The following is a 72,089-nucleotide window of genomic DNA, read 5'->3' as shown; positions in this document are numbered from 1 at the left end:
CATTACAAGTAATATGTACAATTGTATTTTCTAAATTTTGTAATCATTTGTAGCCTCCGGGCAACATAATGAAAATCGTGTGTACAAAACACGATAGATGAAATTCAAAGATTTGCTTTTATTTTTAATTTATTTATGTTTTACTACCTGAGTACCCGCTTGCTGGCCTAGACTCCGATCACTTGAGGGCATAGTTGGGTCACCTCGAAAGGTAACCGCTGGCGGATCATGACCTAGGGTGTAACGTCCCGAAATTGCTATTAAGGCTGAGTGCCTTGGTTACTGTGTCAGGAGGGAATAATCGAGCTTATCTGTGGAATTAATTTGATATATGTGTGATTATGCGGTATAAATTATTTGTGTGGTAATATGGCTAGATATGCATGCTTGTGTGTATTAAATATGCATGTGGGCCTATTTCTATAAATCGAGGCGTGTTTACAATTTTGACCCATTGAGGACATAAATGTAATTATGTATGTGTTATGAGTGAGACCCCAGTGTTATGGGGGATATATTTGAGATGTGTGGTCTGAGACGGTCCTAGTGGGCGGATTAGCAGAATAGTCACAACAGGGTCAAATACTCGGCTCGGGGTGAGCCTAGGGGTATTTTGGGAATGTAGTATGTATTCGAGGTTGAACGGGTAACGAGCAATTATTTAGTGATTATTTGGGTATGTCGGGATTAACTGGAATTTATAGGACTACTTGACGATTAGCGGAAAATGTGGCAAATGACGATTTTACCCTTGGGGCCATTAAAGGATAAGGTTATGCTTAAGGGGATTTTTAGTCTTTTGTGCCAAGGGATAGACTTGACCACTTAGAAGCCTTGAGAACCACTAGAAAACAAAAGATAAGACATTCTGTCTCTCCCACGTTTGGGGTTCTCTCTCACTCTTAGAGGAAGCTTTGGAAAATTGAAGGGAAAGGCTGGGAATTCCTTGAGTTCTTGAGGTTGTGGTTGAAGGATGGAGGTTAGAATTGGTGCATGAGTAGCTCAAGGGTCGTGATCCTTGTGAAGGTAAGCTTTAATTCTTTCTTGATTAAGCTTTGATCTATTCTTTAGGGTGTTCTAGAGTTTTACACTTAAGGGTTGGGATTCTAAGTTATGCTGAGGTTTTAGCTTACTTTGTAATGGTTATATGCTAGATATATTGTGTTGTTATATGATTGAGATGTAATTATGAGTTTGGTGCAAGTTTGGGGTGTGAACTAGTGATTTCTGGCTTGAGAAAATACAAAAAGAAACCTAGAATTTCTGGGTTCGCAGGGTCGCACTGCGGTGCTGTTCTTGAGCGTCGCGACCCAAATGAACCCAGAAGGCCTAGGGGGTTGCTGAAACATCTAGGCGTTGCAGTGCAGGTAGAGGCACACCGCGGTCCGTGTCCCCCAGAAGAAAGCCTAAGGGCTCTCTAACTTGTAGCGCGCTGCGACACTAGGGGCTAGGCCGTGGGTCAAATCAGGGGAAATGGCCAAAATAGGGTTTTAAGCTCGGGAACTCAAACTTAAGGGCTTGGGAAGGACTCTACTACCCAGTTTAGTATAGTTCGAGGTCCCGAAGGCTAGAATAGTATCCTAAATTTTTTAATTGGTTTAGGGTTTGATGGATATTTATTATTATTGCGTTGTGACTAGGCTCTACCACTAAGGCTCGGGTTTAGGGGATCGTGCTCGGGATCACACTATACGGTCAGGTCGAGACTTAGGTAAGAAAATTGTATATGCCCGTAGAGCTATATTGTGCTTAATGTCATGTGTATTGTTTGTAATTATTACGTCATACATGTGTTTGTGATAGAAGGCTGGGAACGACAAAGGGTCAGGAACAACAAAGGCCGAAAACGACAAAGGGTCGGGAACGACAAAGGTTGAGAGCGGCAAAACCTAGGATCAGCAGAGGTCAGGAACAACAAAGGTCAAAAACAGCAAAGGTTGGGTCGGTATTAAGCATGTTGAATGCAGGCCGCCAGGGCGAGACCCTCTAACGGTGCTGTACTCACCCGCTCAGTTAAGACCGTGAACTTGGTGCCTGGTAACACACCTTGATCGGCGTAGGCCACTATTTTGAATTCCAATAGGAACTTGTAGATTGTTTGTCTTGTTTGATTAAATATGCATTTGTTGAAATAAATTATTGTATGTTGTGTTGTGAAGTTTTCTTGCTGGGCCTCGGCTCACGGGTGATCTATGGAGCAGATAAGGGCAAAGGAAAGGTCGACCAAGCATGAGTTGGAGAGCATGGAGCGGCACGTACATGTTTGGCCCACCTGGCCGCCACGGTTGGGGTAGTTTTGAGGTACTTCTTATAAATGACCGATTTTGTCGCCTAGGTCAACTGTATAAAGACTTTTAAGTTGAAAATATGTTTTAAAAAAATATTTTGGGATCCCAATGTAACACTTTTATGATTTAAACGAATGCCCAATATTTTATATTTAAATTTCATTAAGTGAGTCTTTACTCTAATTTAATCACACTTTTTTGTCTAAAACCTCGGTTAGCGAGCTAATGGCACATTTTAAAATCACATGGTAGCGACTTTAGGGTAGTAAGGCGTTACAACTTGGTATTAGAGCGTGCTAAGGTTTATGGTTCGTGGAAATTGATTGAACATGTACGCTCGTTGCCAGAGACAAACTCGACTCAGGGTTGGTTGGTATTAAGTGAAATATTTGTTTGATCGCTTATCTGAATTGCCTTATCTGCTTGTTAATATCATGAGCACGAACAACCTAGAATTGTATCTTGGTATGTTTATTGTATGTGTCTATTGTGTTGTTTGGCCCTGCTCTGAGAGTAGTTTCGGATATGACCATCATGCCTGATAAGTTACATCATTGAATGCAGACAAATTTAGAAGCTATGTATCTAAGGCAGTCAACTGGACCAGGCATTGTTATTAGTGGGGTTGCGGATGACGGCCGAGGCTAGAATCCTCCATCTGCCCTGTGGGATTGGCAGCAGATGTTTGCTGGAATGCATGCAAGATTGCAAAAGCAAAAGCAACAGATTAGGTGGTTGAGACAGCGGGCTCCATCAGGGAACGCTGCTTTGTGTGTTTTGGCAACAATGGCACCACTTTGGATTCAACCGGAGGGGAGGAACAGATAGGAATTACGGTATGAAAGCTTCTAGAAGCATTATTCTCCAGTTTTTAAGGGAGGCTTGGATCCGTTTAGAGCAGAACAATAGATGGGCATGATTAGCTCCTTCCTCAACTACATAGGAGTGGTAGGAAATGATAGAGTGGCTTGTGCCACGTGCATGCTGCGGGAGGATTCCCGCACGTGGTGGGAAGTTGTATCCCAGACCCGAAATGTTGTTATGATGGGTTGGGAGGAATTTAGACAATTTTTCAATGAGAGGAACTACAGTGATGTAGTTTGAATTGTGAAGACCAATGAGTTTGTGAATTTGCTTCAAGGTAGTAAGACAGTGATAGAGTATGTCAATAAGTTTGATAGGTTGGCCAAATACGCTTTTAATTTGGTACCAACGGATGTGGCCCGGAAGGAACAATTCATTCAAGGACTGAACCCTGGGATAGCCCAAAGAGTTAGGATCTCTCCAGTCCATGAGATTTCTGTTGGGGTTTTGTGCCCTAATTAAAACCCAATTTCTTTGCAATCTCATTTTATTATCAATAAAAGAATAGAAATTATTTTTTTGACTTGGTCAATCACTTTTCTCACATGTTTTATTTTCATGATTATTTGTTTAATATAAACTTATATTAAATCCCGAGCATATAGCTAATCGTATTTATAGTGACGTAATCACAGTGGAATATAAATATGATTATAAGTTCAGACATAATTTACTCCTAAGATTAGTCAGTGCACATGATTTATACTGACTTGCCAATCTACAATATGATCTACTTACACATTGTAGTGCATTGTTCTTTCCAGAACACTAGCAAAGTAGATAAGATCAAATGTATTTGTTACATCGGATTGGATCGATATTGACAGAAAATAGGATAAGTAAACATACCGTTATTATCTATTCTAGTCATATCATATAGTTGACCATAAGTCAATTCAATCTCAATTCTGAGTGGTTATTATTCTAACTGATTGTATTATTCGAGTTCTTTGACTTGTTCATTACCAGCTTACCTTACGGACTAGCCCATACTTACATCTTGGGAACTCGGTAGTATAATTGAGTGGGAGTGTTAATCATAGATATGAACATCTATAGCTTCTGATGAAGAAGTGAAACGATGGTTTCCTTTTAGTTTGGTTCAAGGTGCTAAATGATAGAGATTTCATTTCAGTAATTAATATTAGTTTACTAAAATATCATTTACAAGGAACTAAGTGTTTTAAGGATAAAATACAATGAGGGGGTAAAGCGGTATTTTTAGTCCCATCTCATTGTAGACCATCTATAGAGGATTGAGTGACAATTAGGGTTATCACAATCGATAATTAATAACGTATCTATATTGGTTATAGAGCATTCTATGAATTAAAAAGTGCAATTCTGAGTGTTTAGTGGAGTCACGGTGAATTAATAAGTTAGTAAATTTATTTGTTAAATTTATGATAACTTATTGGAGCTTGATTTCATAGGCCCATGGTCCCCACTGTACCTTGGATAAAATCATCTCGATAGTCTCAATTAATTGATTTAATTATCAATTAGAATTATCAAAGTTGACCATGTCAATTTTGGATAATTTCACAGAGTTATACAATTTAGAGAAGAAAAGAGATTTTAGGGCAAATTTATTAATTAAGACAAATTGGTGTCTAAATTAATAAATGAGTTTAAATCAAGGTTCAAATTATAAATAATTAATTTGATAAAGAATTTAAATAATTATTTAATTAATTAATCAATAGAAAATAATACGGGTCTAGATTTTAAGTCCAACGGGCTTATAATTAAATGGGAAACTTCACAGGCCTAAAGCCCATGATAATTTTGACCTAATGGCTGATAATACCTATTATTTTATTGATTTTTCAATTAAATAAGTGATCTAATTGAGCCTATAAAAGGAATGCTAAGTGAGAGTTGAAAATAGATGATCAAAAGATCTATTCTTGATGCTTTAGGGTTTTAGAGTCTCCTACAACAAAATTCCTTTTCTAAGCCTCTATATTATCTTCTTCTCTTATTCTCTATGTATCTATCTCATGTGTTGATAATTGCCCACTCTAGTCTAGGTGGTTCTAAGGTTGCTTTGGAAGATTGTGAAGAAATTTGAAGATCGATTCAATTTCTTGATGATACCATGCGACAGAAATGATTCAAGGGTTAGAGAAACTGAAGGAATGACTTATTCATTCCGCTGCACATAAGGTAAGTGTTCTTATCATTATCTCTATTTAAATTCAATTATAGAAACATGTTCTAGGTTTTCTTATATTAATTTGTTTAATATAAGATTCACATGAAAATAAATAAGATCCTGTATAAGTTTTCACAACAACTTGCCTCAGAGCCTTTGGTAATCTTTATTTTCATGCATGAACATGGTAAAAATTGAATTATTTGATGTGTTGAGTAATTGGATGGATTTCATGTTTTTTATGAAACATATTGATTTTTACGTGATTATTAGCTAATTTGGGTTATTTTGTTGTGTTTTCTATGTAATTAATTTTTATGAATGCATTATTTGGTGTAAAACATTGTAAAAATTACTTAGAAAATGTTTTGGGTTAAAAAATTACACACAAAATTTTGAAATTTTTTTGGCTGATGTGCGCACTCGCGCGCGTCTCCCCAACAACCGCACGCATGAACATTACCCGCCACAGGTACTGTTCATCAATATTTTTTTTAATTAAAGAAAATAAAATTATGAAATTGATTTTTTATAACAAACCCAAAAATATCAGATTTATTTTATCATTTAAAAATATTTTTTAAATTAAGATATTTTTGTTGTTTGATATTTAAATATTAGATATTTTCTACAAAGATTCAAATTCAAATTTAAAAATATGTTAACTAATTAATTTTAAATCTTTTAATATATTAAAATATTATAATTAAATTATCTGATATTAAAGATATTTTTTTAAATACTTGATGTTTTTTTAAATCTTTTATTTGAAAATATTAATATTTGATTATTCTATGGATTTTAATATTTAAATTATTTGAAATTTAAAAATTGGTTGGCTAGAAATTTTTATGGATATTTGAATTTGTTTAATTGTTTTAAGATATTTTAGGATTGTTATAAATATTAATATTTTTTATTTTTAATAAAATGTTAAGATATTTGCTATAGTTGTAATAACACAAGATATATTTTTTTTTGAAAAATAGTAAAAGATATTGGTTTTAAAATTTAAAATTGGTTAAATTTTGAAAAATATCACATTTTTTCAAACCAATTAATAAAATATTTTTTTAAAAAAATGAGATTTAAATTAACTTTTGTTAATTGTTGATAAATCCTATTTAAATTAAATTAATATTTTTTTTTCAAAATAACCTAAACTAAGTTGATTGTTGATAAATGAAATTTAATTTAGCTTTTGTTAATGGTTGATAAATTTCATTTAAATTGACTTAATCTTTGCAAAAAATTAATTAATTCGAATTTTGGATAAATTCTACAAAATTAATTATGGTATTTTTGCAAATGAAATAAAATTATGGTGTTTTTGCAAAAATTCATTGTCTTGCTCATATAGTAACATGATTAGGCCCATCCAATTATAACATGTTTGTTTGCTATATATGGTATTTTTGTAATTGAGCTTAGATGCATATAATGACTCATATGTTTGCTTAATATATGGATTTTGCTTAATAAAATATTCATAAAATGATACGTTTTATTTGGGCCCATTAGAAAATGTAAAAGTTTAAATTCCTCTTTTGTGGGTAGTTCAACTTGTGAATGGTCATTTGCTTTGCATGACTATAGTGAGCCTAATCAATTAATAACAATTAATAAAATGAAAGTTTAAATTCCTGTCTTTTGGACCTTGTATGGAAGTATGGGAACCTTAGTAGTGGGAACGACATACTGAAATCAACCCTCCTCCATACATGCCCAATTGTTAAGGCCCATTAGCCCGAGTTGGACTTAATTGTATAAGTTCATTATAATAGTTAAACTAAATATTGATTAGCAATAAATTAATTCTAATTTAATTAAATTTGTTTCAATGTGACACTTTAGAATTAAAAGAAAATTATAGGACTTTGGTTTTAAAATTTTAATTTTACAACTTTTTGGAGAACTATAGTCATTAGTTTTCAAAAATTAATAATAAAAATATTATTTTAATAATGAGTTTATTTTAAAAAATATATTCAATCTCCACCGTTAGTTTAACAAGGTCAATATCTTAATGGGGCCTCGAGAGGCTTTGATTCGCCCCCCTACGGAAGATGTTCATTAGTTATTTTGACAAAGTTAGATTTTGAAAGATAGATAATTATAAGTCAAATTCTACTGGACTCACCCCTACGGTAACTACTAGGACTAAATCTATGATTATTGTAATGCCCTACTACCCAGGGACCGTTACAGTGTTCATTTTAAACAGTGCTAAACTCGTTAATCGAGTCATTTGGCCATAATCGTTTAAATAAGAATGATTAGCGGTTTAGGGTTAAATTTTTTGGTTAAGATACAACGTTTCACTAAAACATTTACTGTATACATTGGGATCCCAAAAATATAATTTAAAGGTTAATTACAACAAAATATTTACAATCAGCCGACCTAAGCGGAAAAATAGGGTTTAATCCTAGTTCCTCTTTAAACCCTTGGCCGTGGCGATCAAGCAGCTGCATATGTACACATCGTCACCTAAGCTCTCCACCTCAAGGATGGTCCAGCTTTCTTTTTCCTTTACCTACACCACATAGCACCCGTGAGCCGAAGCTCAGCAAGAAAACTGAATATGCTCATGAACAAGTAATAACATGTTACTATGTAATATAGGCATGCCTAGTAGTAATAACCCTACTCATGCATGCAAGCAGGTACAAATAAATGTTTATGGAGTCCTGCGCTCTGAGTAGATGACTAATAAGTCTCTCGCTCTGAGATAGATGACTAATAAGTCTCTCTGAGGTATACGACTAATAAGTCTCTCTGATTAGTTGACTAATAAGTCATTCTCTGTTTAGATGACTAGTAAGTCTATCTCTGTGTAGATGACTGATAAGCCAATCTTAGTTAGATGACTAATAAGTCTATCTCTGTATGGATGGCTGATAAGTCTATCTCGGTTAGATGATTGAAAAGTCTATCTCTTAGGTAGACGACTAATAAGTCTCTCTGTATAGATAACTAATAAGTCTCTATGTATAGATGACTAATAAGTATCTCTGTATAGATGACTAATAAGTCTCTCTGTATAAATAACTAATAAGTCTCTATGTATAGATAACTAATAAGTCTCTCTGTATAGATGACTAATAAGTCTATCCTCATGTAGATGACTGATAAGTCTATCTTTGTGTAGATGACTGATAAGTCTATCTCTGTGTAGATGACTGATAAGTCTTTCCCTGTGTAGATGACTGATAAGTCTATCTCTGTGTGGATGACTGATAAGTCTATCTCAGTTAGATGACTGATAAGTCTATCTCGGTTAGATGGCTGATAAGTCTATCTCAGTTAGATGACTAATAAGTCTATCTCTGAGGTCCCATACCCTCCTAGCCATGTGACGTGTAGGTCACCTTAGCCTTTTGGCTCTGACTCTAAATAACTAGCCTTTAGACTAGACAAGCGCTTTTAGTTTTCATCGAACTTAAGGTCGGTCAAGCATTTCATGCTTATGATGATAAAGCTTATGTCGATTAGATCTAATCTTTTCAGCTTACGTTAAACACGCTAATACCGTTCTAGACTCATAAGTCAATACCATACGACCAGTGCTCAGTACTACGGCCGAACTTGACTAATAAGTCATAGCTTCACAATTAATACTGACACCACTGTCGATTCTGACTAATAAATCAGTACCATTCATAGATAAGCAAATTGCCAAGCATTTGATATGCATTCCAGATATACAAATAGGGCATTCAACATGCAACATCAAAAACCATGCATGTCACATACTAGGTTCTTACCTTTGGTTCGAGCGAGAAATAATAAATGAACGACCCTTGAGAACGATCGATCATTTGATCCCTCAACGGTCACCTAGTCATAACCAAATATGGAATCTAGTTAATGAAATCAACAATAAAAGGTTCTTGACCTAAACCTCACTCTCAGGACCACGAATCATACTCAAACAGTTAGTAGATTCAATCCCGAGCCTTAGGAATCGAAGCCCCGACCCAAAAATGCCCAAAATAGGACCCTGGAAAAATAGGGTAGCGCTGCCCCCTAGCGGCATAGCGCTACAAACAAGGATGACTGGCCTTGGACAGTACTGTAGTGCTAGGACCAGGGTGATTCAGCCCTGGTTTTTCCTCCTTCGAGTTCTCCAATTCCAAGCTTCAAAAGTTACTTCCAAACTTCAACCAAACTCACAAATGAACCCAAATACCCAACATACAAGTCCTCGGCATCATAACCCAATTAACCTTTGCCAAAAACTTCCATCAATTCTCATTATCCAAATAAAAAATCCCAACTGAAAATCAATGAAAAACAGTGCAAGAACTAGAGTTTTCCTGGCCAAAATCTTACCTCAAACTCAGAATTACACCTTCTTCAATGGTAGAACATAACCCTAGACCCTTAAGGCTTGATTCCCTAGCTTGAATCTTCAACTGGGGCTTCAAAAATTCAAAGGAAAAATGAGAAGTAAATGATCGGGAGGAGAAGAAGAAGAAGCTCTATTTTGGTTTTTTAATTTCTACAACCTTCTATGGTTGATATAATCCCTTGGTCAAATGACCATATTGCCCCTAGGTCATTAAATTCCTTCTTAAGGCTACCAAGGGTAAAACCGTCCTTTCTCCTCCTGTCTCGTTAATTATAATTAACGTCCTCCAATTCTCATTACTCCCAATATTCTTAAATGCTAATAAATCATATCCCATTACCCTTTAATTCCCGGTAATGTAATAATCCTCAAATTTCCCAGAGACTTACCCCGAGCCCCGAAATTAACCTCGTTATGACCAAATCGCTGACTTGCATTCAAAGATCGTCTCATGTAGAATAGCTCGAACAAATCCACATTATAATGTGGCCTTATTCACAATTCACCAACATGCATGAAAATATACAAATCTGCCTTCAATTGGCCAAATTACCAAAATGCCCTTATAATGAAAAATGGATCCATATGCATGCATTTATCATCATATAATAATATAATTCACATAATCATGCATATAATCATTTAATATCACAATAAATCAATTATGGCCCTCCTAGCCTCCTAATCAAGGTCGTAAACCTTATTAGGAAATTTGGGTCATTACAACTATCCCATCCTTACAGAAATTTTGTCATCGAAATTTATCTGAATCGCCCAGAATATAAATTCCGCACAACTGATTTTAGTTTCCTAGGTCGTTCCCTCGACCTCAATGTTTTTATAAAATACCCTAACCCAAGGTATAGCTTTATTCCTCAGAACCTTGTTCTTTCTGTCTCATATCTGGACTGGCTATTCCTCCAATGATACTCAGCCTCTAATTCCAGATTCTCATAACTCAACACACGAGTCTCTTCTAACCCATGTCCTCAACATGGAAATATAAAATACATTGTATACGACCAATAGTGCCAAAGATAGGGCCAATCCAAAGGCAACCTGACCGGTCCTATCCAGGATTCAAACAATCTTACTGATCTAGGGCTCAACTTGCCCTTATCTCCTCATCCCTTTCCATGGTGTTACTTTAAGGAAGATACAGTCTTCCACTTGGAACTCCATGTTCTTGCATCTTCAATCAACATAACTTTTCCATTTACTCTAAGAAGTGAGCATCAAAGCTCTAACCTTTTCAATAACCTCAAAGATCTCCTGAACTACCATAGGATTCAGATATAACATCTCACCCATCTCATAAGATGCCCTTCCAATAACTGGATAACTCTCTCTCTGATTTACCATCAGTCTGAGAGTAATAACCTGTATTAAATTCCAACTGGATATTCATTGCCTTCTACAACCTTCCCTAAAACTTGGAAGTAATAATAGAGTCTTCATCTAATAAGATGGACCTCGAATTCTATGAAGGCATACTACCTCTCTCACATAGAGATATGTATACCGATCAACTATGTTACTTGTCCTTACAGATGGAAGTGATATCACTTTAAATACTGGTCAGCCCCACCGCGAAACCCATTGTGATGTTTCCTTATTTCCACTAAGGAATACTCAAAGGCTACAATAGCCTTACTGGTTTCTGATACTCTATCTTGACCTGCTAACATGTGTAAGAACTTTGTCATGTATTGCATTATGTCCCTATCCATCCCAGGCCACCACTATAAAGCTTTCAAACTATGGTACATTTTCATGATGCCTGGATGAAGAGAATAAGAGTAGTATGAGATTCATCCATAATCTCCCATTTAATCCCAATGTCCATCAGATTCCAAATCCGATCCTTATACCACAATAAACCCATACTTGACACTGCATAATCCTTAGCTAATCCAGCTAAGACTTTCCTCTAAAATCTCCCATCTATGGGTCACTTAACTGTTTTCCCTTGATCCTCTCTGAAAGAGTAAATCAAACATAACGTTGGCCATCTGGCCCACCAGTAACTCCACTCTAGTTTTGGTCATATCCTTCAACTATCATGATGCATAGGCAATCACTTTTCCCATGTCACTGAGGTGTCATAACAACCTACTAACTGGTTCTGATCTGTAAGAAGACTCAGAATTCTTCCACAAAGTACATATAATATCCTGCCCGTCCAAGGAAATTCTTGCCCTCTAAGGCATTCCTTGACCTTGGCAAATCTCCACAGAGAATATACTACAACACCGTCGATCAAGACAATCACAAATCCAATTCAGATAATTCTTGAATACTCTATTCATCTAATCCATCAGAACATAACTTAGCACTCCCCGTGCCCATATCTAACATAAAACAGTCTTCTGCCTATCCTTCTCCCTGATCTCTAGCTGGTAATAACCAGATCAAAGATCCACCTTGGAGAATACCATCTTACTCAATAACTGAGCCTTTAGTTCTTGCAGCTTTGCTGAAGCCGTTCAATACAGTGCCCTAGAACTGATTCCATCCCTGGCACCAATCCAATCACCATTTATCTTTTTTTTTTTAAAGGTAATCCTGGAAAATCACCTGGAGATACATCCAGAACTTCACAGATTAATCCAGTCTGCCCTGATCCCACTGGCACAACCTAAGTAGTATCCACCACACTAGCTAAGAGTTCTATGCATCCTCCTGCAATAGATCTCTAGCTCTAAATACAAATGTCATAAGCATACAAAATCCATGCACAATGCCAACTATCACAAGGATTTCCCACTCTCAAACCCAAGAGTTACTATCCTTTCCTTGCAATCTAGCATTGCCCCACACTTGGCTAACCAATCCATATCCAGGATCATACTGAAGTCAGTCATAACCAACTTTATCAAAACAACTGAAGAGTCTTTTCCACCATAATCTAAATTATCACAACATAACCATGCAATCAGTATAACAAGTCTACGCTTCTCTAGATGCAACAAAGCAAAGAACAACATGGCACCAAACTAGTCAGCACAATACAAAAATCAAAACTAAAAAGCTGACCTGCCACCCCTGAGGAACTAGCCTCGGTCTCAGTCTCCGACTCTGACTGCTTCGAAACGAACACTCGAGCTGGAGTCGAGTTGTCCATTCCCTTTTACTCATCTGTCCCTCGACTTGGGAAATCCCTCTTGAGGTGCCCCACTATCCCACATAAGAAACATACCTTTGGTTGGCATCCCTTCAGATGACGCCTTTTGCATCGAGCGCATATTGGGAAAAATATCCAATCCTTGTTCTTGCTCGCTCCAATAAACAAAGGTGTCACTAGTTGAGTACTGCGCTCTCCAGCACCCTCCTTTATAATCTCATTTTCTGTGCTCTCAATAGAAAGAGCCTTCCCTACCACCTAAGCATAGGTAGAGATTTCATGTACCGGGGCGACTCTAATGCCCTGAGCTACTATGGGATTCAATCCATGGATAAACCTCTCCTTCTGAGCTACATCTGTGGGTACCATATCAAAAGCAAACTTGGCCAACCCATCGAATCTGTTAACATACTCGATTACTATTGCATTACCTTGAACCAGGTTCATAAACTCATTCATCTTAGCAGTCTTGGCTGCATCACAGTAGCATCTCTCATTGAACAGCTGCCTAAATTCTTTCCAGTCCATCACAGTTGTATCTCGTGTCTGGGATACTACTACCCACCATGTCTGGGCATCATTCCGCAATACATTTGTAGCACAGATCACCCTTTCGTGACCTACCAGCCCCATACTATCAAGAATGGAACTGATCATGCCCATCCATTGCTCCGCTCTGAATGGATCTAGGCCTCCCTCAAAGACTGGAGGGTAATACTCCTGGAATCTTCCACAGAGAAATTCCCATATGTTCTCAACCCTAGGCTGAGCCAAAACTGGTGCCACTCCTGGCATAACAAAGGAAGAGGTGTTCCCCGACAGGTTTCGTTGTTTCTTCAAACACCTGATCTCTTCCTCTTGCCTCTGTAATCTTAATTGCATATCTGAAAACACCTACTAGAAATTTTGAGGGGCAGGTGAAGAACTCAAACCCTGGCTGTAAATCCTAGCCCCGGTATAACCATCACCAGGCCTCATTATCTGCCTTGGGTACATACCTGCTGATTAAATCTGTAGTCAATAACTTGACACATTAAACATGATGAGCATATTCAAAAGCCTCCCCTACGAGAACAATCTTACCACACTACATTCACAAACCACTACTGTGCTAAAAACATGCCCATAACATTTATTCATCAATTCATAACCCCTGCTCTTCCAACATACATACCATGCCTTCAACTCCATCATGAAAATATAACATTCATATATATTCATGGAGCATGCAATCATATAATCATATTAATAGTCAAGAGCCAGGTTCTATAAGAATCTCATGCTCCCTAGTACAATGTGCAAGTAAAGCATTTACATTCTATTTAAGTAGTTAAGCACATAACTACAGAAATAGTTACCATTCCCTGAGTGAAGTTATCTTTAGTGACGAGTGTACATGCCCAGCTTGTCTTCAGGAACCCTTAACCTTGGCTCGCTTTGATACCAAGTTGTAACACCCTACTACCCAGGGACCGTTATAGTGTGCATTTTAAATAGTGCTAAACTCGCTAATCGAGTCATTTGGCCATAATCGTGTAACTAAGTATGATTAGCGATTTAGGGTTAAATTTTTTGGTTAAGATACAACGTTTCACTAAAACATTTACTGTATACATTGGGATCCCAAAAATATAATTTAAAGGTTAATTACAGCAAAATATTTACAACCAGCTGACCTAAGTGGAAAAATAGGGTTTAACCCTAGTTCCTCTTTAAATCCTCGGCCGTGGTGGTCGAGCAGTCGCATATGTACACATCGTCACCTAAGCTCTCCACCTCAAGGATGGTCCAACTTTCTTTTCCCTTTATCTGCACCACATAGCACCCGTGAGTCGAAGCTCAGTAAGAAAACTCAATATGCTCAGGAACAAGTAATAACATGCTACTAAGTCATAATAGGCATGCCTAGCAGTAATAACCCTACTCATGCATGCAAACAGGTACAAATAAATGTTTGTGGAATCCTTCGCTCTGAGTAGATGACTAATAAGTCTCTCGATCTGAGGTAGATGACTAATAAGTCTCTCTGAGGTAGACGACTAATAAGTCTCTCTGAATAGTTGACTAATAAATCATTCTCTAAATAGATGACTGATTAGCCTATCTCTGTATAGATGACTAATAAGTCTATCTCTGTATGGATGACTGATAAGTCTATCTTGGTTAGATGACTGATAAGTCTATCTCGGTTAGATGACTGATAAGTCTTTCTCTTAGGTAGACGACTAATAAGTCTCTCTGTATAGATGACTAATAAGTCTCTCTGTATAGATGACTAATAAGTCTCTCTGTATAGATAACTAATAAGTCTATCTGTATAGTAACTAATAACTCTCTCTATATAGATAACTAATAAGTCTCACTATATAGATAACTAATAAGTCTCTCTCTATAGATGACTAATAAGTCTATCCTTATGTAGATGACTGATAAGTCTATCTCTGTGTAGATGACTGATAAGTCTATCTCTGTATGGATGACTGATAAGTCTATTTCGGTTAGATGACTAATAAGTCTGTCTCTGTTAGATGGCTAATAAGTCTATCTCTGAGGTCCCATACCCTCCTAGCCATGTGACGTGTAGGTCACCTTAGCCTTTTGGCTTTGGCTCTAAATAACTAGCCTTTAGACTAGACAAGCGCTTTTAGTTTTCATCGAACTTAAGGTCGGTCAAGCATTTCATGCTTATGATGATAATACTTATGTCGATTAGATCTAATCTTTTTAGCTTGCGTTAAACATGCTAATATCGTTCTTGACTCATAAGCTAATACCATATGACCAGTGCTCAATACTATTGCTGAACTTGACTAATAAGTCACAACTTCATAATTAATACTGACACCAATGTCGATTCTGACTAATAAGTCAGTACCATTCATAAATAAGCAAATTACCAAGAATTTGATATGTATTCCATATATACAAATAGAGTATTCAACATGCTACATCAAAAACCATGCATGTCACATACTGGGTGCAGTTTTCTTACCTCTGGTTTGAGCGAGAAATAATAAATGAACGACCCTTGAGAACGATCGATCCTTTGATCCTTCAGCGGTCACCTAGTCATAACCAAATATGGAATCCAATTAATGAAATCAACAATAAAAGGTTCTTAACCTAAACCTCACTCCTGGGCCCTCAAATCGTACTCAAACAGTTAGTAGATTCGATCCCGAGCCTTAGGAATTGAAACCTCGAGCCAAAATCCCTCAAAAGTGCCCAAAATAGGACCCTGGAAAAACAGGGTAGCACTGTAGCACTGTCCCCCTAGCGCCATAGCGCTACAAACAGGGATGACTGGCCCTGGACAGCGCTGTAACGCCCTGCCTTGGGCGTTGTAGCGCTAGGACCTGGGTGATTCAACCCTGGTTTTTTCTCCTTCGAGTTCTCCAATTCCAAGCTTCAAAAATTGCTTCCAAACTTCAACCAAACTCACAAATGAACCCAAATACCCAACATACAAGTCCTAGGCATCATAACCTAATCAACCTTTGCCAAAATCTTCCATCAATTCTCACTATCCAAATAAAAAATCCCAACTGAAAATCAATGAAAAACAGAGCAAGAACCAGAGTTTTCATGGCCAGAATCTTATCTCAAGCTCAGAATTACACCTTCTTCAATGGTAGAACATAACCCTAGACCCTCAAGGCTTGGTTCCCTAGCTTGAATCTTTAATTGAGGCTTCAAAAATTCAAAGGAAAAATGAGAAGGAAATGATCGGGAGGAGAAGAAGAAGAAGCTCTATTTTGGTTTATGTTTTCTACAGCCTTCTATGGTTGATATAATCCCTTGGTCAAATGACCATATTGGCCCTAGGTCATTAAATTCCTTCTTACGGCTACCAAGGGTAAAACTGTCCTTTCTCCTCCTGTCTCGTTAATTATAATTAACGTCCTCCAATTCCCGTTACTCCCAATATTATCAAATGCTAATAAATCATATCTCATTACCCTTTAATTCCCGGTAATGTACTAATCCTCAAATTGCCCCGAGACTCACCCCCAGCCCCGAAATTAACCCCGTTATGACCAAACTGCTAACTTGCATTCAAAGATCGTCTCATGCCGAATAGCTCGAACAAATCCACATTATAATGTAGCCTTATTCACAATTCACCAACATGCATGAAAATATACAAATCTGCCCTCAATGGGCCAAATTACCAAAATGCCCTTATAATGAAAAGTGGACCCATATGCATGCATTTATCATCATATAATAATATAATTCACATAATCATGCATATAATTATTTAATATCATAATAAATCAATTATGGCCCTCCCAGCCTCCTAATCAAGGTCCTAAACCTTATTAGGAAATTTGAGTCATTACAATTATCGATACCGTGGGTCTAGCTTATAAAATAAGAGATTTTGTTTTCTTATTTTGATCAAATAGTAGGTTGTTAATAATGGTGTCCATTATTAAATGAGTTTACAACTCTATTTAACTTATGATATTTTTTGACTCTCGCTAACCAGGACAACGATATCATAGAAAAGTTACAAACTAAAGAAATAGAGATATGATTGTTTTGGTATTTTTTTCCATATTTTACATATTTGTGGTATATGTTGTGCTATTTCTTGAAATTAGAGTGAATAGAAATTTTATTGGTCAAATGTGATTGATTTCTATTTTATTGATAATATGTAGATTTAAGTATGGTTGTGTCTACTCCCATCCTTTCTCAACTTTCGATGGAGAAACTCACTGGAGAAAACTTCCTTAAGTGGAAGCAGAACATCGACATAATGTTGATTGGTGACAACGCCAAGTTCATTATCACTGAGGAATCCCCAGAAGTTCCAGCTGAAGGAGCTACCAAATCTGTAAAAGACAAATATGAGCATTGGCAGGTGGCCAATAACAAGGCACGATAATACATGTTTACTAGTATGGTCGACACTCTCAAGACAAAGATGGAGAATTTCGAGACGACCTACGAAATCATGGATCAGTTCCAAGACATGTTTGGTGCAAAGTCTGTGTAGACTCATTTTGAGGCCACCAAGAAATATGTCAATGCTCTGATGGCACAGTCTCTGCATGTTCATGATCACCTGATCAAGATGACCAACTACTTTCGGGAAGGTGAACTGCATGGAGCAATTATAGATGATGAGACTCAAGTCGGCTTAATCCTCAACAGTCTCTCTCCAGCTTTCCTGTCGTTCACCACCAACTATGTGATGAATAAACTCAACTATGGTCTGATGCATCTCATGAACGAGCTTTACCTTTCGAGTCTATCATGGGTGGACCAAGTAAGGGCGGAGAAAAGAAGATTACTATTGCTTCTGCTGATCCAGCTAAAGCTGAAGCTAGCCTAGCTTCATCTTCGAAAGCTGGAATGGACAAAACACCAACCCCAGGCCTACAAAGGCTGCAAAGACGAGTGCACAACCAAGTGCACAGATGCCTAAGGAGATGAAAAATAAAAACAAGAAAGGTAAAGGAAAATGTTTTCACTGAAATGAGAAAGGGCATTGGAAACAGGATTGCCCAAAGTTTCTAGCAGCGAAAAACAAAGGTAATGATTGTAGTTCATTTATCTTAGAAACATGTGTTTTAGAGAATGATAAATCCACATGGATTATTGATTCTGGATCTAGTAACCATGTTTGTAACTCTTTACAACTTCTTGAATAATGGGAGGAAATGGATGAAGGCGACTTAAAGCTTAGAGTTGGGTACAGAGCGTTCGTTATGGTCCAAGCTAGAGGAAGAGCTCTCCTGAAGTTCGGAAATAAAAATTTAATTTTGAAAAATGTATTTTTTATTCTAGATTTGAGTAGAAATTTAATTCAAGTTTCCATGTTGCAATTAGAACAATTTGTTATGACTTTCACAAGTTCTAATATATATATTTATTTTAATGGATAACTATTGTGCATTGCATGTTTGGAAAACAGGCTTTATATTCTGTGATCTAACAAACCCCTCACTCTTAATAATGATTTATTCAAAGTAGCTAAACCTAGGACCAATAAACGTCAAAAGAGCGATAATGATAACATGACATAGTTATGGCATTTGAGACTAGGTCACATTGGCTATGATAGAATTATAAGACTTACAAAGGACGTGCCTTTGAGGGAACTCACCTTAGGTGAATTACCTGTCTGTGAATCTTGTCTAGCAAGAAAATTGACGAAGCGTCCATTCTCTGCAAAAGGTGATAGGGCCAAAGAACCACTTGGACTTGTTCATTAAGATGTTTGTGGACCTTTGAATGTACAAGCCTAGGGTAGTTTTGAGTATTTCATCACTTTCATTGATAATTACTCTAGATACTCATGTCTTTACCTAATGCATAGGAAATCAGAAAACATTTTCAAAGTTTAAGGAATTCCTAGCTATGGCTCAGAACCAATTAGGTAAAATGCTAAAGATCTTGCGATATGATAGGGGTGGAGAATATTTGGATATGTAGTTCCAAGATCATTTAACTGAACTTGGGATTTTATCACAACTTACTGCCTCGTGTACTCTACAACAAAATGGTGTAGTGGAATGCCAGAACAAAACTTTATTAGAAATGGCTAGATGCATGCTTAGTTACTCAACTCTGCCAACTTCATTATGGGGACTTGCAATTGAAACTGCGAATGACATTCTAAATGTCGTTCCATCAAAATCAATCCCCAAAACATCTTTAGAACGCTGGAATGGTCGTGAATCTAGTTTATGTCATTATAGAACCACGAACTGAAGTTTGCATGTTTGTTGGCTATCTTAAAGGTACTCGAGGTGGGCTTTTCTATAGTCATTCAGAAAAGAAAGTTTTTACTTCTACGAATGCTACTTTTTTTGGAAAATGACTATGTCCAAAACTTCAAACCGCGCAGCAAAGTAGTTTTTAGAGGAGATGGTTGAAGAATTGACTCCAACCAATGTTCCATCATCATCAACGCAAGTTAATGATGAAATTCCCACTCTTCATATCCAACCGACGCAAGTCTATTTAAATGAAGAAAGTACCAGTTTTTCGGAGAAAATAGTCACGAAGCCTCGTCGTAGTGGGAGGGTTTCTAGGAACCCAGTTCGCTATGGTTTGGAAGGTGAAACCAATATGGTTGTTGGTGACACTAGTGATGATGTTCTGTTTTCTTTCAAATAGGCAATGGCTAGCCTTGAAAAGGAACTATGACTCGAAGCCATGAAACATGAAATGGAGTCAATGTACTCAAATTCCATCTGGAATCTTGTGGAAGCACCTAGTGACTTTAGGGCCATTGGGTGTAAGTGGATCTACAAGAAGAAATGATGTGTTGATGGAAATATCAAAACTTATAAAGCTCGATTAGTGGCAAAGGGTTGTACCCAAAGAGAAGGTGTGGACTATGAGGAAGCTTTTAGTCCAGTAGCCATGCCCAAGCCATTCGCATCCTCCTACCCATAGTAGCCGCTCTCGACTATGAGATTTGGCAAATGGATGTCAAGACAACTTTTTTTAATGGGAAGCTTGACGAAGTCATTTATATGGATCAGCCAGAAGGATTTAAAGTAGCTGGACAAGAAGGAAAAGTTTGCAAGTTGAATAGGTCCATTTATGGACTTAAGCAAGTTTCTCGTTCCTGGAACCTTAGGTTTGAAGAAATAATCAAAACCTATGGCTTTGAGCAAAATATTGATGAGCCTTGTGTTTACCAACTGAAGGCAAATCAGATAGTGGTATTCCTAGTTCTTTATGTAGGTGATATCTTACTCATTGGAAACAATGTTAAGAAATTGTTAAATGTGAAGAATTGGCTGAACACTCAATTATAGATGAAGGGTTTGGGTGAAGCAAGTTATGTTCTAGGTATCTAGATCATTATGGATAGAAAGAAAAGACTCTTATCTCTATCTCAAGTAGCTTACATTGATAAAGTGCTTGAACGTTTCTCAATGAAAAATTCCAAGAAAAGACATCTACCGTCCCGCCATGGAATTCATCTTTCAAAGAAGCAATCTCCCCAGACTCATGAAGAGGAAGATGCAATGAGAAAATTTCCTTAAACATCTGCAGTTGGAAGTCTGATGTATGCTATGTTGTGTACTAGACCAGATATCTGCTATGAAGTGGGAGTAGTGAGAAGGTATCAGTCAAACCCAGGGCCGGAACATTGGATATCAGTTAAGCATATTCTGAAGTATTTAACGCGGACTAAGGATTATATGTTAGTCTACCAGGGTAGTGTTCTGAACCCTGTAGGCTACACCGATTCAGATTTTCAGACTGATGTCGATGACAAGAAGTATACTTCTAGAATGGTCTTTACTCTTGGGGGTGGAGATGTGATATGGAGTAAAGTAGTATGCAATCTCATATTCCACCATGGAGGTTAAATACATAGTTGTGTCTGAAGCAGCTAAGGAAATAGTCTGGCAAAAGAAGTTTTATTCAGACCTTGGTGCTATTCCAGATATGGATAAATCACTTGTGTTGTTTTGTGACAATACAAGAGCAATAGCCAACTTGAAAGAATCTCATAGTCACAAGAGGGGTAAGCATATATAAAGGAAGTATCACAAAATTAGAGAATATGTGGTCAGGGGAGATGTGAAGCTTATGAAGATTGCATCTGAAGACAATCTTACGGATTCGTTTACAAAGACACTACAAGAAGCTACATTTGATAAGCATATCAAGGAAATGGGATTAGTAGAATTAAGGCATTAGCTTCAATTACTGCAAGTGGGAGTTTGTTGGGGTTTTATGCCCTAATTAAAACTCAATTTCTTTGTAATCTCATTTTATTATCAATAAAAGAATAGAAATCATTTTTTTGACTTGGTCAATCACTTTGCTCACATGTTTTATTTTCATGATTATTTGTTTAATATAAACTTCTATGAAACCCCAAACATATAGCTAATCGTATTTATAGTGACGTAATCACAGTGGAATATAAATATGATTATATATTCAAACATAAGTTAGTCCTAAGATGAGTCAGTGCACATGATTTACACTGACTTGCCAATCTACAATTTGATCTACTTACATATTGTAGTGTTATGTTCTTTCCAGAACATTAGCAAAGTAGATAAGATTGGATGTATTTGTTACATCAGACTGGACTGATATTGACAGTAGATAGGGTAAGTAAACATACTGTCATTATCTATTCGATTCATATCATATAGTTGACCATGGGTCAATTCAATCTCAATTTTGAGTGGTTAGTATTCTAACTGATTGTATTATTTGAGTTCCTTGACTTGTTCATTAATAGCTTACCCTATGGACTAGCCCATACTTACATCTTGGGAACTCGGTAGTATAATTGAGTGGGAGTGTTAATCATAGATATGAATATCTATAGCTTCTAATGAAGAAGTAAAACAATGGTTTCCTTTTAGTTTGGTTCAAGGTGCTAAATGATAGAGATCTCATTTCAGTAATTAATATTAGTTTACTAAAATATCATTTACAAAGAACTAAGTGTTTTAAGGATAAAATACAATGAGGGGTAAAACGATTATTTAGTCCCATTTCATTGTAGACCGTCTATAGAGGATTGAGTGACAATTAGGGTTGTAACAATCGATAATTAATAACGTATCTATATTGGTTATAGAGCGTTCTATGAATTCAAGAGTGTAATTCTGAGTCTTTAGTGGAGTCACGAGGAATTAATAAGTTAGTAAATTTATTTGTTTAATTTATGATAACTTATTGGAGCTTGATTTCATAGGCCCATGGTCCCCACTTTACCTTGGATAAAATCATCTAGATAGTCTCAATTAATTGATTTAATTATTAAACTTGACCATGTCAATTTTTGATAATTTCATAGAGTTATACAATTTAGAGAAGAAAAGAGATTTTAGGGCAGATTTATTAATTAAGACAAATTGGTGTCTAAATTAATAAATAAGTTTAAATCAAGGTTCAAATTATAAATAATTAATTTGATAAAGAATTTAAATAATTATTTAATTAATTAATCAATAGAAAATAATACGGGTCTAGGTTTTAAGTCCAACGGGCTTATAATTAAATGAGAAATTTCACGGGCCTAAAGCTCATGATAATTTCGACCTAATGGTTGATATTACCTATTATTTTATTGATTTTTCAATTAAATAAGTGACCTAATTGAGCCTATAAAAGGAATGCTAAGTGAGAGTTGAAAATAGACGATCAGAATATCTATTCTTGATGCTTTCGGGTTTTAGAGTCTCTCTACAGCAAATTCCTTTTCTAAGCCTCTATATTATCTTATTCTCTTATTCTCTCTGTATCTATCTCATGTGTTGAGAATTTCCCACTCTAGTCTTGGTGGTTCTAAGGATACTTTGGAATACTGTGAAGAAATTTGAAGATCGATTCAATTTCTTGCTGATACACTGCGACAGAAAGGATTCAAGGGTTAGAGAAACTGAAGGAATGACTTATTCATTCCGCTGCGCATAATGTAAGTGTTCGTATCATTATCTCTGTTTAAATTCAATTATAGAAACATGTTCTAGGTTTTCTTATATTAATTTGTTTAATATATGTTTTACATGAAAATAAATAAGATCTTGTATAAGTTTTCCCAACAATTTCTACCTAAGCTCACGCGGTAGGTAGGGCCCTTGCTATAGAGAATGCAAGAAGTGAGATATGGAGCGATGGTGCAGTGGGGTAGGAAGCTCAGACAATGGTATACTCATTTGTGAGATTAGGTAGGGGCGAAGGCCCCAGTAACTAGAAAAGAAAGATCCCTGATAGTTCTATTACTCTTGATCCTAACAGGAGGGGTCATAGTACTTAGGGCGGCCACCAAGGCGACAACAAGGTCTGGAGAAGTTATCCAGTGTGCGCCAGGTGCAAGAGATGCCATCTGGGAGAATGATGAATGAAGGCATGTCTTCTATGTGGAATAGTTGGGCACTTTAAGATAGATGTCCCGAGATCAAAGAGGGGAGGACCAAGGAGTGTGGATAGCCCGACTCTGACTCAAGTGTCCGCCTTAATGTAGTCAGAGCCCGAGGCTGGCTCCTCATAGATGGCAAGTTGGCTTTCTAGTTCTCATTCCTTTATACTGTACGGATTGAGGTTGGTGCTACGTATCTCTTAGTAGAGACATGGATATGTGATACATATTGCATGACTATTACGCTATGGGGCTTGAGATGTAGTGTCTGCCAGGGGAAGTTGGTAATTTCCAGGAGATTAGTGAGAGTATTATAGGTAGAAAGTTAGCAGTAATAATTGGCTGGGATGGTTATATGAGGATCTCGGTATGATCCTAAGTATGGATTAGTTTTCCAATTAAGTGACAACCATGGACTATAAGAGAGGATGGTGACTTTCGAGTTTAAAAGGAAAGGATCTGGTTGCGTTCACAAGATTCCTAGCTATTGTGGTGGGTACCCCCAAGAATTATATCAGTTAGACCAGAGGGAAACTGGATCGGTCAGTGGGATTTCAGATGGGTTTATAAGGATTTGTCGGGATTTTCGTCGCGACTAGGAAATTGAGTATGTTACGAGATTAAAGCAGGAATAGAACCAGTATCAGAAACATCATGAAGAATGATGCTAGCTGAGCAGACATAATTAAAGGTTCAATTAAAGAAGTTATTTGACTTAAGAGTGATCAGATGGAGCATCTTACCATGGGACATGTGAACCCCATTTGTTAAGGAGAAGGCCAAGTCTGTGAGAATGTGTACTGCATATGGATATCCAAATAAAGTAATTGTTAAGAATAGATATCCATTGCCAAGAATGAAGGATTTATTTTCCCAGTTGCAAAGTAGGACAGTGCTCTTAGGAATTGACCCTTGATCTGGTTATTACCAGCTGAGGATCAAGAAAAGAGACATTCTAAGAATTGTCTCTCACACCAAGTATGATGTCATGGGTTATAAGTGAAGGCTCTTGAGCTAACCAATGCTTCAGTGGGCCACATAAATTCAATAAGTAGAGAATACAGGGATGATTTGGACAAGTTATATCGAGCTTGATCAAGAATGTTTTGGACTACTTCTGGTTAAGAACATAATACGAGCAATACCTGTGTTGATACTACTGAGGCTGAGGAAGCGGGGATTACTGGTAAGGTTCCAAAAGGGGATAGGTTTCGATTTCTCCAGATGATATTCAAGGTCATATTATGGGAAGTGATGGGATTATGTATGATCCATGTAAGATAAAAGCAGTAAGGAAATTGTTAAAGGAATGTCTTAGGGGTTAGAAGCACGGTGAGACTGGCAAAGACACATTGGCTTTCACTTGAAACGTTTCCGAGGACTACCATACCTTTCGATGAAATAACGTAGGGACCTAAAGTTTGTCTGAATGGATAGTTACGTGTCGGGTTTTCGGAAGTAGAAATAAAGGTTGATTAGCACGCCATGGCATTAGAATATGCATGTGATGGACTGACACAGGAGGCCGGTACGACGGACACTATCCTTGTTTAAAACGTGGAGTTATGATGTGGCGCGTCAAGGACTAGGAGGGGGCTTCCATGTGTAAACTGAAAGAGTGATTGTTCGTACCTTACAGTGGATGAAGGGATAAGAACTTAGATGTTCTACATAGGATGTCGCATTGACAGTGAAGTAACGACCGAGATTGGTATGGAACCTGTGATTGATAATTGGCAGATATACTTTTATGAATAACAATGAAACACAGAAAGAAGATCTTGTAGGATTGATTAATAATCCTACCACTTTGACATGGATAGGTTTAGATATGCAGATCAAATGAGTGATCTGATGGATGATGGCGTCGAGGGGAAGGTTCGGGACAAGACTTAGGTTACCACTTATAATTTTTGTATCCAGGAAGATTGAATGGGTGTTAGGGCCTAAAATTGGTATACCGGGAGGCGTACTGCCTAATCATTTAGTAAGTGAGAAACAATAAACAAAAGCCATGAGGGGCTATTATGACTCTGGGGTATCCTGGAGTTAGTGTGGAGGGATATAATTATGGACTGTAAGGGTGGATCACCTCATATTGCAGATGAGATGAATGTATGCAAAAAGTTGTGAATTGACATATTGGGTTAACACGCTATGGTTTGTGTGAGTGAGATATCAAAAGAGGGAGTGTGTAAGAAAGAAGACCGTACGTCTCCATTAGACACCAAAGTCGATAGTGTCAGATTGAGACCCTTAGGTTCCCAGGTTCTGAAATAGGGTCATAGAGGGTGATGAGTATAAGGTTGGGGTTTAGAATTATTGGTTACCTTCAGACAGACTGGCAACTTGCTGGAACAACTCAGACTTTAATTATTTTACTCTGAATATGTATGTTTTTGAGATATTAAGGTAGATACGGTCTCTAGAGTGGATTGTCATGGTGACGAATGACGGTCGACGGTGAGAGTGACTCTAAATAAGATATTGGGATTTGCATTTATTTTTAATTTTTAATTTATTTATGTTTTACTACTCGAGGAGTACCCGCTCACTGGCCTAGACAAGTGAACGCAGCTAGTCTCCGATCACTTGGGGGCATAGTTGGCTCACCTCGAAAGGTAATCGCTCGCGGATCATGACCTAGGGTGTAACGTCCAAAATTTCTATTAAGGTGGATTGCCTTGGTTACTGTGCCAGGAGGGCATAATCAGGCTTATCTGTGGAATTAATTTAATATAAGTGTGATTATACGGTATAAATGATTTGTGTGGTAATGTGGCTAGATATGCATGTTTGTGTGCATTAAATATGCATGTGGACCCATTTCTGTAAATTGAGGCATGTTTGCAATTTTGGCCTGTTGAGGGCATAAATGTAATTATGTGTGTGTTATGAGTGAGACTCAAGTGTTATGGGGATATATTTGAGATGTGTGGTCCGAGACGGTCCTAGTGGGCGGATTAGCGAAATAGTTACAACGGAGTCAAATACCCGGCTCAGGGTGAGCCTAGGGGTATTTTGGGAATGTAGTATGTATTCGAGGTTGAACGGGTAACAGGTAATTATTTAGTGATTATTTGGGTATGTTAGGATTAATTGGGAATTTACAGAACTACTTGAGGATTAGCGAGAAATGTAGCAAATGACGATTTTGCTCTTGGGGCCATTAAAGGATAAGGTTACGCTTAAGGGGAGTTTTAGTCTTTTGTGACAAGGGATAGAATTGACCACTTAGAAGCCTTGAGAACCATTAGAAAACAAAAGATAAGACACACTCTCTCTCCCACGTTTTCGGGCTCTCTCTCACTCTTAGAGGAAGCTTTGGAAAATTGAAGGGAAAGGCTGGGAATTCCCTGAGCTCTTGAGGTTGTAGTTGAAGGCTAGAGGTTAGAATTGGTGTAGAAGCAGCTTAGGGGTCATGATCCTTGTGGAGGTAGGCTTTAATTCTGTCTTGATTAAACTTTGATCTGGTCTTTAGGGTGTTCTAGAGTTTTGAACTTAAGGGTTGGAATTCTAAGTTATGCTAAGGTTTTAGCTTAGTTTTTAATGGTTATATGCTGGATATACTGTGTTGTTATAAGATTGAGATGTAATTTTGAGTTTGGTGCAACTTTGGGGTGTGAACTGGTGATTTTTGGCTTGAGAAAACACAGAAAGAAACCCAAAATTTATGGGTTCACGGGGTCGCATCGCAACGTTGTTCTTGAGTGCTGCGGCCCGCATGAACCTAGAAGGCCTAGGGAGTTGCTGAAACGTCCAAGCACCACAGTGCAGGTAGAGGCATGCCGCGACCCATGTCCCCCACAAGAGTGCCTTGGGGCTCTATGACTAATAGCACACCACGACAATAGGGGGATGGGTTGCGGCTCAAATTAGGGGAAATGGCCAAAACAGGGCTTTAATCTCGAGAACTCAAACTTTAGGGCTCGGGAAGGATTCTACTATCTTGTTTAGTAGAATTCGAGGTCTCAGAGGCTAGAATATTATTTCAAAGTTTTTAATTGGTTTAGGGTTTGATGGATATTTATTATTATTTCGTTGTGACTAGGTTTTACCACTAAGGTTGGGGTTTAGGGGATCGTGGTCGGGATCGCACTATACGGTAAGCTCGAGACTCAAGTAAGAAAACTGTATGTGCCCGTAGAGATATATTGTGCTAATCGGCATGTGTATTGTTTGTAACTATTACGGCATACATGTGTTTTTGATGGAACAACAAAGGTCGGGAACGACAAAGGACCAGGAGCAGCAAAGGTTAGGAGCGGCAAAGACTGGGAGCGGCAAAGCTCGGGATCGGCCGAGGTCGGGAACGACAAAGGTTGGAAATGACAACGGATGGGAGCGACAAAGGTCAGGATCGACATTAAGCATGTTGAATGCAGGCTGTCAGGGCGAGACTCTTTAAGGGTGTTGTACTCACCCGCTTGATTAAGACTTTGAACTTAGTGCCTGGTAACACACCCTGATCGGCGTAGGCTGCTGTTGAGAATTCCAATAGGAACTTGTAGATTGTTTTTCGTGTTTGATTAAATATGCATTTATTGAAATTAATTATTGTATGCTATGCTGTGAAGTTTTCTTGCTGGGCCTCGGCTCACGGGTGTTCTATGGTGTAGGTAAGGGCAAAGGAAAGGTCGACCAAGCATGAGTTGGCATGGAGGCGTGTACATGTTTGGCCTACCTGGCTGCCATGGTTGGGGTAGTTTTGAAGAATATGTCATAAATGGCTGATTTTACCTCCTAGGTCGACTGTATAAAGACTTTTAACTTGTAAATATGTTTTAAAATAATATTTTGGGATCCCAATGTAACACTTTTATGATATAAATGAATGTCTAACCTTTTATATTTAAATTTCATTCAACGAGTATTTACTCTAATTTAATCACACTTTTTGGTCTAAAACCCCGGTTAGTGAGCTAATGGCACATTTTAAAATCACAGAGTAACGAATCTTGGGTAGTAGGGCGTTACATAGGGAACTAAGCCTATAATGAGTAGAGTAAACCTAGTGTCAAGGCTTGCGAGAATTTTAAGTCACCTCGAAAGGTAACCACTCGGGGAACATGACCTAGGAACTAAGCCTATTATGAGCAGAGTAAACCTAATGACAAGGCTTGCGAGAATCCACGAAAGGACCTAAGGAACTCAATGTAGGAGGCCCAAATAGGCATCCGAGAGTAGACCTAGTGTCATAGAAACCTAAGTAGCCCAAGGGCGGAGAACTTAAGATACTTTTCGAGGACTAAGCATCCACGAAGCAACACTAAGTTCTCGACTCTTAAAGTGGTGAAAAGTTCAAAACCTGAGTCCCTGGTACTCGGGTTCAAGCCTCAAGTTGCCTAAACTTGAGAAAACAAGACTTAGGTAGCCTATACTCAGGTTTAAGCCTCAAGTTGCCTAAACTTGAGAAAACAAGACCTGAGTAGCCTATACTCGGGCACGAACTAAGGAACTCAGTGTGACTGTCCGAGGATCAAGTGCCCAAAAAGCAGCACTAAATTCTTGAAAACCTAAGTTGTTTTGGCCTTCCAAGTCCCGAGTCACCTAGACTTGAGTACAAGCATCAAGTTGCCCAAACTTTGCGATAACCTAAAGTTACTCCCCGAGGACCAAGTGCCCGCAAAGCAACACTAAGAGTTTGGAAGCCAAAAACCTATGGGATATGCAAGACTCGAGTCGCCAAGAATCGGGCACAAGTCCCAAGTTGCATCTACTAGAGTAGCCAAGACCTAAGTCTTTAAAGACTAAGGTCCATGCACGATGGATAAAACAAGGTTGAACAAATCGATCTTTTTCGTGATGTCACATTACTTTAAAAGTTTGAAGAAAAAAATTGTACATTTTAAGTCCAATCTGCATTATTACTAAACGTTGTGTTAAGAATGTGTTAAGTGAAAAAGCAAAGAAGGCAAGTAAATAGAGCAAGCAAAAGCCATTATCAAAAATTCATATTTACATAATTGTGCTCGGAGGCTCGAGCAGTCAGTTGTTTATATCCCAAGTAAAGTAAATAAAGAGATGGTACACAATGCCAGTTACCTTTCGAGGAAACTCCTCGACAACTTTGATAACGAGGTTAACCTCATAAATTTGGCCTGCATCCTTGGTGACTCAAGCAGCAGCAGCGGCGGCCTCCTCAGAGCGAAGGCACTCCTCGAAGAGCAACCTTGTGTTGGGATCATCAGTGAAGGCCAGATCCATCTCCCTGTTACTCAGCCAGGCGACATAGAGTGTGTCCTCGACGAGCAAGTCGGTCTCCTTCTTCAGCTCATCAACTTTGTGCCGAATTTCCTCCACCTCGGACGTAGCCGCTTGGCCTTTCTTTACTGCTAGGGAAGCCTCCCCTTGGACCCTGGCATCCTTAACTTTATAATGTGAGGCCTCTCCCAAAGCTTTGGCGGCCTCTTGCCGAGTCGCCCTGGCCTCCCCTGAGGAAACCTGAGCTTCCTCAGCTGCCTTGGAGCGGGCCCTTTCATATTCAATCACATTGGATGAAGTCTCATCCAAGGCTAGGGCCCAAGTCCGCTCCTCGGCCACAAGCTTTTCTAGCTCCTGGGAGCAACGCTTCTCATCCTCCAAGGCCTTGCAGAGTAGTGTAAGCTCCTCGAGGGGGGGGGGGGGGGACCTCTTGCTGGGCCTTCACCGCAACCAACTCCTCCTGGGCTTGCCTTAACTCAAAGGACCTCATCCTCACGATGTCCCTCAAGCATTGGCACAAGGCGACAACTTGAAATCAAAGAACACTAAGTTAGTACCCCAAAATCATGCATTCCAAAAGACCAGAATAAGTTCAAGAGCTTACCCGGGCAGTGGTGTAGCGGGCAATCTCGTTGTCACCACCCAAGCACGCATAACTGTGAGAAGTCATCTTGCACACGGACGCGGTTATGGTTGCCAAGCTTCTTCACGAAGAAGCTCTCTAACTCTGCTCAGCCGATGGGAGGCTGATCGGATCTACCTCAGGGAGGGTTGTCTTGGCGAAACTACTCGACCAAGGTCTGGAACTCCCAATCCCCTTCGTCTAGACGGGCATTTAAGTATTCCACCACCACCCGAGACTAGGCAAGTTCTTCCCCCTCATAGTGCTCAGGGAAAATCACCAGTCGACGAGGTTTGACTAGTGGATTGTCTGACACTTCAAGAGATATCTCTCCTGGGGTGGGGGACCCACCAAAGAGGTCAATCATTGGTGGATCAACCACCATCAGGGCCTTCTCTCGAACCACGGGCCTCGAGGCAGGGACCGTGGGAGCAACTGCCGGAGCTGCAGGAGTAGCTGCTAAAGCTGCAGGCACAACCGCTGATGCTACGGGGACATGTATTTGGGCTGGTCCCTCCAGCCTTTACCTCTTGGCATGGATAGCTTCCGCCATCCCCATTTGATCTGCAAAAGAAAAAGCAGACAATTAGCACTTATAAAACGATATGAAGACAAGTATTAACATGCAAGAATTAAAAGACGTAGAATCGAGAGCACGTGGGATTCTTGATAAGCCCACCACTAAGTGACTCATCTAGATGAATAATTGAGCGTGCAAACTCCCTCAAGAGCTTACCCATCTCCTAGGTTGTGTTGGTATCGTACTAGAAAAACCAGTTCGTGTGGAAAGACGTAACATCGTCTAGTGGCACGAAGCTCTGTGGAGGCAGCCTTCTCCTGGGATGGTGGAGATAGACATTGACCAAGTCTTGGTAATATTGGAACTCCTCAGTGGTCCAGGGATGGTCTGATACGAGATCGCACCTAAGGAGTGATGGAGAAGCCCACACATGCTCAGGACTTACCTCATCTTCTACTTGTCTAGTGTTATAAACTATGATTGGAGATTTACCTTGATCAATGGAGGAAGACTCTATTTCTAACGCCATGGATAGCAAAGACCGCTACACTGTGTGTTTTAAATAGTGCTAGACTCGCTAATCAAGTTGTTTGGTCATAAACGTGCAACTAAGCGTTATTAACGACTTAGGGTTAAAAATTTCGGTCAAAAGGAGTTGTCACTTCATCAAAAGGTTAAGTGCGTACTTGGGATCCCAAAATAAACATTTACAAAGTCGTTTACAGTTCCAAAAGGGTAATTACAACTTAAAAATTACAAACAGCCGACCTAGATGACAAAATAGGGTTTGATCCTAGTTCCTTAGAGAAACCCTGGTCGTGGTGGTCGAGCAGCCGCATATGTACACGTTGCCACCAAAGCTCTCTAACTCATGGCTGGTCCAACTTCCCTTTCCCCTTACCTGCACCACATAGCACCCATGAGCCAAGGCTCATCAAGAAAACTTAAACATGCTCATAAGTAGTTAATAACATATTACATAATCATAATAAGCATGCCTAGCAGTAATAACCCTACTCATGCATGCATTCTATTATGATAAGTGACTACAGTGTCACACCAGGACCCGTTGCCCTAGATACATGACCATAGTGTCACCCCGAGGTCGTTTCCCTTAAATAAATGACTAATAAGTCATCCCGGGGCCCGATTCCCTGAAATATGGGACTATAGAGTCACCCCAGGGCCCACTACCCTATCCTTTATATCACCATCCCTAGAGCTGTCCTCGCGTACATGGCGCTTTAATTTCCAATGAACATAGGGTCGGTCAAGAGTATGATACGCTCTTGATTAAGCCTAACCATATCGACTAGCGCTCAGCGCGCTATTGCCCCCTTGACTTATAAGTCAATGCTTTTCAATCAGATACTGCAACATAAGCATACATCATTTAACAACTATCCATATACAGAGAATTCAAGCATGCTTAATCAAACAATCACATGCATAATCAAAATCATAATCATGCATATTTACAGGGGCCCAAGCCGTAATCATAACTATATCTAACAATTGGTCCAAGCCCTAATCACATACATCACGTATTGGGTGTAGTTTTCTTACCTCTGGTCCAAGCACAAGTTAATTAACAACAACCCCCGAGCATGATCCCGCCCCAAGCCCTAGCGGTACCCTAGTCACAACCATAATAAATGATAGTCAACAATATTTAGTAAATAAAGGTTTTCAGATCGAGTCCTAGCCACCGGGACCTCAAATTCTACTAAACTAGGTAGAAGAATCCTCCCAAAGCCCTTAGGTTTGATTTCCCACCACCCAAAATCTATTTTGGCCAATTATCCCAATTAGCGTCGCGGCACCCCCTAACGGGTCACAGCGCGCCTCAAGTTAGAGAGCCCCCTGCCTTAATCACAGGGACACATGCCGCAGTGCAGGCTTAAAGGGATGCGGCGTGCCTACACGATTCAGAGAGCCACCAGGGCTCTGGGTTCACGCGGGTAGCGATGCCCCAAGAATAGGGTCGTAGCGCGACCCCACGAACCCAATTTTCCCAAGCTTTTCTCCAAGCCCATTTCCTCCTAATCCAACCCAAGGCAGTCCCAAAGCCACAATTGAGTCCCAAAACATAATCAACACATTATCACCATCAAAACCCAACCTTAAAACCAATCAAACCCCCACCAAAACTCAAAATCATCACCTTGAGCCTCAAAGCTCAAGAACACTCTTAGAACCAAATCAAAATTAATCAAAATAGGGTTTACAACCTTACCTCAATTGTGAATTAGGACATCCTAGCTCCAGTTAGTTTAATTCTAACCTCAAGCCTTAAAATCCACTAATTTTCCTCAAAAATCCAAGCCAACATAAAGAGAGGGAAATAGAACGTAGAGGAGAGAGAGGGAGAGAGAGAGAGAGAGAGAGAGAGAGAGAGAGAGAGAGAGAGAGAGAGAGAGTTGAGAGTGTTTCTTGGTTCTACTAGGTTCTGAATTGGCTGAGTATATCTCTCCCTTAGGCAAGTAATCACTAAAATACCCTTTGCCCTTTAGCTTACTCTCAAATGCCCACAAGGGAAAAACCGTCATTGCCACCTTTCCCGCTAATCTCAACTAACGCCTCATAATTTCCATTAATTCCAATATCCTCGAATAATTACCAAATAATTTCTCATTACCCAATCAATCGTGGTAATGTATTAAATTACCAAAATACCCCTAGGCTCACCCCGAGTCGAGTATTTAACCCCGTTATGACTAAACCGTTAACTTGCTCCCTAGGATTGTCTTGCCTCGAGCAACCCAAATATATCCACATAATAATGTGGTCTCAATCATATAACACACATATATATATATATATTCAAATATGCCCTCGATAGGCCAAAATCACAAAAATTCCCTTCTAATAAGAAATGATCGCACATGCATGCAAATATAGTCATATTATAATATAACTCATGTAATTCATATCATCACATAATAATGCAATTAAATCAATTATTTCCCTCTTGGCCCCCTAATCAAGGCACTGAGCCTTATTAGGGAAATTGGGACGTTACACTATCCCTACCTAGAGCTCCTCCTCAAGCTTTTGGTCTTCCTGAGCTTCTTCAGCTGCTCGGATATCTTGAGCATTCTTGAACCACTCTTCCAACATCTGCTGGTTGAATATTTCGGTGGCTCGTCCATCGATATAGTTAATGTGGAAGGAGGCCAATTCGTGGCACTTGTGGGAATTCCTGTACTGGGTCAAGTCCATGTTACTGATGCACTGTCTCGCCTGGAGGAGGCCCATGACAATCAAGTTCTCCTCTGTGACTAGCTGGCTTAACTCCACCTCCACTTTTGGGAGACCCTTCATCTCCTGCAAGAAATTTTCGTACGCTTGGACATAGGGAGTTTTTCGAAAGGGACCTACATAATGAAAACTAATAAGTATTGGGAAGCTATAAGTACGGGAGAGTACTAAGCTCAAAGAATACAAAGATACTCACCAACCCTAGAAAACTCAAGGATGAGAGTGGGGTTGGTCTGCATCGAGAAACCATTCGAAGAAGTGGTCTTTGTAGTCCCGCACATGGCTCTCATTGTGGTGAGGATCCTTGTACACCATGTTCGGGTTGGCGAACTTCACCGGTATAATACCCATCGAGGTCACTTTGTTTCTTCTCCGCATAGGTCTAAAAGTTGTACAGGTATAGGACCTTAGCTGGAGAAGGCTTGGGCCAATTCCTTCTCCAGTATAGGACATACAGGCTCGCGAAGACCCAATATCCATTTGGGGATAGCTGGAAGGAAGAAATCCCCACGTACTTCAAAAAATTTATGAAGTATTGTTGTAGGGTTAGCACATCTCTAGCCATTATGTGCAACTGGCTCCATGCTCTGAGGTCGTGCACACTGCAGTGTGCTCTCTCCGACTCCCAACAAAGGTGCACCAATAATTATTCCTCGATCCCATAATGCCTCATTATGCACTCCAAGGAAAGGGGATGCTTTAGTTTGGGAGGGAGTTGCTCCGCCTCAAACCCTACGACCTTGTATTGTTGGATGGGATGAGGAATGGGAGCTTCGTTCACTTCCTCCACTATCATTCCCATTGGACAAGCCTCTTTGTGGTCGGAGCAACCTCCATTACCACCAACTCCTGTGCTGGTGTTCGGGCCTCCACCTGCCTTTCCTCCTGTTGTTTTGTTGGGGTTTTATGCCCTAATTAAAGCCCAAATTGTTTGTAATCTCATTTTATTATCAATAAAAGAATATAAATCATTTTTTGACTTGGTCAATCACTTTGCTCACATGTTTTATTTCATGATTATTTGTATAATATAAATTTCTATTAAATCCCGAGCATATAGCTAATCGTATTTATAGTGATGTAATCACAGTGGAATATAAATATGATTATATATTCAAAATAAGTTAGTCCTAAGATTAGTCAGTGCATAGGATTTACACTGACTTGCCAATCTACGATATGATCTACTTACACATTGTGGTGTTATGTTCTTTCCAGAACATTAGCAAAGTAGATAAGATCGGATGTATTTGTTACATCAGACAGGACCGATATTGACAGTTGATAAGATAAGTAAACATACCGTTATTATCTATTCTAGTCATATCATATAGTTGACCATACGACAATTCAATCTCAATTTTGAATGGTTAGTATTCTAATTGGTTGTATTATATGAGTTCTTTGACTTGTTCGTTACCAGCTTACCCTACGGACTAGCCCATACTTACATCTTGGGAACTCGGTAGAATAATTGAGTGGGAGTGTTAATCATAGATATGAACATCTATAGCTTCTGATGAAGAAGTGAAACGATGGTTTCCTTTTAGTTTGGTTCAAGGTGTTAAATGATAGTTATCTCATTTCAGTAATTAAATTAGTTTACTGAAATATCATTTACAAGGAACTAAGTGTTTTAAGGATAAAATACAATCAGGGGTAAAACGGTATTTTAGTCCCATCTCATTGTAGACCGTCTATAGAGGATTGAGTGACAATTGTGGTTGTAACAATGGATAATTAATAACGTATCTATATTTGTTATAGACGTTCTATGAATTCAAGAGTGCAATTCCGAGTCTATAGTGGAGTCATGAGGAATTAATAAGTTAGTAAATTTATTTGTTAGATTTATGATAACTTATTGGAGATTGATTTCATAGGCCCATGGTCCCCGTTGTACCTTGGAAAAAATCATCTAGATAGTCTCAATTAATTGATTTAATTATCAATTAGAATTATCAAAGTTGACCAGGTCAATTTTGGATGGTTTCACAGAGTTATGTAATTTTGAGAAGAAAAGATAAATTAGGGCAGATTTATTAATTAAGATAAATTGGTATCTAAATTAATAAATAAGTTTAAATCAAGGTTCAAATTATAAATAATTAATTTGATAAATGATTTAAATAATTATTTAATTAATTAAATCAATAGAAAATAATACATGCCTTGATTTTAAGTCCAATGGGCTTATAATAAGATGGGAAATTTCACGGGCCTAAAGCCCATGATAATTTCGACCTAGGGCTTCAAATTGGCTATTATTTTATTAATTTTTTAATTAAATTAAATGGCCTAATTGAGTCTGTGGATGTCGAAAATCCACCAAGAAAAAAATCTCTAGTCCCTACACGAAACACAGGGCTAAGGGTCACTTACTCATGTTATCGGGCTCGTGCCAATAGGTCTCACGAGGCCACGTTCTGGCCAAAACTCTCAAAGTCCCGTAAGTCTCTGCCTTTCTGGAGACTAAGTCACCTTACGCCCAAGTACCACCATGTTGCAACTCTGTGAGATCTGCGTGCCCAACAGGACCATCCCGCCTCATATTCAGCCAAGGAGCCCCGCATGCTGATGTCTCGGCCTGGAGGGCCTCGCGCGCTGCCAGGAGGGGCCTCACATGCGCTGATGCCTCGGCCAGGAGGCGCCTCATGCCTATTGAGCCACGTGCCTGGAAGGGTCTTGCACCACCATCATCTTGCAGCCCCCAAGGTGCCTCTCACCACCATGGTCTCGCGGCTCCCATGGCCTCGCACCACCATGGTCCCACGACTCCCATGGCCTCACATCACCATGGTCTCGTGGCTCCCATGGCCTTGCACCCCCATGGTCCCGCGACTCCCATGGCCTCGCAACACCATGGTCTCGCGGCTCCCATGGCCTCGTACCACCATGGTCCCGCGACCCCCAAGGTGCCTTGCACCACCATGGTCTCGCGACTCCCATGGCCTCGCACCACCATGGTCTCTCAACTCCCATGGCATCGCACCACCATGACCTCGCACCACCATGGTCTCGTAGATCCCATGGCCTTGCACCACCATGGTCCCGCAGCTCCCATGGCCTAGCACCACCATGGTCTCGCGGCTCCCATGGCCTCACACCACCATGGTCTCGCGACTCTCATGGCCTCGCGCCGCCATCATCTCACAGCCCCCTAGGTGCCTCGAACCACCATGGTCCCGCGGCTCCCGTGGCCTCGCGCCACCATCATCTCATGACCCCTAAGGTGCCTCGCACCACCATGGTTTCACGGCTCCCATGGCCTCGCACCACCATGGTCTCGCCGCTCCCATGGCCTCGCGCCACACCTCGCCCAACCGTGCCAAGGTGCCGTGTATCTGTGCCGCACTTCATCTCACCCAGATTCCTCTATGACGGGAGGCCAACGCTTCGCGTACCCGTATAGGGTCTAAGACCTCTAGAAGGGGCGTACGAGGAGCAATAAGAGAGACCCAAGAACTATTTGGTATCAAGCCAATAGTGGTATAGACGACTGAGTATATCATTCATGTTAACACACAAGCTTTCCTACACTTAGTAGAACGTGGAATAGCTTTGAGCAAATACATGCCTTGGAGATGTGAGAATCACCATCAGGTACAAAGCACCCGTATGTGTACGGGGGCAGGACGTAGGACCATGTGCAGGACAGAAGCGTGTCCCTGACATCTGTGTCATGCGAGTAGTGGAGGTGTAATGTGGTACCAATGCAGAAGTACTTTTGCAGGTCCCTGACACGTACTAGAGCTGACCACCACTCCTTCAACACCACTACGGCCTGTGCCACAGCCCTGACAATGTACCTATGTACAATCTTGTCCCTTGGGACCACGATGTACCAGGAGCCATTAGAGCTCCAATATAAATAGACTTTCACCCCTCCAGCAAGGGGGTTGAAAAACTCATTGTACACTCAGGCTATTAAGCAATATACAAAGGCTTACTCCACTGTTGATCTGTGTTTACTTTTCCTTAAGTTTATTCTAAGTTCTTATTTGAAAATCTCCATACTTATCTTTGAGTTCTCCAATCTAATTTCGTTGACGAGATTTCACCGTCAACAGTTTGGCGCTGTTTGTGGGAAGAACAAGCATCAAGCCAACGTTCTTTCATCACTTCCAACAAAGAAAGATGCTAACGCGTTCAAAACACCTACGACAACTACAAGATGATGAGGTTCGCCGGGAGGGAGTAGAGCGAAGGCTTCCAAAAAGTCCATCCTCCGCCTAAGCATGGAGGTAGGCTGGAGGAACCTCTTCCCCCAAGGGAGGAGAAGGAAGCATCGTCCCCGGCTATCAGGCTCGACGGAGGTCATTCAGAGCCGCCAGTGCATCCACTTCACTGGCCCCCGGTGGCACCACGCTCAGGCCACCAAGACCCAGGTCCATCGACACACAGGCCGTCCCAGGGTACACTTGGTAAGTTCCAGCTCAAGGACTCGCTTCTACAAGGATGAGATTCACGAGTTACATAAAAAGACTCGAAGGCTGGAAACCACGATAGAGAACATGCAGGAGGTCTTAAACGACCTACTACAAGGAAAGTCGAGCATACCCCTTCCTAAGCGTAAAGAGAAGGAATGTGAAAAAGGGGAAAACACTGTCCCTGTAGACGATGGGAGAACCCGACTTTCCACCAGTAAAACTCCCCAGAAAAAGTACCATGAGGGACCTAGACCGAAGAAATGCCCCCAGGAGCAAAGGCAGAGGGAAGACGATGGTCGTAAGAACGAAGCAGAATTCACCTCAAAAGAGGCGCCCCCTGGCCTAAGAGAAAAGCTCCATAGGAAGAGGTAAGAAGTAAGAAATGCACCCCCCGCGGCTCCCCTGAGGAGCACAACCAAGGCAAGGGATCAGTCTGAGAACCCGTAAGACTCCTTAAGTAAAAAGAGGAGGGAACTAAACATAAAAATGCAGCACCCTCAAGGCAAGATTATTACCACACCTGGGGGGTACAGAGAAGATGAAGAATTTGATCATGATTCGCCTTTCACAAGGGAGATCCAAGATGAGCAAATCCCTGCCAACCTCAGAAAGCCTCGCATGACTCCATACGAGGGTACTACGGACCCACAGTATCACTTAGACTACTTCAATAACTTGATGAGGTTAAGAGGGGTCAACAGTAGAGAAAAATGCCATTTCTTTGTTGTTACACTTAAAGGTGTTGCATACAAGTGGTTCAAGAGGTTAAGGCTAGGAACAATCAAATCATGGCAGAAATTCTCTGGCGAATTTCTTCAGCAGCAGCATGCCGTCTGTGATTACGTTATGCCAATTACCGGCCTCGCTAACGTAAAGCAAGGAGAAAATGAAAGTCTGAAGAACTACATCCATAGGTTCAATATGGAAGCAACAAAGGTGGGAAGTTTAACCAAAGCGGAGCTCAAGATGGCTATTACAGCCGAAGTTCGTCCAGGAAGAAAGTTATGGGGTAACATGCTCAAAAGAGAAGTTTCGAATTTAGATGATTTCTTCGAAAGAGCACAGAAGTACATACGTGTGGAAGAGGGCCATAAGAACTCACATGTTGGGGGAAGCAAACCTTCCTCCAGTCGCCCTACCACCAATACATCAGAAGATTCCATATAGAAGAGAATGTCGTACTAGAGGGGTCGCTGACCAAGTTTAAAATTGGATGAGGACCATCTAGCCATAAAGGTCCTGACCCAAGGGAGATCACCTCAAAAAAAAAGGGTCTCAAAGTAGACGCTTGCAAAAAAAGGGTCTCAAAGTAGATGCTTGCAATAAAAAAAAGGGTCTCAAAGTAGACACTTGCAAAAAGGGTTTCAAAGGAGACGTTTGCAAAAAGGGTCTCAAAGTAAACACTTGCAAAAAGGGCCTCAAAAAAGACGCTTGCAAAAATGGTCTCAAAGAAGACGCTTGCAAAAATAGTACTATGCCTAATGGCGAGAAGGACGCTTCTCGCAAGAAATAATAAGCGCGCGCAAAAGTATATAAAAGGATGACTACAACCCAAGTGGTCAACATATCCTTATAGATACAATCAAGGTGCACCAAAGAAAGACCATCGAACCCCCTTTCGCGTGGGCTCCAAAGAACCTCAAGCATGATAAATACAAAAAAAATAATAATAAAAAATAAAAAGAAAGAGATCTACAAGAACGTATAAAGGCCTCCCTATAGACTGGGGGGCAAGTGTGGATGCCGAAAATCCACCAAGAAAAACATCTCTAGTCCCTACACGAAACACATGGCTAAGGGTCACTTAGTCATGTTATCGGGCTCGTGCCAATAGGTCTCACGAGGCCACATTCTGGCCAAAACTCTCAAAGTCCCGTAAGTCTCTGCCTTTCTGGAGACTAAGTCACCTTATGCCCAAGTGCCACCATGTTGCACCTCCGTGAGACCCGCATGCCCAATGAGACCATCCCGCCTCATATTCAACCAAGGAGCCCCGCGTGCTGATGTCTCGGCCAGGAGGGCCTCGCACGCTGCCAGGAAGGGCCTCGCGCGCGCTGATGCCTCGGCCAAGAGGTGCCTCACGCCTGGAAGGGTCTCATGCCACCATCATCTCACAGCCCCCAAGGTGCCTTGCACCACCATGGTCTCGCGACTCCCATAGCCTCGCACCACCATGGTCTCGCGGCTCCCATGGCCTCACACCACCATGGTCTCGCGGCTCCCATGGCCTCGCACCACCATGGTCTCGCGTCTCCCATGGCCTTGCACCACCATGGTCTTGTGACTCCCATGGCCTCGCACAACCATGGTATCGCAGCTCCCATGGCCTCCCACCACCATGGTCTCGTGGCTCCCATGGCCTTGCACCGCCATCATCTCACGGCCCCCAAGGTGCCTCGAACCACCATGGTCTCGCGGTTCCCGTGGCCTCACGCTACCATCATCTCACGACCCCAAGGTGCCTCGCACCACCATGGTCTCGTGGCTCCCATGGCCTCGCACCACCATGGTCTCGCGGCTCCCATGGCCTCGCACCACCATGGTCCCCCGTCTCCCATGTCCTCGCACCACCATGGTCTCGCGCCACACCTCGCCCAGCCGTGCCGAGGTGCTGTGTATCCATGCCACACTTTGTCTCGTCCAGATGCCTCTATGCCGAGAGGCCAATACCTCACGTACTTGTATGGGGTCTAAGACCTCTAGAAGGGGCGTACGAGGAGCAATAAGAGACACCCAAGAACTATTTGGTATCAAGCCAATAGTGGTATAGACAATTGAGTATATCGTTTATGTTAACACACAAGCTTTCCTACACTTAGTAGAACATGGAATAGCTTTGAGCAAATACATGCCTTGGAGATGTGAGAATCACCATCAGGTACAAAGCACCTGTACGTGTACGGGTGCAGGACGTACGACCATGTGGAGGACAGAAGCGTGGCCCTGACATCTGTGTCATGCGAGATAGTGGAGGTGTAATTTGGTACCAATGCAGGAGTACTTTTGCAGGCCCCTGACACGTACTAGAGCCAACCACCACTCCTTCAACACCACTACGGCCTGTGCCACAACCCTGACAATGTACCTATGCACAATCTTGTCCCTTGGGACCACGATGTACCAGGAGCCATTAGAGCTCCAATATAAATAGACTTTCACCCCTCCAGCAAGGGGGTTGAAAAACTCATTGTACACTCAGGCTATTAAGCAATAAACAAAGGCTTACTCCACTGTTGAACCGTGTTTACTTTTCCTTAAGTTTATTCTAAGTTCTTATCTAAATATCTCCATACTTATCTTTGAGTTCTCCGATCTAATTTCATTTACGAGATTTCACCGTCAACAGAGTCTATAAAAGGAGTGCTTAAGAGAAGTCAAAACACAAGTTCTGATAAGTTCATAAGTTCAGAAGTCAGATTTTCTGATAGGTCTTAGATTCTCTCTAAACACAAGTCATTTTCTAAGCCTCTTTGTTATTTTCTCTTCTTCTCTCTATATCTATTTCATGTGTTGAGAATTTCCCACTCTAGTCTAGGTGATTCTAAGGATACTTTGGAAGACTGTGAAGAAAATAGAAGATCGGTTCAGTTTCTTGATAATACTCTGCGACAGAAAGGATATAAGGGTTAGGAAAACTGAAGGAAGGACTCATTCGTTCCGTTGCGTATACTATAAGTACTCTTATCGTTGTTCCTCTTTGAATTCAATTTTAGAAACATGTTCTAGGTTATCTCATATTAATTTGTTTAATATTAGATCTACATGAAAATAAATAAAGATCCTGTATAAAGTTTCCCAACATGTCTGCCTCCTTCTCGGGCCATGGCAACAATCTCCTGGTCGAAAGTGTAGAAACCTTATTGATGTAGTTCATGAAGCTCCTCAGACATCTGAAATAAAAACCAAGCAGTTAGAACATTGACCGAAAAAAAATATGGCCAAAACACGAGAATCCCTAAGACAACTGCTCGAGGAATGGAGGAGATAAGAAATTTCTAAGGGAATGGGGTGTCATCGAAACCCTAGGTAACCCCCCAGAGACACCACCGAAACATCAATGGAATCTAGGAATTTCCCAGAATTCGGTGGAACGCCTAGTATTCGAAAAAAATGCGAAAAAGCCTAAAAGATCCCTTTTGGGTAGTCTTAACACTAGCTGGGGTCTATAATAGTACTAAAAGATGCAAAAATAACCTCTGAATCCCAATATCGTACAAGCCTAAGGACAAATCTAGAAAACAAAAAGAACTCAAAATAGAAAAGATAAAAGAAACTTACTCAAGATGAAGCTCATGTACGTGTTGTAGTGAGCCCGAACGTAAAAAATACTTTGTACGATTGACCCAAAAGCAACTGGATTCTCTTCAACCTTCCAGGATCACTAGCGAATAGCTTCCAGTTCGATGAAGGTCTTCTTGATGAAGGGGAGTGGTTTTTGAGCTCTAGAATGGGATAATGTCTTGAGTGCAAAAGTGAAAAGCGAGAGGCAAAAAATTTGAATAGGTACTCGAACTTGGACGGGAAGCAATAAACCCCCAACCTTTGATCACCAAGGGAATAGGTAATCAAGTATGATCCAACGGTCACGATTACCAAGGTGCGGATCATGATAAAAAAAATGGAAAAGGGACGCCTCAGGTACAACGTGAAAGGATGCCTCGGGTACGAAACATAAATTTTGGGAGTCGAAAAGACTCCACATTAAATGGCACCAATTAACAAGCCAAAAAATAGGGAGTTGATACATGGCATGACCTTTTTAAAAGTGGCAGGCCTCGAGGAAGCCTGAACATCTCCCCCCGAATACGTCCCGTAAGATTATTCCTCTTAGTCTAAGTCTCCACTATTCGAGGATGAATGAAGACTTGGGGGGGGGGGGGGGGGGGGGAGGGGGATGTTTTCAGTGTTAGAACCGAGTGACATGTGGCATGCATTAGAAGTAATCTAGTGTACACGAAAGCTGATTGAGCTTCTGGTAACTTACCTAGAGTCCCTCGGAAGGAAGGCTTTGCCCATTATTGATTGTTCATGGCCTCCAGAGAACTATGTCCTTGTGGAAGGTTACTTCCCGAGGACTACTTACAGTATCTCTCCAGTTCACATCTCCTCCACACAAGTCCTCCATGGCAGTGAGATTCTTCCTTCGGGCCTGGAGGAGGATTGCCAGATGTCATGCACATCGACATTGGACCACAAGCAACATTTTCATGGTCATTGTAGCACAAGGTGTATTGTTGACTATATACAAGCGACAGGAAGGATGTCTCATGACGCCGTCTGACATTGGAAAACATGCAGCTACCCCCTCACACTGTCAAGGACTTGTTACCCCCAAAAAGTAGTGGGTTGTAACTGCATAAATGGGCCCACTGTGATACGTCTGGGCCCATCAACATATTAATTGTTAGAATGTATTGTTTCTTGTTCATTCAATACTCAATTAAGAGAGAATAATTCTAATTACTCCTTATTAGAGAATTAATTGTGCTTAGTCATCTATAAATAGGGTTAAGGCACACATTGTAAATGATCCCAATTTTTTGTATTTAGACCACTGCTAAAACGCTGTCTGAACTCCATAGAAGCTTGAATCCCAAGCTTCTCAAATCCTAATACAATTAACTCGTGGACTAGGGTTAATTAATAATTTGAACCACGTAAATCTCTATGTCTTCTTCTACATTTCGTTACGATTTTAGTTAATGGGTTGTTAGCGAAAAGCCTAGTCAGCAGTAACCAATTACCATCATAATTTTTTTTTTTAAAAATGAACTATCTTGAAGATGGCATTAGGTATCATTTTTCTTACATTTAGATTGCATGATAACATATTTCATGTATTTGGAGAAATATGGGTAATCAATTACCCAAAAATTAAGCATATTTCGAAATTATACTCATATAAAAGTGATAGTAACCCATTATTCAACCCAGATTTAAAAATAAAAATAAAATAGAATGTGAAAAAAAACCTTGATATCAAAATGTGATGTTAATAAATTACTTAAGCTGGATCTAAAAAAAAAATTGAAAAATCAAGATCCAAAACTAAAAATATCATTTAAGACGAACATCACAAAAGATGATTGGAGGAGAAGAAAAAATAACATTGAGAGAGAATCTTTAGATTTATTATTACTTTTTATTTTTATTTTTTAAAAATAAGATTAAAATAAAATAATTATTTGATATAAAAACAATAAAAACAAAAAAAATATATGTAGAATTACAAATTGAACCTTAATAATTATGGTGAAATAACAAAATTGTCCTAAAAATAATTCAAACCTAAAAACACTAAACTTAACCAAAGGACACGACTTTATTTCAAAATCATACAAAAATATGAGAAATTTAATACCATAGAATTAACTTTAACTTACAAAAGTCATATATCTTGGGACGAATTGAAAATCCTATATTTATATAAAATTTTGAGAAATCGGTAGTGAAAATACCAAATCTTTCAAAGAGTTGCCCTTTTATACCAAACAAAAAATTTGGCCGCACAATATACCAAACATTACATTTTTTGTGCATGCATTAATACTCATCCATTAAGTAGATTTTAATTTATGGTAAACTGGCGGTGAAAATACAGAATTGTTCAAAAGAGTTGCACTGATATACCAAATCTTAATTTATTTAAAAATGTGAAGAATTTTTTTTTTTTAGGGTAATTCTCTCATTTTGTATATCCCTTGTAATTTTGGAATGTGGATACTTATAATCCTAAATTTTTATATGATTGTGTATATTGTAGTTATAGCAGACATCTTACTAATTTTTGGGAAATTTTGAATAATTTACAATGAACACAGTTATATAAAAAATAATAATGATTGAGACACACTCAAATCACATTCTATGTTGTGTCATTGATTCTAGCAACACAATTTAAAATAATGGGTCCCACATAAAAATATTTAAATGGCTAAGATTAATGACACGGCATAATGTGTATTTTAAGTGTATAACTAGCATTATTCTATATAAAAAAAAAATCAATGCACACATGGTTTGCACGTGACTATAAAAAAACAATCACACATTTTGTTGAACTCATGCTTGTTTTTTTTATACGCACGTGCAAATAATGTGTATGTTGTTTTTTTATATGATTGTGTACATTGTAAATTATATTTGAAATTTTTCGAAAACTAGTGGGATGTCTGATATAACTACAATTTACATACTTATACAAAAAAAAATTAGAATTATAACTATTGATGTACCGAGAACACAATGGGATACACTGATGGTCCCTCTTGCCACTAGAGAATTTCCTAAAAAAGTACGGTGTTTTTAATATTTTAAAATTTATTTGATTAAAAGGACCTTGGAAATTTTTAATTAATAAATATTTTTAAGTTTTAGTTTTTTTAGATTTTCTAATGTAATTTTAATAATATCAATTTTAATTTAATGAAAGGACTTTGGACTTTTTTAATTAATTAGTATTTTTAAGTTTAATTTTTTTTAGTATAACTAATTAATAAAAATATAAAATAGTTTATTGAAAAAATCTTCTAAAAATATTTTTTGTTTTAGTGTTTTTTTTAGTTCAAACTTTATTTTATAAAAATGACTTGGGAACTTTTAAATTAATTATTTTTAGATTCTTTAATTATTTTATTATAAAATAAAATTAATATTCAATTTCATTTAAAGTTAAGCATATTTATTAAAGTTTTAAGGTCCTTTTAATAAAATAAATTAAAAAAAACTCTAAAAGAAATATTTTTTTAAAAGAATTTTTAATAAATTTAGATTTAGTATATAAGTGTAACTCTTTTGAAAGATTTGACATTTTCACAGTCAATCTTCCATAAACTAAAATCCACTCAACGCATTAATACTAACATCTACATCCAAAATGTAACATTTAATATTTTTGCCGCCAAAATTTTTATTTTGGTATAGAAGTGCAATTCTTTTAAATGTTTATACTATTTTGGTTCTATGTGTTTTAGCTTAATTCCATAATGGACTCTCTCTTTTAAAAATACATTTTTGTACATGTATTATAAAATAGTCAAAAATGGTCCCTTGAATCCAAATTTTACCAAAATATTTTTACCCTCGGGCTTTATTTACGGGGCCATCGACTTGAGAAATATGTGAATTTTCGACGGACACCGATCAGTGTAGGGTTATATTTAAAATTATTTTGACCAAATTTGGGTTAATAAGACCAGTTTTTAACCATTTGACAAAATATAAAGTCTAAAAATATATTTTTTAAAAAACAAAGGTCTATCGTGGAATTAAACTAAAACGCATGGGCCCAAAATAGTATAAACTATTTTTTTAAAAGATTTGGTAATTCATCACCAATTTTACAAATATAGATATATTGTAAAGTCATGATGGGTGTACTTTCAACTATATAAATATATATAGTTCAAACAAATTTGATGGGTATTTGTTTGTTATTCATGATAACTGAAATGGACAATGCAGTAATTTTCGAATGAAATTCTATTTATTTTTATAACTTTCGTTCTTATACTTAAAAAAAAAAAATTATTCTCTTCCTCCCAACTTTCCAAATAACGCTTTTAAGAGATATTATCCTTTCCATCCTTAACAAACTAGGAAACGGAACCGCTCTTTGGGTGGGTTGTGTTGATTTATTTTTTGGTTTTTTTATATAAAAGAAAAATGTATGTCTAATAAAAAAAATGATTTCCTTTTATAGAACAAATGTAACAAAAATAAAATGAAGTCAAGAATATCAATACCCTAAATTTATTTTAAAAAAATATTATATTATTAATTAATTGTAGAGTAATTAGCAGTAAAAATACTTAAGTTTTTTTGTTTGTAGCACTTAAATACTCAAGTTTTTTTTTATGACATAAATATATTCTGTCAATATTTCTTGGTACACGTAGGTATCTAGCTATTAAGTGTTTGATAAGTACATATGTGACAATCTCTGATTGACCCACGTTTAATTTTATTATTATTATTAAATAGAATTATTATTTTTAATAAAGAAATTGAAATAAAATAAATAAATCAAAATCTATGAGAAAATAAATATATATAATTGTATATTAAGTTACTACAAAAAAATCTTACTTTTAGTCACATAAAAAAATATAAATTTACTTATGTTGTTATTAAAAAATTCATGACTGAAAGTATTAGTCACAAAAATCATAATTTGTTATGACTAAGTGTATTTTTAATCACAACATATTTTATTATTAAAAATAATAAGTTGTGAGTTAAATAATTATGTTGTAAATAAAAGTTGTCACTAATAAATAGAGAAATAGAGAAATATAGTAATGTTATATAAATACCTGTGACTCATTTCACTAAATGGTATTTTCTTTTTATGATATACGTATAAATAATAAATAGAGAAATATAGCTTTATATATATATATATATATTTAATATTATCTATTTAAAGAATAGTGAATGGATCTCTTCTTTATTGTGTATTAAAAGTATTTTAGACAATATTTGAAAAATATATTAATGTTATAATTGATGACTGTAACCGATTATTTTTCTGATATTATGGTTATTATTTTAATATTATATATTTAAAGAATATGAAAGATCTCTTCTTTATTGTGATTAAGAGTGTGTAAAGTGAGGATTATACTCATAATCAAGTAAACATATAAAATTAATGAGTGTGATTAAAACTGAGAAAAATGAATAAAAAAAGTTGAAAAAAGGCGAAATTAGATAATGTAGAATTAGTAAATCTTAGAAAGCCACATTATCTCCTAAAAGCTACAAAGTCGCACTACTCGCAATTAATTTTTTTTATCTTTATTTAATGATGTTAATTGAGAAGACATAGTATATATAGGTATAGAAAAAAGAATTGATACTCTTTTTCTTGTTAGCACTTGAGTGATTTTGCTCATCAATTTATCAATTCAATATATATAATAATTTTAATACATTTATTTTAAAAATATCTCTTTATAATATTGTATTAGCTTAATTGTAGAATAATCTAAATATTTCGTTTGCTAAATTTTTCAGTATTATCATCTAGCTAGTTTAACATATATCATACCACTTAAAATACTTAAATATATATTATTTTCAATTTGAAATTATAAATTAAATTAGAGACAGAAACTATAACGTCCTCTTAATCCATGATTGTTACACGGTGTACTTTAAATAGTGTTAGACTTGCTAATCAAGTCATTTAATTATAAATGTGTAACTAAAATTAATGTCAAGGGTTAGGGTTAAAAAATTTGGTCAAAGGAAACGTTGACTTTTCATTTAAAAGTTTAATACATATATGAGATCCCAAAATGTTACAAACAAATGTTTCAAAGGGTATGTACAATCATAAGTTACAACCAGCCGGCCTAAGCGGCAAAATCAGGGATACAACCCTAGTTCCTGTGAGATATCCTCGGCCGTGGTAGACGAGCAGCCGCATATGTACACACCGCCACCAAAGATCTCCAACTCATGGCTGGTCTAGCTTTCCTTTCCCCTTACCAGCACCACATAGCACGCGTGAGCCAAGGCTCAACAAGAAAACTTAAACATGTGCATGAACAATAAATATAGATTCTAGATACATATCTAGCATGCCGAATAGTAATAACCTACTCATGCATGCATACAATTACAAATAAATGATCAATGGATCATTCTGGGGCCCGCTGCTCTGAATAGATGACCATAGAGTCAACCCGGGGCCCTATGCCCTAACTATGTGACCATAGAATCACCTGGGCCCTTGCCCTTAGCTCTAAGTAACTAGCCATAGAGCTAGCCAAGCGCTTTATTTTCCAACGACCATAGGGTCGGCCAACAAAATAGTACGTCCCCGATTGGGCCTAAGCCTCTCGACCAATACGCAGTGTGCTTTTGTCGCCCTTGACTAATAAGTCAAGGTTTTAATCAGACATTCAGATAACTAGAAAATCAAATACAAATACAGATAAGCATACTTCAGACAATACAAGTATGCATACATATAAATCATGGTATCTTAACCAATCAAACACAAACACAATAATTATTATGTTCCTTAATGGGGTCGAGCCCTACCTATGCAAACAAGGCAAGCATTCATAAAATAATTATCCAGACACAGAGCATTCAAGCATAACTTAAATCACGTTCATTCTCTGGGGCCGAGCCCTATTCATAGTTATAATCAACAACTGGGCCAAGCCCTAATCACATATGTCACGTATTGGGTGTAGTTTTCTTACCTTAGGTCCAAGTGCAAAGTATATTAAGAACGACCCTCGAGCACGATTCCGGTTCCGAGCCCCTAGCGATAACCTCTGTTGCCCCAGTCAATGGTAAGTCTTTCCCCAAGCAATCCCGAGCCTAAGCTAGCCTCGATTCTCCTTAAACCGCAAGAATTCCCAAGGAATTTGAGAGAGAGAGAGAGAGAGAAGGAGAACATGTTTTTCTTCTGTTTAAAGGTTTGTGAGGTTTACTTAGACGCTAAGTAACCTTAAGCAAATCTCGAGGCTCGTGGTACCAAAAACGTCCCCAAGGGAAAAAATTTCAAAATCCCCGAAATCCCCTCCTAATCTCGCTAACTCCGAATATTTATTCTCATTACCCGATAACCCAGTAATGTACTAGATACCCAAAATAACCCTTGACTCATCCCGAGTCGTGTATTCGGTCCCGTTGTGACTTTCTCGCTAACTTGCTCCCTAGGATCGTCTTGTGCCGAGTAACCCAAACATATCCATAAAATAATGTGGTTTCACACATATATCGCATATATGCACATATATTCAAATATACCCGTAACAGGCCAAATTACAAAAATTGTCATTCTAATAAGAAACAGGCACACATGCATATCTAGTCATATTATAATATAACTCACATAATCATATAATGATACACACATATATATATATATATATCACATAAGCACATAATTTTCCATCATTTCCCCCTGATCAAGGCCCTACGCCTTATTAGGTAATTTGGGACGTTACAACTATCCCCTCCTTACAGAAATTTAATCCTCGAAATTTTACCTGAACAGCTCGGGATATTGATTCTGTATATCTGCCATGGGTTCACCAGTTCCTCCATAATACCTTAACTAAAGGTATAGTCTTATTCCTTAAGACATTGGCATTCCCATCTAAAATCTGAATTGGCTGCTCCTCATAGGATAAATCTGTCTCCAGTTCTAGATCCTCATAACTCAATACATGAGTCCCATCTGATATACACTTCCTCGGCATGGAAATATGAAATACATTGTGCACACTAGACAGTACAGGAGGTAATGCCAACTTATAGGCCACCTGACCGATCCTCTCTAGGATCTGAAATGGTCCAACAAACCTAGGGCTCAACTTTCCCTTCTTCCCAAATTCATTCACTCCTCTCAGTGGTGAAACCCTAAGGAAGACACTCTCCTACTTGGAACTCCACGTTCCTCTGCTTTGGGTTTTAATAACTCTTCTGTCTACTTTGAGACGCGAGCATCCGAGCTCTAATCTTTTCAGTAGCCTCAGTGGTTCTCTAAACTTCCTCAGGACCCAAATATTTCCTCTCACCCATCTCATCCCAGTGAATGGGTGATCTACACTTGCTACCATACAACATCTCATAAGGTGCCACTCCAATAGTCGACCGGTAGCTGTTATTATAGGAAAACTCTATCAGAGGCAAATATTTACTCCAAGACCCTTCAAAGTCCAATACACATGCTCTCAGCATGTCCTCCAGTATATGGATAGTCTTCTCAGACTAACCATCGGTCTGAGGATAATAAGTTGTACTGAACTTTATTTGTGTACCCATCGCTCTTTGTAAACTTCCCCCCAAAACATGGAAGTAAAGGTAGGGTCCTTATCAGACACGATAGACCTCAGAGTCCCATGAAGGTGTACTATCTTTCTCACATAGAGATTTGCATACTGGTCAACCGTGTAATTCGTCCTCACTGGTAAAAAGTGAGCTGATTTCGTATACCGAACCATAATGACCCAGACTGAATCGTGCTAGCCCACCGTCCTGGGAAATCTTACCACGAAATCCATCGCAATGTCCTCCCATTTCCACTATGGGATATCCAGAGGCTACAACAGCCCTGCTGGTCTCTGATGTTGTGCCTTGACCTGCTAAAAGGTCAGGCACTTTGCCACGTACTTAGTCACATCCCTCTTAATCTCATGTCATCAATATAAAGCATTCAGATCCTGGTACATCTTTGTGGAGCCTGGATGTAGAGAATAAGGGGTAGTATGAGATTCATCCAAAATCTCCCGTCTGATTCCAGTGTCCATCGGAACGCAGATCCGATCCTTGTTTCTCAATGAACCCATCTCTGACATTGTATAGTCCTTAGCTACGCCAGCTAGTACATCTCCTCTAATCCTTCCCAACTATGGGCCACTCAACTGCTTCTCTTTAATCCTCTCCAAAAGAGTAGACTGTAGGGTGATGTTGGCTAACTGGCCCACCACTAGCTCAATACCTGCTCTAGTCATATCATCTACCAACTCCCTGAATATCTGCTTAGCACTATACTACTGTCCCGGACCTTCCGGCTTAAGGCATCTGCTACCAGGTTGGCTTTCCCCGGGTGATAGAGGATCTCACAATCATAATCCTTTACTGGATCTAACCAACGTCTTTGCCTCATGTTCAAATCCTTTTTGGTGAAGAAATATTTTAAACTCTTGTGATCTGTGTATATCTCACACTTATCACCATATAAGTATTGTTGTCACACCTTTAGTGAAAAAACTACTGCTGGAAGTTCTAAATCATGTGTGGGGTACCTCTGCTCATACTCCTTCAGCTGACGTGATGCATAGGCAATCACCTTCCCTGTCTTCATAAGAACACAACCTAGGCCCTGCCTTGAGGCATCACAATAAACCACAAACTTGTCTGGATCTGTATGAAGACTCAGAACTGGAGCGGTGATCAAATTCTTCTTCAGTCTCTGGAAACTATCTTCACACCTGTCTGACCATATGAACCTCTGATTCTTGCATGTCAACTCTATAAGTGGTGACACAATCTTGGAAAACCCCTCCACAAAGAGTCTGTAATAACCTGCCAATCCCAAGAAACTTCTGACCTCTGAAGCATTCTTCGGCCTTGGCCAATCTCTGACCGCCTCAATCTTCGCTGGATCCACCATAATTCCATCCTTACTAACTATGTTACCTAAGAAAGTCACATGTGGCAACCAGAACTCACACTTCTTGTATTTCAAATACAGCGTGTGTTCTCTCAGGCTCTGTAGTACTAATCTGAGACGTAGCTCATGCTCTATCTCTGACTAAAATTATACCAATATATCATCGATAAAGACGATCACAAACTGATCCAGGTAATCTTTGAACACCCTGTTCATCAGATCCATAAATGTTGCTGGGGCATTAATCAGTCCAAATGACATCACCAAAAACTCATAATGACCATACCTGGTGCAAAAAGCTATCTTCAGTATATCCTCCTCCCTGATCCTCAGCTAGTGATAACCAGATCAAAGATCTATCTTGGAGAATACAGTCCTACTCTGTAACTGATCAAACAGATCGTCAATCATTGGCAGAGGATACCTGTTCTTGATAGTCAACTTGTTCAGTTCTCTATAATCGATACACATCCTCAGAGAACCATCTTTATTCTTCACGAAGAGAACTAGTGCTCCCCATGGCGAGAAATTGGGCCTGATAAAACCCCAGTCTAGTAACTTCTGTAATTGAACCTTTAGTTCCTTCAGCTCTGCCGGATCCATCCTATAAGGTGCCCCTAGACACTGGTTGTGTCTTTGGTGCCAGCTTAATCACAAACTCCATCTCCCTGTGTGGAGGTAACCCTGGCAGATCCTCTGGAAACACATCCATAAACTCACAGACTAATTTGGTCTGTCCTGGTCCCACTGGCATGACCTGAGTGGTATCCACCATACTAGCTAGGAATCTTATGCATCCCCCTACAATAGGTCTCTAGATCTAATACATACATCATAGGTGTTATCCCTCAAAATACAAGGATGAAGTGGCGAATGAAAATGTGACACGTGACATCACGAACCAGGGAAAAATGAAAAAGTATTGAGAAAAGACCGATGGGAAAAAAGGATAGGTCCAGGACCTATGGGAAAATCAACCAAGCTAGTACCACTAGGGGTGGTCAGCCCAAGCAAGCCCTATACCCCCTAGGGGTGGTCGGCTTGACCATACCCCGGGGTGGTCGGCCTGACCCTATCCTCCATAGGGTGATCGGCCTACACCCCCAAGTACACTTCACTGAGAAGTAATTACTCTCGTTCAAACTGAGATCAATAGGCCTAGCACCCAGAAGGTCATAGGTCCAACACCCAAGCTTTGGTCGTCGGGCCTACCACCTAAGTCTGACATACCAACAGAGACTTAATATCTCCTAGACATTTCTATCGTGCATTATCAACCATGATCCATAGAAGGCAATGGGAAGACCCACGATCCTCACAATCATGGGAATGTGGACACGTATCTCCACTACCTGATAATCATGTGCCAACCCAAAATCTCAGTATCACTGGTCGTGTAACAGCTCCTAGGTACTATAAATAAAGGACCCAGGACATCATTAAAGGGGGCTTTTTCTGAGAGCTTTTTTGATGGAATTTTGGGCAAGTGAGAAACGAGTGAACACTTTTGTTCATCATTGTAATTGTCGAGTGACTCAATACTAAAAGCTAAGTGGATTAGGTTATTACTGTTCATCTGAACAGGGCTGAACCACTATAAAATTCTTGTGTGTTTATTTAAGATAATCGTACTCTGTCATTTATTTCGTTTATTTCGTTAAATGGTATCGTATATTGTACATACGACCGTTGGCCAATTTCATAGGTCAACATTTTGGTACTTTCATTGAGAGTACAAAACCAAGAAACACACTTTTGTCATTTTTACGATGCCTCCAAAACCCAGTCAGACCAAGAAGACTGCTCCCAGGGACTCCACCACCCAGGATCCCATAGATCCCGTTAACGAACCTCGGGTGGAGGTTGGAGATCAACCTGATGTAGAAGATCCATAGGACGCTCACCAGGAGGAGATGGCATAATTTCTAGCGAGGCGGGAGGCCTTTGCTATAGAAATTTCCCTTCAGAGGGCGACTATGGAGCGGAAACGACGGGAGATCGTTGAGCAGGTCTAGAGGATGATCCAGAGGGAGCAGGAGGATGACCAGAGGCACTAGGAGGTTGTTTTGGCCTTAGAGGCGGCTACTCAGTTAGCCCGAGCTAACGTTGAAGTTGCTGCTCAGGCCAAAGCAGCAGGAGTGCGAGACCACAGTAACAGGGAGTCTTAGGGTAGGAGTAGGACCCCAAGGACACTCTCAGAACCACTTTCCCAGGATGAAGAGGCACAGTCCAAGACTGCCTCCTCCATGACTAAGAAGAATAACACTCCATCTAGGAGTAGGAGTATTACCAACCTGAAGGCTCCCTCCCAGGGGGACCGACGAAACAACGCCGGAGAATAGGGTCAAACATCTGAGAGGCACGACAGGAATGGAAATGGCTTCTCCAAATCTCAAAGTCATGTAGGAGGAGAGGCTCGGGGGTAGGGTCGAACCGACAGGGGCAAGGCGGACCTACCGCCCCTACACCCTCAATCTCGCAAGGGAAAGTAACCGATGAATAACACAAGTACTGTGTTCGATATGCTGGGGAAAGATGTGCGACCTCAGGATTTGAGGGAGGTCATCAACACGAGGACCAGTGCTCAGGAGGAGGTACCAGGGATATCCACCCCACTTGGAGTAGCGATCCCACCAGCAGTGCAGGCTCAAATAGATGCACTCGTTATGGTTGTTCAGGGTCTAACAAAGAAACCTTCAGATATTGAGTTGGCTCATAGAAGTGGGAGCCCTTTCAACGCCAAGATCCAAGCTACCCAACCACCACCAAAATACAAGACCCTGAAACTTCCTACATACACTGGGAAGGAGGACTCGGTACGACATATTGGGAAGTTCGAGGATCAGATGGAGTTACTTGGTGTGGAACATGATTATAGGTGCAGGGTATTCCCTACCACTCTCTCTGACTCAGCTCAGGAATGGTATTGGAAGTTTAAACCTGGATCCATCACTTCCTGGGAACAGTTCAGGAAAGAATTCTGTATGGTCTTTAGTGCCGGGCAGATTCAACCAGTTTATGCCAATCAGTTAGCTGACATCAAGCAAGGGAAAGACGAATCCCTGAAAGACTACATTCAAAGATTCATGAGAGAGGTAAACTGAGTGGCCACGGTAGGAGATGAAGGAAAGTTCATTGCCATCTCAGCAGGAATAATTTATCGTAGTCCCTTGTGGGATAGTATACACAGGAACCCTATCAACACCTTGCAAGAGTTCTTAGACCGAGCCGACAAATACATGAAGCTAGATGATGCTATCATGAAGGAAGAAAAAGGCATAAACCATCCGACCACTGTCAAGGCGGATAAAAACGGTGCAAACCCTCAGGGTGGTAGTGGGGGCAATGGTAAGAAGGGGAATACCTCAAAGGATGAACAGGGTGGAGAAAAGAAAGCTACGTCAGCACCCGATGACAAAAGAGCTAAGCATCAACCCTACCAGCCCAAGTTCACCAATTATACCATCCTCACAACATCAAGGGCTAAGATTTACTTGGCAACATACCAGGAGGTATTGTACCGAAAGCCACCACCATTGCGTTCAGAAGGAAAGGAGGACAAGAATAAATTTTTTCGTTTCCATAATGATTATGGGCATGACACAAACGAGTGCAAACAACTGAATGGTGAGACAGAATTTCTTCTTCGATCAGGAAAACTCTCGACATACCGAGGCAAGACCGAGACCCCAAGCAAGAATAAAGAATTCAGAAGGCAGAGGAGTCCACCACTTGAGCCGACAGTTGTAGACTTCACATTGGATACCATATGTGGAGGACCCCACATAGCAGGCAACAGTAACAATGCTCGAGAACGATATGCAAGGACCCTGAAACATGAGGTAGGGGAGTCTTCCTAGTATAAGACAGTTGAGGAGCGATCTCCAAAGAATCCAAAGTATGGGAGTGAAACTCTCACTTTTACAGAAGATGATGCCAGACACATGAGGTACCCCCACAATGACCCTCTGGTCCTTACCATTCAAATCGTCAATGCCCGAGTGAAGAGATGCTTGGTGGATACGGGAAGCTTGGTAGATATCATCTACAAATCATCCCTCGAGAAAATGAAGCTCACGGTCAAGGGCCAGACACCGTGTTCCCAAGTGATATATGGGTTCATGGGAGAATGCCTAGCACCAGCAGGAACTATTAAACTACCAGTCATAGTGGGGGATTCCCCCAGGCACGAGACTGTGATGACAGAGTTCCTAGTGGTAGATTGCTCATCGGCTTACAATGTGGTACTCGGGAGACCCCTCCTGATGGCATTACACGCAGCAGTATCTATCTGGCGTCTATCTTTGAAGTTCCCCACCAACGCAGGGCAAGGATACGTACAAGGTAACCAAAGGGAGGCAAGAGAATGCTATAATGCGTTAGTAGCCAAGGAAAAGAAAGGACCATGCGCAAACAACATGATAGTAACCTGTTGCGAAGAGGGTGAAGGAACCGATGAGGTTGTCAACATGGAAGTTGGCGTTGAGAGAAACATTCTACTGGAGCCGAAGGCTCCTTTTAACAAAGATTTATTATTATAACAAGTTTCCCAAAGCGAGGGAAACAACATCGATCCTCGCTTTAGGGATGACATCATGGGGGTAGGACCAGTCGAAGATCTTGACAAAGTCCTACTAGATGAGGAGGATCCGACTAGAGTAATCAAAGTCGAGAAGGAGTTAAAGGTGGAAATTAAAGCACGATTGGTGGAATTTTTGAAGAAAAACCAGGACGTCTTTGCCTGGTCACATAAGGACATGGTTGGAATTTCTCCATTCGTAATAATTCATGTCCTCAATATAGACAAGAATTGCCCACCAGTGCAACAAAAAAGGAGACTGCTTGACAAAGACCAATCTCAAGCCCTGAAGGAGGAGGTCGAGCGGCTCAGGGAAAACATTTTTATAAGGGAGGCCTACTACCCTGATTGGGTATCAAACCCCGTGTTGGTCCCAAAACCAAATGGGAAGTGGAGGACCTGCGTGGACTTCACAGATCTGAACAAGGCCTGCCCCAAAGACTGCTTCCCATTACCCAGAATAGACCAACTAGTCGATGCAACGACAGGACATGAAATACTCTCATTCATGGATACGTATTCCGGGTATAATCAAATAAGTATGTACCCTCCCGACGAGGAACATACCAACTTCTGAACATACAATGGAATGTACTGTTATAAGGTGATCCCATTCGGCTTGAAGAACGCAGGAGCCACCTACCAGCGTTTAGTGAATGGCATGTTCTGAGACTTGATCGGAAAAAATATGGAGGTATACGTCGATGACATGTTGGTCAAGTCCAAAGAAGCTAGAGGGCATGTTCAAGACTTGGAGGAATGCTTTGCAATACTTAGAAAGTATAGCATGAAGCTAAACCCTCTCAAGTGCTCATTTGGACTTGGTTCTAGTAAGTTTCTCGGATACATAGTCAATTCACGTGGAATCAAGGCTAACCCCGAGAAGATCAAAGCATTGATCAACATGAAGTCACCCACCACAATCAAAGAAGTGCAAAGCTTAACCGAAGAGTAGCTGCCCTCAGTAGGTTCATATCAAAGTCTACTGACAAGTGTGTACCTTTCTTTAACTTACTGAGGGGCAGCAAGAAAATCCAATGGACCGAGGAGTGTGAGGAGGCTTTCCAAGCCCTGAAGGAACACCTCGCCCAACCTCCCGTCCTAGCAAAGCCAATATATGGTGAAGTATTATTCATCTATTTGGCAATCACCGAGCTTGCAATCAGTGCTGCTTTGATAAAGGAAGAGAACATGGTACAACACCCTGTATACTATATCAATAAAGGGTTAGTAGGTGTAGAGTCTAGGTATCCCTCTCTTGAGAAACTATCCTACTATTTAGTAATCACCTCTAAAAGCTGCATCCATATTTCCAAGCTCACTCGATCTGAGTCCTAACCGATCAACCGCTAAGACAGGTTCTTTAGAAACCAGAGGCCTCGGGACGATTACTCAAGTGGGCATTGGAACTAGGACAGTTTGATATCACTTATCATTCGAGGAAGGCGATAAAAGGACAAGCATTGGCAGACTTCATAGTCTAAGGCACCAACCTTGAAGACCCTTCTTACCAGTCGGAGAATGGAGATACCGAGAAGGAAGGAGATACTCCTGTGTGGAAGCTATATGTTGATGGAGCATCCAATGAACATAACTCAGGCGCAGGAATCATACTAATCACTCCGGAGAATCACCGAATCCATTGCGCTCTTAGATTTGGATTCAACACTTCAAACAACGAGGCTGAGTACGAGGCATTATTAGCTGGATTATGCTTGTCTCAGGATGTACATGCATAGTCCCTGGAGATATTCAGCGATTCCCAGCTAGTGGTGTATCAAGTACTGGGGGAGTATCAAGCCAAGGGACTTAGGATGGTGCAGTACCTGAACAAGGTGAAGGACTTGTTGGCGCAGTTCAAGAGATACTCAATTACACAAGACCCAAGAGAGAAGATTGCCACTGCCAATGCCAAACTTGCCAGTGCCAAAGACGCAAACACCTTAAATGTTGTTCCCGTCGAATACTTGGCAGAAAGAAGCATTACCGATTAGGAGGCACTACCTATTGAGTTAGGAGATACATGGATGACCCCTATTATTAACTATCTCAATCAAGGAGTAGTACCCAGCGATTGGAACAAAGTAAAGAAGTCGGTGAGACAAGCTGCACGATATATGATTGTCGAAGGGGTACTGTACCGATGAGTGTACTCCCTACCACTGCTAAGGTGTGTCACACCCGACTTGTCAAAGCTTCTAATGATCGAGGTACACGGAGGGTTTTGTGGAGATCACGCTGGGGGGCAGAGCCTATCAAATAAAATCCTAAGATAAGGATACTTTTGGCCAACGATGAATGAATACTCGTTGGAGTATATCAAAAGATGCCACAAGTGTCAGATGTTCTCCAAGATGCCCCGAGGGGAACTTAACAAATTAACACAAATGTAGAACCCTTGGCCTTTGCTATATGGGGGATCGACCTAATCGGAAAGCTACCCACGGGAAGGGGAGGAGTCCAATTTGATGTTGTAGTTGTGGACTACTTCACCAAATGGAATGAAGCAGAACCGCTCGCCATCATAACCTCGAAGAAAGCCTTAGACTTTGTGGTGAAGAATATCATATGTCGATTTGGCCTACCAAGGAAGATAGTCTCGGACAATGGGACTCAATTCGACAGTGATATGTTCACCAACTTTTGTACGAGGCATGGAATCACAAAGAGCATTTCCTTGGTAGCACACCCCCAAGCTAATGGCCAAGTAAAAGCAGTGAACAAGACTATCAAAGACACTCGAAGGAAACGCCTTGAACAAGCGAAAAGAGCCTGGCAAGAATTACTTCCTGAGGTCCTATGGTCACATCAAACGACAGCGCGAACGGCGACAGGACATACGCCGTTCTCTTTGGCATTTGGATGTGAAGCCATGTTGCCAGTTGAACTCACTCCCCCATCACATAGATGAGAGACATACGATCAGGGGAGGAACCATCAAATAATAGAAGAGTCGCTCGATTTAATCGAAGAAAGACGAGAAATGGCAAGTCTTAGAGTAGCAGCACATCAAAAAAAAGTATCCAGATACTTCAACTCCAGAGTGAAAGATCGAAAATTTCAGGTTGGGGACTTAGTACTCAGGAGGGTGTTCCTAAACACTAAGGACACTACGACATGAATACTAGGACCTAACTGGGAAGGGTCATACCTTGTGGAGGAGGTGATCCCACAAGGGACGTACAAGATAGCTCGACTGAATGGAGAACTAATAAAAAACTACTAGAATGGAGAACACATCTGCCAATACTATCAGTGAAGACTGTTCAGCAGCAACACAGGTTTTAATTTGCAAATGTAGGATTTATGAATTATCTATGTAGCAGCCATTGTGCTTCAATGAATGAATTTAATTTCTAAAGTATCTATTCGATTCTGGTCCTTAAGGGACCTATCGGCCCATAAGATCCAAACAAGAAATAGGTCCTAGGACCTTGTCGCCCAAATTAATGGATCATGTTCGATCTTGGTTCTTGAGGAGCCTATCGACCCATACAATCCAAACGAGAGACGGTCCGAGGACCTTGTCACCAAATTAATGGATCATGTTCGATCTTGGTTCTTAAGGAGCCTATCGACCCATACGATCTAAACAAGAGACTGGTCTGAGGACCTTGTCGCCAAATATTGGATCATGTTCGATTTTAGTCCTTGAGGGACCTATCGACCCATACGATCCAAACGAGAGACGGTTCAAGGGCCTTGTCGCCAAATTAATGGATCATGTTCGATCTTGGTTCTTGAGGAGCCTATCGACCTATACGATCCAAACAAGAGACTGGTCCGAGGACCTTGTCGCCAACTATTTGAACACGTTCGATCTTGGTTCTTGAGGAACCTATCGACCTATACGATCAACAAAAGACACTGGTCCGAGGACCAATCATCATTATCGAATCATAATTGAATCTATTCCTTGAGGGACCGATCGATAATTTGATCTAAGACTCGTTCCAGGCTCGATTAGCCTATCTGGACTTGATTGGTCCAATTTAGACATTTCTGTCTACAATCAATATAACGAGTACATGAGAGATTACATAGATCATGATCAACACTTGCTACAAAATCTGCATCTGTGTATAGGTATCATTACTACTGAGTGTGAAACCATCACCCGACTACCAATGAGGGACAAACATTTGCTGCTTGCATGATTGGATGAAAATGATAGTACTATGTGTCAAAATGCTCGAGACAAGGCATGGTCAAGTAGCAAGTGACCAAGGCTTTTAAACCCATGATCACTTGGGGGCATATAGTACATACTGATTGGGTTATACACGAGCAATGAGGGCATGACCTTAAGTACTAACCAAGCTCATGTTTTTCTAGGACATTTGTTCAACATATGTTTCGAAAGTGCAAAAATCATAAACAAAAAAGGCATTGGTACGGAGACTCCTAGCCATGTCCCTTATAGGGTGGTCGACCAGTCCATCAACCCTATAGGGTAGTCAACCTCTCACCCGTGGGGTAGTCGACCTGACCGTTTTGTTCATGGTACTTGGTGAAATACTATACTACTCACATTACCATGGTTGTTAGCATGAAAAACGTAAAAGAGTAAGGTTAGTATGGCACGCAAAATACATGTGTTCAGAGTATACTGATACCTGAACCAATGAGGGTTGTGAGTTGATATACTTAGTAAGCATTGGAAATACAATTTTTCAATCAATACACTAAGTACTCATAACAAAAAGGCATAAAGGCATAAAATGTCATATGTAAATATTGTCAAGTACAAGGTGCCCCACCAATGGCATGAGAGGAAAAACAAAATAAAATACCAAGAAGACTAACTAAGGTGAGGAGTATCGTCTAATAGACTACCCTGAGCCTTGGAAGCCTCACGAGCCAGAAACTTCCTAAGCTCTTTTGCTCGCGTCTTCTCGGGAAGGAAATCCAAGTTCAGATCTTTGTTGGACTTCCATATCAAATAGAAGCAAGAGAAGGCCGTCTCTGAATACTCCTCTTGAGCCTTGTCCCGAGCAGCTTTGACCTCTTGCTCCTTCTCGACAAGAGAATCCTTCCGCAATTGGTCCATGTCGGCAATCAGCTTCTCTTTCTCCGCTTCAGATTGTTGGAGCTGATTGGCAAGTTCCCCCTCCATCTAGGTTATCCTGAGAGTCAACTCGATAACTTCCTTCTGTTTAAGCTCCACGGTACTGCGGAGGGTGTTGCTTTCTTCATCCTTTGAGGCAATGGTAGCATCCCTAGAGCCAAGAATGCGCCTTAGGTCCAGTACCTCTTGGCAGACGACTTCAAGCTCAGAATGAAGGTTGGAGAGCATAGAAGTACACTCTACAGACCTATCACAGACATGAGAGACCAGCATCAATGCCTTCAAAAAAGCATACAAGTGTTAGATAAATGTCAGAACACAAGCTAAATAGACAAGAAGGAAACTGTGAATGACTCACACTCTGAATGTCTAAGAGTGACTTCGTGAGAATGGTGTTCAGGTCCTCATTCTTGATCCCATTAAAGGATGTTGTTGTCTACTCCAGATGCGGTGCTCGATCCATGAGGGCGCTTAAATTCTGTATAGCAGACTGATGCGGCTCAAATAAAGGGGCGAGCGCAGAGCAAGAAGCACCTGCATCATTGAAAGAGGGAGGAACTGGTGTAGACAAAGATGGCTCTACCTCTGCGATAGGGCTATACGCCAAAAGAACTGGACTAAACGCCAAAGGAGTCGGAGGAGACACCTTAAGAGGAACCTCCATGACCGACTCAGCTTCAACCCTGGCCCTTTTTGCCGCTCGAATAGAAGGACAGGCCTCGAATAGAAGGACAGGCTCGAATAGAAGGACAGGCCTCGGTGGGAGTCAACCTCTGCTGAGTATAGACAAAACCAAACACGTCTGAGCCTGCAAAAGAAGTTCAAATGTTAGAAGAATATTAAGTATCGATGAACCATAAAATAAAAGTGATAAAGTGTCGAACCTTCTTAATGTGATTCGAGTTCGAACAGCCTCATCAAAGTCATTTGAAGCAAGCGATGAGTACGCAGCAGATGCGCCCACCTCATCACCCTCATGTCCAGCTAATACTGGCGAAGAGGATACTTCCTCAACAAGAATGTGTCCTGGGGAGTCTATGGCTATCACGGACTCGGAACCATCGTCATCCAGAACATTTGATATGGTAGGAGGAAACAACCCCACCTTCCTAAGGTTATCCAGAGTAACGAGGGTCTTGACATTCTTCTCCTCAGAGGTCATGGAATTCAGTACCTTGGCCCTAACGATCATGTCCTGGATCGAGAGTGGTCTATAAAAGGGCCCAACGTGCTTAAACTTGGAGAAGTTGGCCTCTGCGTCCTTGGTAAAGAAATAGTTATCATCATATCTAAATGCATTGCTATTTCTAGAGATCTCTTCCAAAAAGGTGTTGGTACCCTCACTCATATAATGGTGGAAGTGGAAATATCCCGAGTTGCGCTAAGAAGGGTTTGTCTTTAGGTCAAATAGATAATGGATCTCATGAGGCACTGGGGCGGCCCATTTCCTGCGATGATAGATGATGTACAATGCAGACAAGGCCAAGATCGCATTAGGATCCAGTTGAAAAGGACTAATACCAAAATAATCTGCTACACTTCGGAAGTACGGATGAAGAGGAAGCAGAGCCCCAGACCTAATGGCAGAGCATGTCCAAGCTCACATACCCAGAGGGGGGTCCTCAGCTCTATCATCTGGACCAAGGATGGTGATGGAAACCCCGGAGAGGTCGAAGGTCTTCCTCAAATTATTTACCTTCTCCTCAGTCATGTCAGAGGCCGCCCCCTTGAACCAAACAACCTCATAATAGCAGGGCAAGGCTTCTCAACCGGTTTCCTATGATCTCACCGGCGAAGGTGGCCTTAGAACCTGATAAATGGAACTCCTTTTGCCGTCTCTTCTTCTGATGCTCAGCTGGCGAGACTGTTTTGCTCTTGGAAGGAGGGCGAACTACCTTAGGATGGAATCTGTGAATGGGACGCTCCTGAGGATGAGCAGTGTGGCGACGTGAGCCCTTGGTATAATCTTGTCAAGAAGAAGATCGATGGGGAACCTGACTAGTATCTCGGTGCGAAGGGCGTTGCAATGGTTCTCGCTGACCCGACCTATCCCGCTGAGAAGAATGAATCTACTGAGGTGTGCAATGGGTACCTTGGGAGCCGCGGGGAGTACTATGCTGAGAATTAATTTGAGAAGAGCCCAGTGAGGAACCTTGAGTGATATGCCTTGCAATCTGAGGATCATCTTCAGAGGGTTGTCGGGTTGTCTGTTTCACTCGCCATTGGACAATACCTCTTTAAGAAATCTTCCTCACTAAATAAGTATAAAGTGGAACAAGGAAGAATCCTTTTCAACCTTTCCAAAAACTCTTGAGGATTACGCTCACCTACTGACTTGTCTGATGAAGAAGAGATGGACATCTGCAACAGAGGAAAAATAAAGATTAAAGTTAGTGAATGAGCATAATGAAGCCAACAGCTGGGGGCAAGTTCATGAACTAAAGAGTCAAAATGAAGGAATCAGGAGCAAGACTAGGGGTTGACCCAGTGAACTTAAGCATAGGCCGACCACCCCAAGGAAGTAAGCTTCAAAAAGGTGCCTAAGGACCATTCAATTCTTCAGAATATTTTTTGGGATCCCAGGTGGCCAGCTTATGCTTGGGCCGACCACCCTGAATCCCTAAAAATCATTTTAAGGCAAGGGGTACTCAGCCTAGGGACCCCTAGGGTGGTCGGCCTAGCCATAATTCTATCCCTGGAAATCACCCAAGGGGAGGAAAGGGAATGCTCGGCCCATGCCAAGGAGGTCCTCGGCCCATGGACCCCTAAGGTGGTCGGCCTAGCCCTAATTCTAGCCTGGAATTGTCCTAAGGGAACGAAATGAGTACTCAGCCTATGATCTATGAGTGGTCAGCCTAGCCATAATTCTAGATCTGGAAATCGCCTAAGGGAAGGGAAGGAAGTACTCGACCCAACAAGCTCTAGACGTGCTCGGCCTAACACAGTTCCTATGGCTGAAAATCGCACAAGGAGAAGCAGGAGGTGCTCAACCCAAACCTAAGTCCATCCCTGGAAATCCCCTAAGAAAGAAAAGGGAGTGCTCGGCCTATGGAGTACTCGGCCCATGCCAAGGAGTACTCGACCCAAACTAGGCCTGTCCCTAGAAATCGCAGGCACTAGGGTATGGAGTACCAGAAATCGCCAAAACTGATGAAGTGGTCGGCCTAGGGTCATGCATCCCTGGAAATCGCCCATGCTAAGAAATTTTACAGAGAAACCTTTCAAGAAGGTCCATTATTTTGGATCAAGATACAACAAAAAAAGATTCAGACAAAAATTCCTCAAAAAGGCAAAGTGTTTCTTATGAATCTAAGCACATTTAAATAAATTATGTGATGATTAGAAGAGAATACTTACAAAAGATCTGAGTTTGATGACAACCTGGAAAAATCAGACTTGGATCCTATTTGAAAGTGGCACATGGAGTAGGACTGAGAAGAGATGATTTATTTATAACCTCTCAGGCAGATAAGATATTTTTAGGAATTCAAATTTCCTTGAAAAATATCTAATATGGTTTAAATTTAAATTCCTTGAAAAATATCTATACTTTTAGGAATTTAAATTTCCTTGAAAAATATCTATATTTTTAGGATTTAAAATTCCTTGAAAAATATTTATATTTTTAGGAATTAATATCCTTGAAAAATATATTATATTTTTAGGACCCTAAAATCTCCTTGAAAAATATATTATATTTTTAGGATTTCGAATTTCCTTGAAAAATATATTATATTTTTAGGAAATTAATTTTCCTTGAAAAACCTAACTATTTTTAGGAATTACTAATTATCCCAGAAAAATATGTACTGAGCAAAGTATCGATAGTAACTAGTACTATATAATCTCTCGAGGGACTTGACTATCTCAGTACTGCTACGGTATGTTTCTCGGGCCTGGATCAAGTTTATCGTAATGTTGAGTACATTACAATAAACTTGGGGGGGCAAATGTTATCCCTAAAAAATACAAGGATGACGTGGCGAATGAGAATGTGACACTGACATCACGAATCAGGGAAAAATGACAAAGTATTTAGAAAAGACCGACAGGCAAAAAGGATAGGTCCAGGACGTATATGAAAATCAACCAAGCCAGTACCCCTAGGGTGGTCGGTCTGACCCCTACCCCTACGGTGGTCGGCCCAAGCAAGCCCTGTACCCCTAGGGGTGGTCGGCCTGACCCTACCCCGGGGTGGTCGGCCTGACCCTATCCTCCATAGGGTGATCGGCCTACACCCCCCAAGTACACTTCATTGAGAAGTAATTACTCTCGTTCAAACTGAGATCAATAGGCCTAGCACCCAGAAGTCACAAGTCCAACACCCAAGCTTTGGTCGTCGGGCCTACCACCTTAGTCTGACAAACCAACAGAGACTTAATATCTTCCAGACATTTCTATCGTGCATTATCAACCACGATCCATAGAAGGCAACAGAAAGACCCACGATTTCACAATCATGGGAATGTGGACACGTATATCCACTACGTGATAATCGTGTGCCAACCCACAATTCCAGTATCACTGGTCGTGTAACAGCTCCTAGGTACTATAAATAAAGGACCTAGGACTTCATTAAAGGGGGCTTTTTTCTGAGAGATTTTTTGCTAGAATTATGGGCAAGTGAGAAACGAGTGAACACTTTTGTTCATCATTGTAATTGTCGATTGACTCAATACTAAAAGCTAAGTGGATTAGGTTATTACTGTTCATCTGAACAGGGCTGAACCACTATAAAATTCCTGTGTGTTTATTTAAGATAATCGTACTCTGTCATTTATTTCATTTATTTTGTTCAAAAGGTGTCGTATATTATACATATGACCGTTGGCCCATTTCACAAGTCAACAATAGGTATACGAGGTCCATGCATAGTGCCAACAAATACAAAGGGGTCCCCACCCTCAGGCTCAAAGGTTACCATTTTCTTCATGCAATCTATTGTTACCCCATACTTTTCTAACCAGTCCATACCCAGAATTATATCAAAATCAATCATAACCAACTCTACCAAGTCAACTGATAACTCTCTGGCATCCACCGTCATTGGAAGTGATCTAACCCATCTCCTGGAAACCACTAACTCCTCAGTAGGCAGCATAGTACCAAACCCCATAGGATAAAATTCACAGGGTCTACACAATCCATCTATAAACCTACTAAAAATAAAAGAGTGTGTAACACCCGAATCAATCAAAATAGTATAAAGGGTCCCAACACTAGAAAGCTGACTTGTAACCATCGTGGGACTAGCCTCAGCCTCTGCCTGGGTCAAGGTGAACACCCGAGCTGGTGTCAGGTTGTCCACCTTCTTGGGTTTTTCCTTTTTGACTTTTGGACAGTCCTTCTTCAGGTGTCCCACACTCCCACAGACGAAGCAGAGCTTCGCCTGACATTCCGCAATATGGTGCCTCCTGCACCAAGTACACTCTGGGAATGCTTTCCAGGTCTCACCGCCACCCTAGCGGCCTGTCTGTATGCCCCATGGCCTTCTATCTGGCCCTGGAGCTGAAACTGTATCCGGAGTCTTTATCTTTTGGTCACTAGGGCCTCCGCCCCTACCAATGCTTGCAAATGGAGGTCCCAGCCTCCTAGAATCCCTTCTAGCCGCATTCTCGTGCAAGATCTTATTCTCTGCACTCGCAGCTATAAGCGCCTTCTCCACAGCTTGTGCATAGGTAGTCACCCCTGGCACAGTAGTAATACGAACATTCAGGGCTATCATATGTTGTAGCCCCTAGAGAAACCTCTCTCTTATAGTCCCATCAGTGGGAACCAGATCCTCGACAAACTTTGCCATCCTATCGAACTCCAAGGCGTAATCGGTCACTGACATATTGCCCTGAAGTAACTTACTGAACTCTTCAACCTTCGTAGCTTTAACTGCATCATTGTAGTATTTCTTATTAAACAGAGTTCTGAATTCTACCCATTCCATAATATTTACTGCCTTGGTCTAGGATACCACCTCCCACCATATTCGAGCATCCTTTTGAAACATGTAAGTGGCGCAAGCCACTATCTCATTACCACCTACCCTCTTGAAATTTAGGATGGTGGTTATCATAGTCATCCACTGCTCAACCTACAGTGGGTCTGAGCTGTCCTAAAAAATTGGAGGGTGCTATTTTCTGAACCTCTCATACAAGGGTTCCCATCTATCTCCTCATGTCTGGGGCTATATTGCTATTGATACCTCTAGCTGTAACACTACCGGTACTGCGGGCTGTGGGTTCCTTGCTGCAACCTGTTGCTGTCTCAAGAGGCGAATCTCATCATCCTACCTCTATAACCTGGCTTGCATATCAGCAAGCACCTGTAGCCAGTTTTCTGGAGCTGGCGGTGGGGCCTGGCCCTGGTCATTCTCTTTCCTGGCATGTATGTCTTGGCCAACCAACCTCTCTGACCTTCAAGGAAGCATACTGATAACAATCCCACTTTGCAGTGATCAAATCATCTGTTAGGTAAGTAATAAATATACATCTTGCTGCCTGACGGTCCAAGATCGAACAAAAAAACAAATTCAATGCTAATAAGCATGCCCACACGTAATACATTCAATCACGGTGCTAATAAGCACTTCCTGATATTCATCAGTATTTAACAATGCTAATAAGCATTTCTGGCATTCATAAGCAATTAACAATGCAAGTAAGCATGTTCAAGCATTTATACACATATAGCAATGCTAATAAGCATGTCCTTTAATCCATGCTAATATTAACAGTGCTAATAAGCATTTCCTGGACAATATTCAATTAACAGCGCTTATAAGCGTGTTCTGACCTACATGTCCATATAACAACGCTAATAAGCAGTTTCTTTGTATTCGCAAGCAATAATGATGCTAATATGCATGTTTCTTATTATTCATGCAGCAATCAAGGGTCAGGCCTTATCAGAATATCTTATGCTCCCTAATTAGGCATACAGATAAGGCGTAAACATTTATTTTAAACAGTTAAACACTTAATCACATAAGTAGTTACCATGCCCCGAGTCAAGCTAGTCTTTAGAGGTGAGTGTAAATGCCTGGCCAGTCTTCAGGAACCCTTAAACCTTGGCAGCTCAGATAACAAATTGTAACGTCCTCCTAATCAAGGATCGTTACAATGTGTACTTTAAATAGTGTCAAACTTTCTAATCAAGTCATTTGGTTATAAACATGTAACTAAGGGTCTGATTGGTTCGCGATTAGAAAACTGTATTTTTGAAAAGTGGGATTCTGAAATGAAAATCTGAATTTAGTGACTGAAAACATATTTCTGAAAATGTGATTGGTTCAATGTCAGTAAACTGTTTTTGAGTTTTAAAAAACTGAATCTGTGATTGGGATTAAATTTGAAAATATAACAGAAACTGAATACGTGATTGGTTTAGCTGAAAGTAAAATTTAATTATATTGATAAATTAAAATTTAATAATAGTGCATTAATTAAATTCATAACAATATTGCATTGTCATTAACTTTGATTTTTTATAAATTAAAGTTATATTTTTTTAGGGCATGATTGATTAGTGATTTAAAAATTGTATTTTGAAAAGTATGATTCTGAAAAAAGAATCTAGATTTAGTGTCTGAAAATATGTTTATGAAAATGTGATTGAATGTATTGTCCGTTAACTATTTTTTAGTTTTATAAAATTGAATAATTTTTTGGTAGAAAATCTAAAAATTGAATATGTAATATATATTTTTTATTTTTGGTATAATAATAATTGAAGTGAAAATATTTTTTTATTTATTTTTTGTAATTTTTATTTGATCAATGATTTTTTTAGCAAATATATTGTAAATTAGAATTAAATTATATTATGTTATATGATTTTATAATTAATTATTTTATTAAATTTATATAGATAAAAATTTTAAAAAGTAGATTGACTTGTAAAAAGGACAAAAGAAAAAAAATCAAGACTATAAGAAAAATAAAAGAAAATTAGCAAGAAATTTTTTTTTTTTTTTAAAATAGTAAGATTATACTGAAAACATTAAATTTTCGTTTTCAAAATCCTTCATTAGAATTGAAATTGTTTTTGGAATTAGTTTCCAAAAATGTTTAACCAATCAAGTTTTATATGTAGGTCCCACAATTTTAATTTTTAAAAACATAAAATCATACTTCAATCCTCTACCAATCATGCCCTAAGGTTCATGTCAAGGTTTATGGTTAAAAATTTTGGTCAAAGGAAATGTTGACTTTTCATTTAAAAGTTTAATACATACATGGGATCACAAAGGTTACAAACAAATGTTTAAAAGGGTATATACAATCAAAAGTTACAACCAGCCGACCTAAGCAGCAAAATCAGGGATACAACCCTAGTTCCTCTGAGATATCCTCGGTCGTGGTGGACGAGTAGCCACATATGTACACGTCGCCACCGAAGCTCTCCAACTCATGGTTGGTCTAGCTTAACTTTCCCTTTACTTGCACCACATACCACCCATGAGCCAAGGCTCAGCAAGAAAACTTAAACATGTGCATGAACAGTAAATACAGATTCTAGATACATATCTAGCATGCCCAACAATAATAACCTACTCATGCATGCATACAATTACAAATAAATGATCATTGGATCATTCTAGGGTCTGCTGCCCTGAATAGATGACCATAGTTTCAACCCGAGGCCCTATGCCCTAGTTATGTTAGCATAGAGTCACCTGGGGCTCTTGCCCTTAGCTCTGAGTAACTAGTCATAGAGCTAGCCAAGTACTTTGTTTTCCAACAACCATAGGGTCGCCCAACGTAGTGGTACGTCCCTGATTGGGCCTAAGCCTCTCGACCAGCACGCAGCATGCTATTGCTGTCCTTGACTAATAAGTCAAGGCTTTAATCAGACATTCAAATAACTAGACAATCAGATAAAATACATATAAGCATACTTCAGACAATACAAATATGCATACATATAAATCATGGTATCTTGACCAATCAAACACAAACACAGTAATAACTATGTTCATTAACGAGGCCGAGCCCTACCTACACAAACAAGGCGAGCATTCATTAAACAATTATTCAGACACAGAGCATTCAAGCATAACCTAAATCATGTTCATTCTCAGGGGCCGAGCCCTATTCATAGTTATAATCAACAACCGGGCCAAGCCCTAATCACATATATCACGTATTGGGTGCAGTTTTCTTACCTTAGGTCAGAGTGCAAAGTATATTAAGAACAACCCTCGAGCACGATCTTGATTCCAAGCTCCTGGCGATAACCATTGTTTCCTCAATCGATGGTAAGTCTTTCCCCAAGCAATCCTGAGCCTAAGCTAGCCTCGATTCTCCTCAAACCACAAGAATTCCCAAGGAATTTGTGAGAGAGTGTGTGTAGTCAAGAGCGAGATAAGGAGAACGTTTTTTTTTCTTTTTTTGAGTGTTTGTGAAGTTTACTTAGACGCTAAGTAACCTTAAGAAAATCTTGAGGCTCGGGGTACCAAAAATTTCCCCGAGGGAAAAATGGTCAAAATCCCCGAAATCCCCTCCTAATCTCGCTAACTCCGAATATATCCTCCAATATTTATTCCCGTTACCCGATAACCCGGTAATGTACTAGATGTTGGAAAAACAATTAGAGTGCGCAGCGAAATGGCATGGTG

Source organism: Humulus lupulus, chromosome 2 (genome assembly GCF_963169125.1).
Source record: "Humulus lupulus chromosome 2, drHumLupu1.1, whole genome shotgun sequence".
Taxonomy (NCBI): domain Eukaryota; kingdom Viridiplantae; phylum Streptophyta; class Magnoliopsida; order Rosales; family Cannabaceae; genus Humulus; species Humulus lupulus.
Note: the sequence above shows the minus strand (reverse complement) of the source record.